This window comes from Castanea sativa, chromosome 9, assembly GCF_040712315.1.
Source record: "Castanea sativa cultivar Marrone di Chiusa Pesio chromosome 9, ASM4071231v1".
Taxonomy (NCBI): Eukaryota; Viridiplantae; Streptophyta; class Magnoliopsida; order Fagales; family Fagaceae; genus Castanea; species Castanea sativa.
This window is the reverse complement of record NC_134021.1, coordinates 38,114,369-38,186,457: the sequence shown is the minus strand read 5'-3', so window position 1 is coordinate 38,186,457 and position 72,089 is coordinate 38,114,369. Positions and strand designations below refer to the sequence as shown.

The window sequence follows — 72,089 nt, the reverse complement described above, 5'->3', positions numbered from 1 at the left end:
TGGTCAACATGATGAATGACATGAACATGATCAACGTGATGTTGAGTATGACGTATGATGCATGATGATTGCCATTGTGCATGATGAATATATGAATCTAATGTATGTGATGGCACGCATGTATCTGATTGATGAATGTAATGGCTAGGGTTTGTGTTGGTGTGATTCTTTAATCTTATGTTGCATGCTTAGGATAGGCCCATTAGGGGACTCTTAGATAGACTAAGGCTATGGAACATAACAATGAAGATTGGCCCATGGGCTAGGTAGTCATAAGTGCCTAGGTTTTCTTTTATAGCTTAACTTTGGAGGCATGAAACTCTAGAAGCTTGATTGGTTGAATTGGCTAGATCTTTCTGTCAACAAGATTTTTGATCTATTGACTTGTGGCATGAATTGGGATACTCGTTCTATTGACTATGTATCAATGGAGGATGTAACGAGAAAACTAAATTTGTAGTTTTTCTTAAGAAATCTTGAGCATAAATATATATATATATATATATATATATATATATATATATATATATATGGACTTTACACTAATACCGCACATGGCCTCAACCACGTTGAGGCTGGTTGACTTTCTGGCCAAAGAGTGCTGGTAATCCATCGATGAACTTTTCCTTCCAAAATAGAGAGTTACAATCAATCCTGTGCATGACTCGGGTAGTAAAGATATCTTCATACCACCGGTAGTCTCTTAGGGTTTTACATCTAAGGTTACTCAGCTGCTTGTAAATCCTAGATGTGAGATTGTTGGGTTTTCCTATGAGGCGTTTCATGATCGTATAGATCAGGGTATTGACTCCATCAGGAATTCCTTGGTCAACATTGTTGAAGATGGGGGTTCCTTCCTCATCTTTCTGAACTGCATGCTTGATGTCTTCTTTAGACATTTCTGTTAGGCAGTTGTTCCACCATTGCAAGAGTTTTCCTGTGAATCCTAAAACCATCATTTCTATGACTTCCTTGTGAGGACAGCCTTCGTCCAGGTAGTTGTTGGCTACCATAGTCATATGCTGGATCTTGTTTAGGATTTCTTGTTTTGATAAACCATCCATGTTCCATTCATAGAGTCTACCAGATGATACTGAGAATTGGTTACTAACATTCCGTTCCTCATATTGGAGGTCAAGGGGTGTTGGTCTAGGGTACCAATTCTTGGTTGAGTTGGTTGGATTTATGTTGGGATGGTAAAGTCGTTTTACCTGTAAATTCTAAAACTGGTTTTCTAGTTGTTCTATTTCCTAAGCCTATCTATAGTACTATGCATTTCAAACTTTCAAAGTGATCTTTTGAATCAAAAGTTTTTGATCAGGATTGATTGTAAATTAGCAAAACATGTTTTAGAAAAAGATGTTCAAAACATTGCATCAAAACAGATTTTCGCACGATGGCAAGCCATCCTTTCAGTTTTTGACTTTGATATAGAATTCATTGAAGGAAACCAAAACAACATCTCTGATTTCCTAACCCATGAATTTTTGCAGAGTCACAGTCAAGATGTCTGGGAAGAAACCCGTACAACTCCAACCCCCAAAATTGCCTAAACAGCAAACCCCTGGTGGTACCAGTCAGGCACAAAACCCTGCCAAACTTGTACCAATTACCCCTAGCCAGATTGTACCATTTTCCCCTTGCCAGGCAAAAAATCCTAGCTAGCATGCTCTAGCCTCACCCTCAGCCATTGCTAATCGTTATTTGGTTTCAACAATTCCAAAACCAAATTATGAAAGGCCATCTTATGGTCAGCCCGGTTATAGTTCAGCTTTAGCCACCCCAGCACCAAAAGCACCTAACCCTTATCTTGTAGAAGACCCTTTTGGCCCTATCCAAACCCAAAAGCCTTCTTACCCAACCAAAAAAGGAAATTCTTCTTATGTTAAGAAATCTTTCCTCCATCATATCTCTTATATTGAGCCCCACCTAGTTCATATAACAGATCCTCTTGCCATAGCCATGGAAGTTCTGCCACAAGGATGGCATTTCTTACCAAAGCATCCAGAGAAAAATATCAAGTTCTATAAGAGTATCCTCAGCTAGGAAAAGTCTGTTCAAATAGAAAACATCTTCAACAGCAGGGACCCCTCAGTAGTCCTTTATCACAAATTTATCATCATAGGCTTCGTCAATTGCCAAGATTGGGGACAACATCCTTCGGAATCAAGGATCCTCAAGAACTACAAGTCTCCCTCGGGCTCAACACTCTATTATAATTATTATGACTATATTGAAGCCTTTGAAAAAGTTCTCTTCATTTAGAATCAGAATTACAACCATTCCTGGTTCTTAATGTTTAGCAGAGACTTCTTTGGTCAGCTTCCCTCTTGGTTTCTCAAATGGTGGGAAATGTTTGGATCAATCCCTTAGATTTTTCCGAAACCTTTACAGGATGCCCTGAGATACTTTGATTCAAGGTATAAGACTTCAACCCATCGCTCCCAATTTCCAGTAATTCTACCTTTTTCCCAAAGATTCAGAATCCGCTAGATTAGCAAGTGGGATTATAAGATTAATACCAATCTCTTGGATAGAGAATTCTCAGTAAAATGGTGGGACGGTCTAAGGATTGAACAAATCATCAACCAAGTCTATAAGGACTATCCTCCTCCAATCCAGCAACCCATTGCTCACAGAACAAGATCTTGATCTAGCAAAGAGTTAAAAGAATTAGCCCAGCAGCTAATGGCCCGCTCATAGCAACTAGAATCAAAAGAACAGGTTTCTCCTACTACTTCAGTAGCATCAGTTAATCATAATCCAATTGATCCCCTTCAAGATTTCCAAGATCCATATAGTGGATATAATCTAGATAGTGATTAAAACATCCTGATCAAGCAACTCAGGATAAGGTTCTAATCCGGTTATTATTCAAAGTCAGCACCAGCCACTGATATGAACAGTACCCGAATCATAAACAATACCAGCACTCAGCAGATCCCCCGACAGACTACTATTCATCCAATAGCGACAGATGAACAGTACTCCAAAAAAGCAAGGGGACAAGTCACTATTCATGAACAGTAAAAGTTGCTATTCACAGACATAATCATCTAGAATCATTGTTGCTTTCGGTGGAAAGAGTTTTCACCTTAGTAAAAGCAATTCACCTTCCGTGATTCCAGCAATCTTCAGATGGCATCCAAGGCTCCCTCCAGTCTATATAAGGCAGCCAAGACTCCATTCTGAAACAGGTCTAATTGTAGCAAATTTCCTCCCTCACAGGTCCAATTCTAGGAAGAGTTCCAGAATACCTCAGAGGTTAAATTAGCTTTACAACCCTTAGCATTGTAATCAGATGGATCCTCTTTACTTTTGTAACACCCTAGCTGGTTTCCACAATTGTAACCCCATGGCCTCAACTGGCCTTTATCTATATTTTCCGCACTTGGCCTCAGCCGACCTTAGCTTGTAACTTACCCCCTTTTGGTATCAGAGCGAGTGTTGGCTGTCTTGAAGATTGCTGGAATCACGGAAGGTGAATTGCTTTTACTGAGGTGAAAATTCTTTCTACCGAAAGCAACAATGATTCTGAATAATTGTCTCTATGAACAGTAACTTTTACTGTTCATGAATAGTGATTTGTCCCCTTGCTTTTTTGGAGTACTGTTCATCTGTTGCTGTTGGATGAATAGTATTCTGTTGGGGAATCTGTTAAGTGCTGGTACTGTTCATGTCAGTTGCTGGTACTGATTTTGAATAGTAACCGGGTTGGAATTTTATCCAGAGTTGCTGGGTCAGGATGCTTTAATCAGTATCAGGAGCATCTGATGGATATCCTTCGTAGGGATCCCATTGGGAATCATCGTCACAATTATGCTCGTGATACATGGCATAATGGTTGCATAATCCACAATATATTAATGGCTCATAATCTGGTTCTTTTGTGATCAACTGACTGTGATTAATGTAACCAACCCTGTGGAGATCTCGAATAGTAGCGGAGTAAGGTTTGTTGGTGAAAACAGAAATGTGTTACCAACATGATGGTAGTCTTTCCATAAATCTTGCACAGTATCAAGGATTTTATTGGTGGAATGCTTTTTCCAACAGTCTGCAAGAGTGTATGGATAACTATATGATAAGTGGGAATCTCCTTTATACCAGGGCCCTTGATGGGTATGTCCATTAATGAGGACAAGATGAGTGGATGGTTGGACTGTCATCCAGTTGTTGCTTTCCCATTGTGGGATTGTGTTCCAGCATCTGATAGAAACAAAAGGACTTTTGACCTTATATATATATATATATATATATATATATACACACACATATATGTTGGATTTCAAACACTTATGAAAAAAATACTTATAAGACACTTAATTTGTTCATAGTTTAACGATTTGACACTATGATTTCAACAAATACATTTATATGTATGAATTTAATTGACAAACTTAATGTATTACACTTAAGGAGTAGCAAAGTTCCCTTACAAAAAATTTGAAATTAAGCAATTCCATATTCTGGTTCATCTATATCTATATCTATATATTACTAAAAGCTGAAACGTAGCGTTAAATGTTGCTGCGCTCAGGTTGTACCACGTCAACGGCCATGTCATTCCCACCCTTTTTTTTCCTTCAATTTTAAAATAGATTTTTAAAAATTTCAAAATCATAATAAATCTATAAATTTCAAAATAATAATAAATTTATATAATAAATCCTAGCGTTGTCTCCAGCCCACTTTTTATCCACTTAATTCCACCCTAAAGCGCAAACCCAAAGCCTTTTCAACTTAAAGGAAAAACAGGGGCGTTTTTTCAGAAGTAACTAAAAAATTCAAACTATATCATTAGTAAGCAAAGGTTTGAAACAAATTTGGTTTCTAACAAATCAAGTCCAATGGACTCGATTTTGGGCTTATAAATCAAGTGCATTGTTCTCGATTTCTCCATCGCGGCACTGGCTGAGCTGGACAAGAAGTCCACGTAGGCACAAAAATCGAGTTCAATGAACTCGATTTTTGGTCACACAAATCGAGTTCAATGAACTTGATTTTTGGTCATACAAATCAAGTTCAATGAACTCGATTTCCAATTTCCACATATGGTCACGGGTGCACATGAGCACTTTAAAGTAAATTGAGTCTACTGGACTCGATTTTTGGTCCCCATGGTTTTCGGGCATGTGGACGTAACTCGAGTAAAGGAGACTCGATTTATTTGCTTCTAAAAATCGAGTCTCCTGAACTCGATTTCTGGGAATGGTCCCCAACCCATCCACATGTCATGTGGGTCCCAACTGGGACCTTTTTCCCCCCCTACCCAGCTCACACCCTCTCTTATGCTCTCATTTCTCTTCTGCTCTCACAGCAGCACCACTCACACAACCCTCATCACTCACACAACTTACTTCATCACTCACACAACAATCACACTCAACTTTCATCAACTCTCAGGTAATGTTTTTTACAATATTGGTAATATTTTTTGTTAGTTAAATATAGTGGTTATTTGCTAGGTTATTTTTTTAAGAAACAATTAGAACATATTAGGAAAATTTTTGTTTTTTTGTTTGTTAGTGTGAATATTGTGATTAATTTATTTGTTAGTATATTGTGGGTAGTTTGTTAGTATATTGTGATTATTTGTTAGTTTTTTTTAATTATTATTATGATTAATTATTGGAAATACTTAGTACTAAATATTGTGATTAATGTTATTACAACATATTTGGAAATATTTTTTTTTTGTTAGTGTAAATATTGTGATTAAATTATTTGCTAAGTTTTTTTTAGGAAATTAATATTGTGATTGTAAATTGGGAATTTTTAGTACCAAATATTGTGATTAATTATGTTATTACAACATATTGGGAATATTTGCTTATTTTTTGTTAGTGTAAATATTGTGATTAAATTATTTTCTAGGTTTTTTTAAAAAATTAATATTGTGATTAATTATTGGGAATATTTAGTATTGGGGAAATATTTAGTACCAAATATTGTGATTATGCTAGGTTTTTTTTAAAAATTAATATTGGGAATATTTAGTACTAAATATTGTGATCAATTGTTAGGAATATTTAGTACTTTTAGGTTTTTGTCATTGGTATGAAATGGATTATGAGTTTGATACCTAAGACACCCATTACAGTCTTTTTAGTATAAATTATTTCAAGATATAGTTGTTTCAGATTTGTAACAAAGATTTCAATGGGTAACTAGTTGCTATAATATTTTTGTTCATCATATCTTATTTGAATGGGTTTTGAAAGTCATGCCTCTAGAATGATTTGGATGTGAGTATATGCAAATTTGGTTGAGGTTAGTATTGTTGGCATGTCATACCCAAAGTTTTGTGATTGATGTTGATTAAGAGTAATAAATTTGTCACTAACACAATTGCACTTGATGATCTATAGGTTGATAATGATCTATATAAATATATACTACGATGGATCCCTTAGCAATGCCAACCCTTATGACGGATTTCCATTTCAAGGTCCGGGTATCCAGTGCTGTTATATGATGATACGCCATAAGTTAAAGACCTTGAGTGATTTAAAGATAAAAATTATGGAAAAGCTGCAATTGAACCCTGCTTTGCATGACATACATATTACTTTCCGTTCTCCACATGAAGTCCTCAATCAATGCATTAATTACAGATATATGGCGATAACAGAAGACAAACATGTGAAGTTCATGTTTCACAAGATGTGTCAATGGGAACAAGTAGCAAATTTTAAGTTGTACGTCAGTTTGGAGTCGTGTGCAGAAGTCGGCGTAGAGGATATTGTACAAACAACTACATCTCTACAGTTTGCAGTCCTAGATGATCAATGCACTACGTTGGGAGGCTATACACCCCCTTTTCAAGAGACACCAAGAACAGTTGAGAGCGAACCTGGCAATAGATATGAAGATCAATTTTGTATACATCGAGGTGAATCCTCTACAGTTCCAGTAGTTGAAGATGAAGACGAACACTGTGTTGGGGAAGATCTTGACGATAGAGATGAGTACGAAGAGAGGATTGAGCGAGGTGACTTTGATAGGGGTGTTGATGACCATGAAATTACTCCCAATCCTAATGTTGATGATATGGATGAATGTGATGAAGATGATGCAAACCCTACTGTTAGAGTTCAGCATGTTACAAATGCAACCCCCGTTTATGAACCTCCCGCCTTATCATTTTATGAAAATACTTGGGAAAATATGGTTGATCCTGAAGTTGGTGAGCAAGCATTTGCTTCTTCTTGGAATGCGGACATGAATTTTTATACGGGGTTGATTTTTGCAAATAAAGAAGCGGTGAAACGTGCATTAACAATTTATGCCGCAAAGCATAACAGAAACTTTCTGACTAGTAGGTTGACCAAAAGTAGATTGTATGTGAAATGCATGGATGGGTCATGCAAGTGGTACGTTGGAGCAGTCATGAAGCCTAAACAGGGAACATGGATGGTCACATCTTATGGGGGTCCTCACAGTTGTATGACCCTTGGCATGGCTCTTGATGGTAGAATGATGGATTGTAATTTTCTTGCAGCAGAATTTGTTCCAACGTTGCGAGAAAATCACACGGCAACAATTTAACACCTTAGAGATTACATCAAAGGGAAGTATTATGAACATAAGCTTTCTTACTATAAGATATGGGATGTGAAACAAAGGGCTATTGCAAAGATATTCGGCGATTGGGAAGAGTCTTATGAAAGGCTGAAAAAGTTGTTGTTGGCATACTTGGATCAAGAAGCTGGCACCCGGTACTGGTATCTCACTGAACCGAGGGAGGAAGGTGTTACAATATTGCGATATGTATTTTGGGCTTTCGCTCCTTGCATTGAATGATTCAGACATTGTAAGCCAGTAATCAGTATTGATGGGACCCATTTGTATGGTAAATATCGAAGGGTGTTGATGATTGCAATGGCCACCGATGCCAACAACAAGGTTTTGCCTCTCGCATTTGCTGTTGTGGACAAAGAGTCAGGGCCTAGTTGGAGATGGTTTTTAGATTGCGTCAGGTTTGCACTGGGGGATGTGATAGCAAATAAGGACATATGCATAATTTCTGATCGACATAAGGGTATTCGAAACGCAATTGCAAACTGGCCTGGAGATGATCATGGACGAGTACGAGTATACCACAGATATTGCCTTCGACATGTTGCTTGCAACTTCAACACGCATTTTCAGGACGCCACTTTAAAGTCATTGGCCTTGAAAGCGGGGTATGCTACTCAGGAAGCTAAATTTGAGTTGTACATGCAACCTATCAAGGAAGCCGAGATCGAGGCCCTTAGGAAGAAATCAGCCACTGGACAACAGGTAAGTGAACCTAACCCATCCATCATGCCATACACATATCTAATGAAAGAGGATATAGAGAAGTGGACCCAGCTACGTGATGGTGGATACCGTTATGGGGCTATGACAACCAATGTCTCAGAGTGCTTCAATGGAGTACTCAAAGGTGCTCGTGGCCTGCCCATTGCTGCACTGGTTGAATTCACTAGGAGCAAACTTTTCGCGTATTTCCATGAACGACACAAAAAAATTACTCATGATCTCTTGAGGGCAAGGTGTGGAGTAAATATGCCTTAGAAATCTTTGATGCAAATCTGAAAAAATATAAAACACACCAAGTAAGGCCGTTTAATAATGTCCATGGTGTATATCAAGTAACGACTGCGTACAACATCCATAGCTCTGGAGGGGGACAACATAGTCATGAAATAAACATATTGGCCAGAACATGTGGTTGTGGAAAGTGGCAAAATCGAAAGATCCCTTGTTTACATGCGATTACAGTTCTTCAGTACTTGGGGCAAGATGCAAGTGCATATATTGACCCATGTTATAGTTTGGACAACGCCATTCGCACCTACTCACACCAATTTGTGGTGCCAAAGTCAGAGTCATTATAGAGGGATGTGGAAGGTCCAAAGTGGGTGCCTGACCCAGACCTGTTGCGGACCAAAGGTCGACCTATGAAGTCTAGGATACGGAATGAGATGGATGGGATCCGGCGAAAATTGGGAAGCCGAAGGCCAGATTCTGACTTAAGGCAGATTCAATAAAAGCAGAGCTGTGGACTGTGTCATCAACATGGGCATAACCGTAGAAGATCTCCGCTTTCCCGTGGGGCTTCGACAAGCAATACTGACCCAACCTAGGTAAGTGATGCTTTTATATAAAATGTCATGATTGTATCAATTATCCAAGTTACGTAGATTAGTACCGTTGTTTTGGCTATTGGTATCTAACGACAATATTTCAATTTTTCTCAGGTATGCAGATACTCGATTTTGGAATGCCATTGTAGATGTAAATTGTGGTTCTCTTTATTGTGTATTTGAACTTACTACTGGGTTGTATCGGCACAATTATTATTTTCTTTTAGCACTGAATGCACTTGTAATCGAAGTATTCTGTATCCAATGTACCCATTTTCTTCTTCATCTATATAGCTTTGGATTCTTTTACGACCTTATTTTCGTCAAGTCTTATCTTATTTTTACTCTGCATGACATTGTTCACTTATTTTTTTATAGTTTTTGGTCTTGTTAAGTTGATGGTGGCATTACTTGTGAGGAAGGAAAATAACCAATAAGGTGGTTTTCTAAAAGTTTTGTTTATACTTTAGTTAACATACTGAATAGAGAGAGCAAAATATCGTGTTTCTGCACTACAGGGAAAAAAAAGTAAGAAAAATAAAGGAAGAAAAAAAAAGGAAAAAAAAAGTAAGAAAAAAAAGGAAAAAAAAATAGTAAGCAAAAAAAAGGAAAAAAAAAGTAAGCAAAAAAAAAGGTAAGAAAAAAAAGGTAAGAAAAAAAAAGGAAAAAAAAAAAGGTAAGAAAAAAAAGTAAGCAAAAGATAGGAAAAAAAAAGTAAGAATATAAAAGGTAAGAAAAAAAAAGTAAGCAAAAGAAAGGAAAAAAAAAGTAAGCAAAAAGAAAGGAAAAAAAAAAAAGGTAAGAAAAAAAAGTAAGCAAAAGAAAGGAAAAAAAAAAAGGTAAGAAAAAAAAGTAAGCAAAAGAAAGGAAAAAAAAGGTAAGCAAAAAGAAAGGAAAAAAACAGCAAGAAAAAAAATGGAAAAAAAAAATCCAAGCAAAAAAAGGATACGAAAAAAAGTAAGAAGGAAAAAAAAAAAACGTAAAAATCGACTTAATAGGGATCGAGTTTGTCCCAACTCTTTGCCTGGAAACTCTGGGAGTCGAGTACTCAATGTAGAACTCGAGTCCATAGTACTCGATTTATAGCAACATAAATTGAGTTCAATGAACTCGATTTATAAGGCCACATAAATCAAGTTCAATGAACTCGATTTATAGGTTTTTTAAAGTTTTTTTTGTTTGGGAACTCGATTTATAGGTTTTTTTAAGTTTTTTTTTTTTTTTTTGTGGTTTCCTGTCAAGCCCTACGTGTCAACCTCACAAAATCATAGTACTAATAATTTTACTTTTGATAGAAGCATAAATGGAACACAAAAAGTAAAATAGATGATTTTTATTTATCAAATTAGTATCATTGCGGTAAATCTCAACATAATTTAAAAGCTATACACAGAAAAATCCAACTACAAGCTATGCAATTCACATACAAAGCATTTCAGAAACCAGCATACGGATTATCAAGAGGCTATACGACCATAAATAAGATCTAGCTAAATCCAATCCATTTAACCAAGGATGGAACAAAGTGACAGATTACATATCAAAAGCAATCAAATTATATAGCCAAAATGGATAGATGATACACAGCTACACTATTGTTGCTTATAGTAGCCACTTTGGTGAGGAGGAGGGTATGGAGCTGGGATGGTGTAAGGAGGCCGAGGATGAGATTCAAATTGTTGTGCATGGGTATTGTAGTATGGATCTCGCCACCCCGGATAAGCAGGTTGGCCATACTCATGGCTTGCATGTGACTGCTGCTGTTGGCCCTGAGGATGTGGATATGGAACAGAAGTAGGTGGAACATGGTAAGGAGAAGGCACTTGTGGCGAGCTATAAGCGGGAGGTGGGGGACCATACCCAGGCATTGTAGGCTGCTCTGGTGGCTAATAGTAAGGTGCTTGTGGCCGAGGATCTGCTTGCCAGAAACATTGGATCTTTGATTCTGATGTCCTACTGAAGGGTAGTTGTTGTAAGCACCTGCATTTTTATTATCCTGGAAATTGAGGCCTGCCATTTGTCTTTGCACATCTTCAGTCATTTCCCGGCACTGGATGTTTCTGGTCATGACAAAATCGCTGCATTGCTGCTTTACATTTGTGATTGCATCCTGTTGAAAAAAGACAGCTCATTTATCCACTCTTTTTTATGTTAATTCTATTGAAAAAAGAAAATCTTGCAAACACATGATGTATATACAAGTTACAAACATTCCTAAAGAATTAGGAAGAGAGTCCAACCAAAAATAATGCTCTAAAAGAAATAGTCTATATAATCTATAATGGAATGCTCATCCCTAGTTCCAAGAGTAAAGAACTACTCATACAACACTCTGACTCTCAAAAAAGAACATTTCAACTCCATAACTGGAATCTCCACACCAATTTAAAAGTGGAAGGAATTCCTCCCTCTCACTCCACACCAAATGCATTACCATGATTACCAATACAAATATGCCACCCAAGAAGTACATACACATCTCCCAAAAAAAAAAAAACTAAAAAACTAAAATTTATGGTGCAGACAAAATAACCAGTCGCTTCTAACATAGTTCACAAATTCAATAATGAAAAAATCACGTACACATGCTCACAAGGAGAGATCTATGCACATCAATAATATTAAATCTCACCCACAGCTACAAAGAGGAGCAAGCGTATAGTTGAACAATAACTTTATTAAATAAATACTTGCACCACACAGTCTAACCAAACAATTCTAACCTGTAGAGTAACATAAAATTTCAGTCCCTCATTGATGTTCTCCTTAATCTCTCGGAACTTTGCTATGGCAGCTTGAATCTGCTTGTAACATTTCTCACGAGATGCTGGAAAAAATAGAAGGGAAAAGATCAACACATAACCTTTTTTTATATTAATAAAAAAAAAAAACTATTTTTGAGTTGTAAAATGCAGCCTGTAAGCATCGCTGAAATAATATTAGCATTTGAAAAAAGCAGGACCATTAGAGGAAATGTATGATAATAGAATCTGATTAAGTGATGTCCTTTGACTAGTAGAATCTGAACTTCAGAGAAACATGAATATGATAGATTATTACATAATGGACAAGCACAAACACAGACCCCCCCAAAACAAGAAAGCCCAGGTTCAGGTATATTGATAGAGATAGGTACAGAAAGAACAAGGTCAGAATCCTAGTGGCATATTACAAGTTCATCTAAAATAGTTGAGAGATAGGTGGACCTAAACTATTTCATAGAGATGGTACAGGTCACAGTTTTCAGGTGATCTGAACTACTAAGTTATGGTCAAGTCAACTGGGATTCCATGTTCTGATGAGGTTATCACTTTGAATCCAATATGGCATCTCAGTAAATTTTTCGATAAGTGACATCCTCAGTAAACTGCAGAAGCCAACAAAAGCTGACATGCCAGAGCAACATGGTGTAAATGAAAAACTTTGAGCCATTCATTAGACTCTAAAAAGTACAGCAAGAATGTAGATTTGTTACACATTAATGATACATCAATGCCAGAAAATTGAATGAATGCTTAAAAAATCTATATGACAAACAGATAAAAGAAAAATAAATATTATAATCCAAAAAAAAAAACAACCAACCTTTATAATCTTCAAGATTAAAGATGGCTGAAAAATCATCATTCTGAGCCTGAAAGAAATGTCAAACAATAATTTGAGGATCATGAAATGCCTCTTAAAATCTCTCCTTTTTTTAACTGAGAAGATATTACAGACTAACAATTATATGGATAAAGATATCAAATTTGGTTCATTACATATTCTCCAGTCAAAACCAATTCTATTTGGCAAAACATCACATTCAGTAAAAGAAAAAACAAAGCTGATATTCAAAGAAAAAAAAATGCAATAAAACAAAGAATTAAACCTGGATTTGCAGCAACAGTTGTTCTTGTGCCTCAATATTGTGGGCAATATCTTCACTAATGCGATCATATTTTGATATCTCCTTCCTGAAAAGATCCTCATAGGAGCCAGTGGATGTCATAAACTTTGGTAGTAGATCGTCCTGAAGCCATATATAGAACACAAAAACAACCAATTATATCATAATGTATCACAGCAATACTTTTGATTACCAAAAGCATAAAAAATAAAAAAAGTACAAATGAACACATACTGATCATGATACAATTTTATAGCCAGCCTGATATGTAGAAACCAAAAAACCAACCAATTGATTACTTGCTTGCACAGAAATTGCCCAAAGGAAAATAAGTGCAAAACCAGGATAATATAGAAAAGAAAGCTCTGCAATACAACAAATGTGCCTGTGACAAATGGTCAGCAGTTTGTACTTAGTGAATTCTTATTAGCAATAATAAAAAGGGCATCCCTAAAAATGATGAGAAGTAAGCTGTACAAAATTTATTAGTGTGAGAAAGGAGAAAGAAATTCCAGTAAATCTATTTGCGTCCCATTTCTTAGATACCAACTTCTCAGAAACTTAGAACATAAAGTCTAGTACTTGTATAGTAGGAAAATGGATACTTTTTATTTTTGGTTAGGGGGGGGGGGGGGGGGGTGGATTGCTAGGTGAAGGGTCAAATGGATGACACCCCCAAGATTTGAACTGAGGCATTCCCCATAGTGGAAAGCCAGACATGCCTTGCACTGGTGTCAATTATGCTTGCTGATGATTTGAAACTATCCTTGCAGCACTGCTCTAAAAGGGCAGTAAGCTAAAATGACAGTACTATCGTTCCAAAATCACTTGAAGAACTATATGCAAAGGTTAAAAATGATGATAAAAATGGCCAATTCCAATACAACCAGGATCCTTTATTGCATACTGAACAATTTAAACTTTAACAATGCAAGGGTTTTTTAGAACCAGAAAAAAAAAAATCGATTTGCTCAATTTAAGAGATTAGTACTGACCGTGTAACTGTTATAAGTGTTCCACCCTTGTGCAGATACGATGCCTTGAGAAGGGGAAAAAGGAACAGATGGGTAAGACTGCAGATCCTGCCAACGTGGGCTAGATACATATGGCATTCTTGGTAATGACCATGCAGGAAATCCACCTACATAAGGTAGACCTGATGAAGGTACAACTGTCGGGGCCATATGAAGGTATTACCTGATGAAGGTACCTGTTGCAGGCTAAGGTAGACATGTTGCAGTGCCTTCTCTGGACCAGCCTGCAACATGTAATCATGAGTCTAAAGGAAACAAACTCAAGAGAAGGCTAAATAATCAAATTAAGGTATGGCTGGACTTACGCCTTAGCAGTGCCAAGGAGAATTTTCATCCGAGCCTCCCAAGTAAGAAATCCATGTTGACGCATAGCTCCATGAAGCCACTGCTCCAAATTGCCATTGTTGACATACTCATATACCAACAACCTGACAATGGAATATATTCAATTGCAAAGATGCATGCAAAAATTAGTCAACTCATTCAGTTGCAAAGATTACAGTTTCTTTTGTTTTCTAGTAAAAAATATCCTAGTGAATTCTTGACACAATTTTATTATTTTTATATGAAGAGTATTAATCAATGCTCAATAGATTAGTGAAACACTGAGGGATAAGAAAATTTTCATTTTACAGTTCATTTGTATAAATTTATTTCAACACAGTCATGAAATTAAAATATAATTGACTAGTGCCAAAAAATACAAAGATGGAATATAAATGGATATGATACCTTTCTGTTCCTTCAACGCAATACCCCAAAAGACGAACTAAGTTCTTATGCCGAACATGACCAATAGCCTCAACTTCCACTCTAAATTCCTTCTCGGCTTGTCCTCTATAAGATAATTGATACAATTATAGAAAGAAAATTATAACCTACAGAAAGTCCACAAAGGAAAAAAAATGTAAGCGAAACAAGCATTGAAATAACTTACAGATTGTTGAAGAGCTTCTTAACAGCCACAGGAGACCCATTAATCAACTGACCTCGAAAGACAGTTCCATACCCACCCTCACCGATAATATTTTCCTTTGAAAACCGATTTGTTGCACGATCTAGGTCCCTTAGTGTAAACCAGTGACCCCAACCAAGGTGAGAGAACTCAGGCAGACCAGACAAAGGTGAAGGAGCAGTTATGGGGTGAGAAGAAGGCCTGTGCACAGAAATTGTTCCCGCACCTCCCTCTTCTCCTGACTGAGAACCAGCAGCTTCTTGCTCAACATTATTAAATGAACCTGATTGACTCCCATTATCTCCATTCTTTGAATGGATCAAAACCTTCTCCAACTCTTTGTCAGGGAACTTATCACTGAGGGTAAGAAAAGCACCATCTTGGGGAAAATAATGGTTTGCTGAAGCTTGATCAACCTTAATCTCTTTGATTTCCTCTGAAACAGCTGGAATTTGGCTAAGGGGAAGCATGTCATTACCCCTTTTAGATTTCTTTCGGGAAGTAAGACAAAATGATAGCAACACAAGGATTACTACAATAAACAACCCGACAGTGATCCCCATTAACACTCACACTTTCAAACCAAAAACAAATGTCTTTTTGGACAGTCCTGTGTTAAGATCAGTTGCCATTTTTTCTGATACCAAGTTGCCTGCAAATTACACAGTAAAAACATAAGAAAAATGCAATTCCATAAAACCAAAAACTCTACTTTTGCATTATGTCACCAAAGACCAAATCTTCCACCCAATTTTCACCATTCAAGATTCTCATGAACAAACAACACAAGCCTGTCTCCTACTCAATACAAATGCCTATAACTAATCCGGATTTCAACCAAAGAAAGACAAAATCAAAATCAGACAGATAAAGATGTTGCTTTCTGAAAAACCATCACATTCAACAAGCACATTCATATATCATTTCACACAAACCAATAACCAAACAACCCAATCATCCATACACACACAAAAGAAGAAGAAAAAAGAACCATACAACCCAGAAAGACAAACTTTCACCGTTTGGGGGCTAAGAAAACCAAAATCTTCCCCAAACCTATCCTAAAACAACCACACCGACAACAAACCTACAGGTTTAAAAGTTATGAATTCTGGAAAACACTTAACAATTACAAAGTTCCATTATCTTTTAAAGATTTTCCCAGTTCTCTAAGCAAACAAATAGAGAATAAATGAATATATAAACACTCAAAGAAAAAACAAAAACAAAAAACACAAAGGCTCTATGCACAGAAAAGTTTCTCAATGCTTACCTGTTCACAGAACCACTTCTGAAATCACTTGCTCCACAAGGCCCTCCTCAAAAAAAAAAGATCAAAACTCAAACCCCAGACCTCTTCTTAAAAGAACCTCAAAATCTCATTCCCAGGCTCCCAAATCCATTTAAATCAACCCCATTGTCCAAAATCTCCCAAATATGCAAGGATTCAGTTTTAGCTTTCCTTTCTGGGTTCTACTCAAACGGTCAAATGCTGTCACTATACTATCCCAAAGCCCCAAAAAAAGGAAGTTTCAGCTTCTCTCAAGCCACACTTGCCTGTTTTGGAACAACCCAAAACAAAACAACACAAAACAAATGTGATAGCAAAAGCAAAAGAGGCAAAAGACATTTTAGGTACTCCAAAAGAGGCTATCTTCCTATAGCTCTAAACCAAACTATCCACATCCAACATCAATAGGTACTCCAAATTCGTTTGCTGTGCATGCCAATGTATTGAGTTTGGATCCAATCTTACATCATGCAATGACATTTCATTGAGCAAATCATTGGACACATTAAAAACAGGATCGTCAACAAATTCTCCTGCACTGAACCACAATTATGATTAAAATCATGCACCAATGTAAAGATATGTATATAAAAATTGCAACCAAATCTCAGCACATAAAACCATAAATAAAATTGAAAAATTTTGGTGGTTCAGTTAACAATTTGTTAAGAATTTCCAACTAGATTTTCATTCATAAATCAACATGAATAGTCACGCTATCTATCAAATAAAGAAAATATTCATTTGCACTCTACAATGCTCATGAAAACCTGCATTGGCCGTGAACTTTGCCTTATAGTCTGTACATGAATACAGTGACTTGACACACACACAGTTCCATTTTCTCAGGTTGCGAATCCCAAATAAATAAGTTCCCAGTTATCAATTGAAAGACCACCATATGTTGGGTCCATTTTTAGTCAAGCATACCTCAAATCAGCAAGTTGATAACATTAGCTTTCAAGATGAGTCAAATTCTTCTTAAATTTTTGGAAGATAGAAAATGATTTAAAAAAATTTTAAGAAGAAAAGTTTGAAACCAGTTGGTTTTAGCAAAATTTTAGTATGCAATATACCAAGCAAGATTTTCAAAAGGCACACAAAAGGAACTGTATGAAGGTCAAGTACATTTACATGAATCTGAAAATACTAAATTCATGGACAAAGTTGGCTCAAAATTAAAAAATAACCTTGTAGGACCCAACATATCCCGCTTTCACCAAAATCTCTGATAGATCATAATACTTGTCCACTTCCTGACACAATAACACCAGACACCATAAGTCCATAAGTTTACTATAAACTCCAATTTTAATGAATCACATTACTAACACACACACAAATAATAATTAAGAATTAAGCCTTACTTGCAAACAGATTATATACATGCTGAATTGAACACCATTTGTAGGCAGATGGGGTGCTGACCCTATGGCACTTGATGCTTATGCTGTCTTGTATAATGTCTGGTATGTGGGGGAGGGGGTACCGCATCTCCTTGGTCAGGCTCCTTGCGTTGCTGCAAAGACGAAGTTACAAAGAAACAAAGGATCAAATGAATTTTAATACCAACCATAATAGCAGTCACGAAAGTATTCAAAGCTAGTGAATGACCAATCATACCGTGAGGCCAGCCTTGTGTCCTGCTTTGTGACCACCTGTCCCACAAGGAGGTGCTTTTCTTGTGCGTTTAGGCCGACCTTGTGGGGGTGAGTGTAACCCAACTACTTGCTCATTCTCGACATGCACAGCTGGCTGATTTGCTTGACTCCCAACAACTGAAGATACTACAACGGCGGGGGAGGATGGTGTAGCGAACGAAATGTGAGTGAGGCTCATAGTCGTAGGAGCTGTATGCAGTCCAGGAGTGGGCATGAATGACATGGAGTCACTATGGGGTGGTACATGATGTATATGACCAATGCTGTATGAGGGAGATTGAGTGTGCATGACAGGAGGGGCGTCATTGAAATCAATGCCGAGATCAAAGGATGGTGGAGTAAGGGATAGATGAGCGGGGTCAGAAAATGTACATAGCGTGGGTGAAGGGATCTCAGGGTGAAAAGATGCACGTGCAGTGGGTACAGGGATCTGTAGGTCAGGAAATGCAGGAGTAGTACGAGGAGGGATCTCTGGGGAAGGAGATGCATGTGGGGGTGGAGGGAACTCTAGGGCAGGTGATGCATGTGGGGGTGGAGGGAACTCTGGGGTAGGAGAAGCACGTGGGGGTGGAGGGGGTTGATTTTGCCGTTGATGGGGTGCAGCACACTGGCCATGGCTATGGCTGGCAGGAGTTGAGCTTGTGCTTGGTCGTCCATTATGTTCTGGCAGTTCTGAATTTGCTGTACCGGCATCTTCCAAGGGAAGATGGGCAGCTAGACGGTGAAGGCGATCCACTTCCTTCAGCATAGCTGTAATCAGCTTGTGCTCAGGACTGTCTACTACATAACGCATCAACATCTACTTGTGCATGGCGACCTGTAATTTGTGTAATACAATTAGTACATCTAACGCAAAAATGGTAATACGCAACAAAATTTGGAAAGAAAGGTCAAAGCGATTACCGTAATAAGAAGTGAGGCGCTAGTGTGGTCGACAAACCTCCATGTGACTTTACCATACCAGCCAAAATATGGATGAACACTCGACATAGCACCCTCTAGTCGTGCTCCATGACATAGTTTCTGTGCTCTCGTATTCCATACTTGGATGTGGCTAAAATGTCTGACCCTCCAATCCACTTCAATCTTCCCCCTCAGGTCTATCTTATGAAGGGCATCGTCAGTATCAACATCTTCAGGAATTTCTTGCACCATCCCAAACTGACGAAGAACACGATCCGGTGTATGTTTCTTTACTAGCCAGAAACATACAAGCGGCACCCTCACCGTCCACATGTCCCGTCCTGCTACACAGAACGCAGGCAGGTGGCCTAATTCAGCTTCATATGGTTGCCACACCACCTGTTGTAGTAAAAAAAAAAAGCGCAGCACATTATGCAATGTTCCATTATTTTGAATTGACATATTTTACAGTTATAACAGTATACACTAAGATAACATTACAAGAAACACAATTTGGATACCTGGTTGGGATACATAGAATCTAGAAGCTGACGGTACCGAACCAAACAGATTTCGGCGGGGCTATTCTTCGTGCTCACGACCCAAACCAACCTACAATGAAGAAAGAGGAAATCAATATCTACCAATTATGCAATGTAATAAAAAAGAAAAAGGATATGTATGCTGATGAAAGCTTAAAAAATCCACATTTTATCGAGTTTTTCCTTGAAATACTACTACTACACTACATATGCATCTTTAGTTGTAGAATAATACTTGAATAATGCTAAGTTCAATTATTTTGTAATGCTAAGTTCAAAAACTTAAGTAGTTGAATAATGCTAAGTTCAATGTGTCATATCGTTTAAAATGATGGATCCAAAAAAAATAGAGAGAATCGGCTAAGGAAGAGACTTACTTAATAGACAATGGCGAAGATGGCAATGGTGGGTCATATGCACCATCTGGTGGGAGGTCCATCCTTGGGCACAAAAAAGGGAATCTGGACCATGCCCAATATTGAACGAGTATTAAGGCCCCACCAATCTGACTAGCTTTTTTGTCGGTTGCCCTGCATAACTCTCTGTACAACCATGCAAGGCAAGCGCTCCCCCAACTGTACCGAGGTGGATTGTGAAGGTCCCTCAACATCTGCAACCACATCGTATGCACCCTATCGCCAGACTTGTCAGCGAAAATTGTGTCCCCTAGGAGTGCTCGAATATAACACCGTGCATACTGATACACAGCAACCTCTTCTGCACCATCGGGCAACCCTTGGTCAATTTTTTCAAGTAGCTTCTTGATTTGGATCCTCTGTCCTTTAAGCACCACTGAATTAGTAACAATTCCAAGCATTTGCTGACATTCAATAGCCCACCTCAAGGCACAAGTTCCAACAATTGCCTCACCATCGATTGGAATCCCCAACAAAACCTCCACGTCTTGTAATGTGATCGTCATCTCACCATGTGGAAGGTGGAAGGTGTGGTTTTCAGGCCGCCATCGCTCAACAAAGGCCGTTATCAAATTATGATCAAGCTCTCTAAATGGGGTCCTATACAGTCCCTCTAATCCAATTCTCTTGACAATGTCGAGGACGTGATCATCCACCATCGGGCTTCGTTTTCGAAACTCCTCATTACGACCACGACATTTCAATACCCCCAGATCCTGCATATGATAGAACCATGGTGATGAGATGTAATATGCCATTACCTTTGTATAAATGATTGTAGCTATTGTTGGGAAAATAGACTATAAGTTCTTCAATTGGAATTTCCATGAGTTTATGACAACTTATTTAACGAAGCGTTTGTAGTCTCCTTATTTTTTTTATACAAAAACCAAAAATACAAAAGCTATATATCAAGATTAAGATTATGCTCAAGAAGAATTACATCAACAAAATCAGGAGTATAGCCTAAAACGAAAATGATAAGAGGTAGATAATTATTTAGAGACCATTTTGCAAGAACATTACTATGCATTCAAAGCTAGTGATACCATTGACAAACTTAGGATTTTAGAAATGAAAAAAAAAATCAACATAATGTAAAAGGATAAGAAAAGAATATAGAAATTCAGCAGGTCGTCGATTTTAATTTTACCTGGCCTTCCCAAACAGCGGATGATCGATGTTCTGTTAGAAACCTTAACACCGAAGGAACCCTGGGACCAGGACCGAACTCATCATCGACCTTAGTAATGGCAGCCATACTACACAAATTTTAGGGAGTCAAGAGTAATATAAGCCCATGTTCAAGATAAATTGGCAAGGATCTCAATGTATAGCCTAATTCATTGCACAATTCTCCAAATACCACTATGCACACAAGCTCCATAAGAGATAATATTTATGTCAATAAGATAGAATCAAGTGAATAGAAAAACTAGCTAAATAGAAGACATCAACTTAAAACTACTAGGTAAGTTCGGGTGACATTGCAAGGAGAAAATTGGCATATAAAGATAATTTTCAAACATATATGTTAGTTAATATTGTTTTCAAACTAATTAGCAAACTAACATCTCAAGATTTTTAAACTCGATTTCACTGTAGCAACTCGAAACTCAGAAACTTGAGTTCCACGTGAACTCGACTCTTTAACACTCGATTTCCCTAAAACAAAAACAGAACCAAAAGGAGAAAATTGGCATAAGACACCCATTTTCAAACATATACGTTAGTTAACATCGTTTTCAAACTAATCAGCAAACTAACATTTTGAGTTTCTTAGACTCGATTTCACTGTAGCAACTACCAAAACGGTAACACGAAGCATGGGACTTCATCTAAGTTTTTTTCATCGCTCCTTGAAATTTAATTAACAATTGGAGTCTAAAGCTAATTTTGCCACTCTACTTCAAACATCAAAAATCTAAAACATAAACTCATACTTCCGGGCATTTGTTTCGTTTACAATAATGATGCACTAGAGTTCAAAATTTTTGTGTAGTTTAATGATTTAACCATTGGATTCTTATAGACCTTCAAATCTCTATTTTAAATGATCTAATATTAAAACCAAATGAAGAAGGGAGGAAGAAAATTAAAATAAAAAGGTTGCTACCATGTTCAGTAGAAGGTAACCCATGCCTCAAAATGGACTTAATGATTCATATGATAAGTTAACCATAACTAGATTTTTCATGTGACTTCCATTATGCAATATAATTCATTCACCTAGGTAAAGGGGAAGGCATATATATATGTGGACTCAATGAGAACAAAAAACAAAACTCAGGAAAATCATGTACCCATAAACAAGCCATCAGGGACCCATAAACTTTAGGACATGAACATAAGATTGAGATCACAAGGAATGAAACCAAACAGCAGTAGGCAAAAAACTGTCACTCACTGGATCATGGACTTAATGATCAATGTTCCTATTCTGCCTACAGAAAGGGACCCATCAGAACAAAATTGTCTTGATATCTCTTTGATGCAATTGGTTTTGGGAGCATTTGCATGAATGAAACTTGGTCATGGACATTATTTGCATTCTCAACATCCCACACCTGGAATCTCCCTCACCCTCTAACTTGTCAAGCCTAGCCCAACCCATGTAGCTCTCACTTAAAAACAACAAATCTATATACATATTGTCTACTCAATGTGAAATTATGAAAGACGAAGTAAAATATTGAGTTAACAATTTCCAACCAAATAGCTATATTGTAATTAATTTTGAAATTAAAAAAAAAATTAATTAATTAATCTTTCACTAGAGCATAAAAGAACGACCTCACTCACACACTCTGCATGTTCAAATTCAAGTACATCTGGTTTCACATAATTATGAATTTAATTTATGTGCAAATTCCTTGCAAATATGGAACTATTTTCATGAAAATTTGAAATTCTTATGCAGGAACAAGCTGTCAAGAACTAAATCCATTCACTTCTTTGTAACTAACCATACAATAACTAAATTGCCGTTTGGGCAGAGGCTTGCCGCGAAGTTGTTTGCAAAACTTTGCCAGACTGCCGTCTCTCCCGTGCATTTGCAGTTTTGACGGGTTGACTCTCAGTACCTAAGACTGAGATTTTGCCGGTTAAGTCATGCGGGTCCAAAGAGACTCATTAAGGCCAAGGCCCGACCCAATTTAATAATTTTTTTAAAAAAAAAGTAAGAAGAGGAACGAGAAGAAGAAAGGAGCAGTTCAGTCCAATTTGTTGGCCTAATTTCTTATCCATGCTCAGTTAACAAGCCCAGCCCATAATTCAGGTTCTTGTTACAATTTTCTGTTGAGAGTCTTGAGAAGCAAATTTGAAAGGCAACTTAACAATTCACCAAAAAAGAAAAGATGACTTTAACAAAATAGCATTGCCAGAACAACAAGGATGGTCCACGCACTGTTGCACCAAGTATTGGCTATAATTGAAAACCAGATTAAATAAAGAACATACCTCAAAAGGTACCGTTTCAAAAGTGCCACACACCTTGCAACTACAGCTAGGCTGGTGCAGAAAAAGAAAAAAATTCATATAGTTCAGAAGAGTCAATGTAGTAACAAACATTACCCAATATACTTTGCTCAAAGCAAACGCAAGAAATAGAAAAAGACACAAATAGCAAGTTTTGCACATGGAAAAAAACATAACTATAATATATATACCAAAAACGCTGCATAGACATAAATTTTCTAGGGTGAGCATGCACATGCACAAGATAATTCATACTCATCCAGCTAAAAGTGGATGTCTCAGCCCTTCTGTCTGTTGTAGAATGAGTGTTCACTTTCGTAAAGCCAATATACTATATTTTTCATTTTACAATATAGCTCTAATAAAGGCAAGCAATGCTCCTACCCTCAGTTTGGGATAGATGGGGGGCATCTGAAGCTTCAATCCTAGTTAAACCCAGTACATATAATAAAGTGCAATAATACTGGGACTCAATAAAGTGAAATATGCACCATAAAGAGAATGGGAAACGGTGCTTTTTGCTTTGGTTTTGTGCCAAACTTTCAATTTAGGAATTTACCGTTTATGTGTGCAGTCCACAGGTGACATTAGATGTAGACAAGTTTTAAAGTTTTGAAGATCATGACACTATGAGGTTATAGTCAAAGCAGTTTCTTATTTGAGAAAAAATAAAAATTGAGAGTTATAAGTCAGTTTTGGTGTGCAGAGGCAGAATTGCAATTTCCAGGAATTCGCGCACAGTGTCCTACTTGTAATTTATTTATAGGTATCTTGATAACCGAGTATCTAAGAGTCAATAAAAAGTATTTAAGTTTTTTTTTTCTTTAGTATTAAGCAACTGTGTATGTGGTGATTAAGTAGTCTATAAATTGAACCTTCTAATTCTATTAAGATAAGGAAGAATTTAAGAGTTGAAATCCATAAAATTCTGTATATTTTTCAACAATTATCCACCTTTTATTGACAGAGTTTTAAGTGTTTGGGTTTGTTAGGCAGGTTATCTTCCTTCCCTTTTGCATCTTCTGTTATTCTAATTTTCTGCTTCTCAAAAAGTGCTCTGCTTCACCACTGATTTCTCAACTCAAACAACAACCGTTCCATATTTCTCTATTTGTTATTGGAAAATTGCACGTACATGGTCATGAAATCACAACTTCACTATCCACCCCATTCTCATGGGGTGTGCAAGTGCCATTTGAGCTAGAGATTTCTCTGCTTTCTAAGTTGTAAAGCCCCTCAACACCCCCCCCCCCCTCCCCCAAAACACAAAAAGAACACATACATAAATATATATAAATAAATAAAAAAATGGAGCTCTAAAGCCACTCTTTCAACCCTAGCAATCTTCCACCCTTTTTTTTGGCTGTATGTTCTTACTATTTTTTTCTTGCAAGAAAGCCCTAAGGTTTGATGCCTTTTTTCACTCGCCCATTTCTTATCATGCTAGTGAGCCTTCCAGCATGTATGATCCTGTCAAACTCAAATGTTATGTCTGCAATACTAAAAGTAAAACACTAAGGTTTGATGCAGGACAGCTCCTTAATGTAAGTTCAAGGCTGCCATTAATGTATGTATATTTGTGTCCATTTCTGTAAAAAGATGTAACATATTCAGCTCATATCTACTTTAATATTACAAAATCTTTTAGAAACATGTGTAAGCCAGTATTTCTGAGAATCTTTCTACTAGAAGACATCACAATGCTTTCTAATTCAATTCCAATTACACTAAGTTAACTAAGGTACTATGTGTTAGAAACATCTCAATCATATAAATATGGCACCAGACCAGGATACCATGCCATTCATGTTGAATACCCTGAACCATTTGATAAAAATCTGTTACTATATCAACAAGCTATATAGCAAGAAACAAGATGATCAGACTCATTTTCTTATATCAAGCCATTTATCATCATATGATTCTCAATTTCAATTCCAGGTATATTCAGTTGCATGCTGTTGTCTACAGCAAAAAAACAACTGAATCCATATAAAGATGGCACCACTGACCACGGTACAGCTGTACCTCATCATCATGACCAATAAGTTAATAACTTTTTGTATTGACTAACATTCACATTAAGGAAGCCCTTAAAGACTGTAGAATACTAAACAAACCGTGTAGTTGGAATGAGTATAATCAAATACACAATAATAACGAAATCGCTACAACATACCTGCGCTCCCTCTCTGCAATTGTATGGTCTAGAATCACACTGTAAGCCAGGTCAGTTGTTGCAGGATTTGCCAGATAGTCCTGCCATTGATAAATTCAACATTGAATTCTCAATCAAATGGGTTTTAGGTCAATGAGCTACACCCATAGTTCTCAGCTTATCAATCCTGCTTCAGACCAAGACAAATGATATAATTTTATTCTGCGAAAAGTGTATTAAGTTCAGTTTAACCCCCCAAACCATATTAAGAATATATCTGTGTTTTATAACCATTCCGGGCTAAATTAATAACATGTACAAAAGACTTCTGTGCAGACAAAACTAAGCATTAAATTCAATTCTTCACAGTACTCAAGACCCACATTTGGCAACATTTTCAGGCCAATACAAATTATATAAATTTATGCTATGAAAAATTTACTGAAATCAGTTTAATCCCAAAGTCCCAACCATATAACCAATGCTTTCAATCAGTGAATATTACTTTGTTTTATTACCAGTTCGCATCAAATTAATACAATTTTACAAAAGAATGCGGTCCTAGAATTACTCCGAAACTCTCATTGGCAAAAATAATACTAATAAATAATTATAAAGGAATACTTTTGCACTGCCTCATTTTACTTATCAAAAAAAAAAATACAAAAAATATATCCAAACAAACCTAAGCATTAAATTCAACTCTCCACGGTAGTCAAGCGCCAAAAATGGCAACATTTTTAATAAAGGCTAGCAAGATTCTAACCTCAATTTCCAAAAATAATTTCACCTAAATTTTCAAAATTAAAAAAAAAAACTAAAAAAATCCATAGAGCAACTTTATTACACGTAATGAAGAATGACAATTTCAGCAATAAAATTAAATTCCTCCGGTTAACTAACAAAATGTAAGAAAGCTAAATTCAGTAACTCGAGTAAAGGAGACTCGATTTATTGGTCCCCATGGAAACTAAAATCCTAAAAATATTATACCTAAAGTTCACACTACAATGGCTCCTTTAGACCCCTTCTCTGGTACTATTACCAAGTACCAACAATGCAATTTTATGCTTGCTTTAAACCTAAAACTTTGAAATTAAGATTTGGTTACACCAATCAATCAGTTCAAATAAGCTATATGTACAAAACCCTTTAAACAAAAAAAAAAAAAAAAAACCAAGGATGAATCAATTACCTGAGAGTGAGAGAGGTGCTGGGCTCGCAGAGATGGTGGGTCAGAGACCGATGACGACCGGAGCCAACGACGACAGACCGAGCCACCGATGAGGTCAAGCCGCCGATGAGTTGAGAGGAGAATGACAGACTGAGGGAGAGTCTCGTGCTTGAGTGGGTTTGAGCGTCTGTGGTTTGAGAGTGAGAGATGAGGGAGATTTTGAGATTCTGTGATTTTGTGATGTTTGAATTCTGAGATTCTGTGATTTTGTGATGTTTGAGAGTGAGAGATGAGTGAGATTTTGAGTGATTTCGAATTTTGGGAGTTTGAGTGTGATCTGCGAGCTGTTTAAGGGTGTTTCGGTGTGAGTGATCTTGGAGTTTGAGTGTTTGGGACACGTGGACGGCTGAACACAAATCGAGTCTATTAGACTTGAGTTCTTAAAATGACTCCAATGCACTCGAGTTTGTAATCTACGTGGACATTTTATCCAGCTCAGCCGGTGTCGCGATGGAGAAATCGAACTTTGCTATACGGTTTCACATTGTTTCACTTCTGCTATACGGTTTCACATCGTTTTAACCTAACGAAAACCAGAAAGTTTGAAACCATGAAGGGAAGGAATTTGATACCATTTGAAACAGTGAGAATCTCCCCACCTTCCTGCTATACGGTTTCATAGTAACAGCCGCCTATTAGTCTTCCTTCCTTTCTGTTTTCCTCTCCTCACAGTATATAAATACTGACAGAACTTGGATCATTCGGTTAAGGTATCTCTAAATCCCAGTTCTTTTTGTGCTCCATTCTTTTGCTTGATGTTTTTTGTTTCCCTTTTTACATTTTGTTACTACCTCTTTCTTGTTGTGGTGTGGATGATTGTTATGCTGAAATTTTGATTGCTAGGGCTTTTAATTGGAGCTCTGAGTTGTACATTTTGTTACTAACTCTTTCATGTTGTGGCGTGGATGATTGTTTTGATTGCTGTGGTTCTTAATGGGAGCTCTGTTTTGATGGTTTGAAGGACAACCATACGGTTTGAACTTCTGCTATTCGGTTTCACATTGTTTTACTTCTGCTATACCTAGAGAGTCTACAACCATGAAGGGAAGGAATCTGATGCAATTTGAAACCGTGAAAATCTCCCCACCTTCACTACAGAAATACCGCCAATTGATTATCTTTTGATTTATATGAATTGTGTAGGCTATTCGGATTGTCTTATTTCTAATAGATTCAATACTAAAAATTCCCAACACAGCGTTTATACCTGTCATCTTTCAAAGAATGTAACCATTAGTTTCTTTCTATTATGGCTCTTTTGTAATTTGAATAAATTCCTATGTCACTTTAGTTGTTATTTGTGATTTGTCTGAGCGAAAAAATGTTTGGTTTTCTGCAGATTAAAACAACTGTGTAATTTAAATAAGCTCTTGCCTAATTTTTTTTGTATACCATGTTTTTGTTTTTTTTTTTTCCCCTGATTTAGTGATGAAATATTAATTTTCAATGACTTTGCATTTGTTTGAGATTGTTTTTATTTGTTTATTTATTTAAAAAGGCTATATAAGAGTAAAATTGTACGTCCCATAAAGAAATAATTTGAGAAGTATTCATATATAAGTTGGATTTTAATCTTAACCAAACCCAAATTTAAAATTAAAGTGATTGAACGATTATTATTTGTAGTAATCGCTAATCTATGCGATGTGTTGAAAAGATTTGCAGAAATGTGTAACATATAAACACTCAATCATTCATGACTAAATTTCTACATTGTTAAAGTGAAAACTAAAATATTAAAAAGACTCCATATATACCATGTAAATATCATTAGCACTGATTATTACAAAAACATGTCATGACCCAACTCAAATTCTGAATTTGCAACCATGACCAACATGTTAATAACTTAATACCAAGCCTAGGTCAACTTTCATCCAAAACATTGTATCTCGCCACAAGCTATGATGCAGGAGGCACATCATCCCCTTCCATAGCAATGATTTGGTAGCAAAACCACCAATAGATTATTCGTAATGAATTGCTGCTCGGTTTTGAATTATATGAATTGTGTAGGCTGTTCAGTTTTACTACCAAAATATAATGTAAAAGACATTATCTTATTTCTAAAAGATTCAATAGTGAAAAACCTGAAGAACAAGTTCCAACACAACGTTTATACTTATCAACTTTCATACGAAACATTGTGGGTCAACTTTCATGCCACAAGCTGTGATGCAAGAGGCACATCGTCACCTTCCATAGTGTCCCACAAGATGGATTGTTTCTTTAGTTTATGTATTCAAAAGAATTAAACAAAAGAAATACGACATTGTTCAGTGAATGAATTGCCTTGCTGTGATGTGGATGACTGTTTTGATTGCTGGGGTTTTTAATGAATTGCTCTGTCTTTTGGTTCAATACTGACAAAAGCTGAAGAAAATTACAATGTCATATAAATCAATAGATTCATATGACATTGTAACAATCATGTAGCTATATCGAATCTATATATTAAATTTGTCACCTTTTATGTATTAAATGGAGATTGTTAATATTTAAGCATGTATGTTGATGAAAAATGTACTGTTTGCCATACTACTCTTTGCTTGAAATGTTCAAGTTTCTTTTTTTCCTATTGGATATTTTTTTTTGTTGTCTGCATTGAAAAGCTTGCTAAATACAAGTTTTGTTACAAAGCACGGTTTAATACATCAAGATATTTGCATTTTGGGGAACTACGTGAGTGTGGTTTCTATGATAGGTTACTTTCCCTAAATTAGTATATTGTCTTTGAAGGAAGTCGATTACATACCTTAAACTTGACTTTAAGTGAGTCCACTTTAGAGATGTATTCATGAATATAGTTCATTTAAACAGCCATAAATATCTGGAGTCAAATCTTTTGCATCATTTTCCATATGTATGGAACTCAGCAAACTTGACGGAGCTTTCAGAGGCGCAAATTTGGAAGAATTCCTTTTGCAAGGTTTGTACCCGCCTCTTCTAATATTTAGTAATATTTTGGTCATTAATGTTAACTTGTAAAAATTACATCTTATAATGTCTTATTTTTGGCAGTTGTTAACTTACAATTAATTTGGGAGACCAAGATGGAGTAAGAGGATTAGTTTGATATGCTTACACATTCTTTCTACACTTATCTCTTTGACACTTTCATTCTTTTGGGTCAAGACAGTAGAGGAAATGAATAACCAAATTTTGACAAAGAAAAACTTGACAGAGCTTTCAGATGCTCAGATTTGGAAGCTGTAGAAATGTCTTGATAAATGCATGCATTACTTTTTTGAAGATTGAGATATATTTTTGATAGATTGAGAAATGAAACTAATGGGAAAAAATTGTAACAATTCTACCAATTCATTGCTTTGTTGATTCTAATGTACTTTGGATTTTCCCTTTTGGTTTCAACATTAATATTTGTCAGATGTTGAAACATAAAAAAATCAATAAATAAAATTCACACATTTTCCTTTGCTGGCACACATACTTTTTGCGTGTTTTAATGCTATGCTTCTTGAACAGAGAAAAACTTGACAGATGAGTAACAAAATTTGACAGAGAAAAACTTGGATGAGCTTTCAGAGGCACAAATTTGGAAGTTGTTGAAATGTCTTGATAAGAGCATCCCTTAGCTATTTTAAAACTTATATTTTTCCAATAGATTGGGAAATGAAACTACAATCAAGAAAATGAATCAACTTGCTATTTGGTTGCTCCACAACTGTTATTTTACCATTAATGCAAGTAACGGACACAAGTTAATTTATTTCCTACCCTCATCATTTCCTGATTATAAATTTATTTTGCTTTGCTATTGCATGGACCCATAACAAATATGACTTTAATTTTGTTTAATGACCTATGTGTAAGTGAGGTAATAAAGTAATTTAATAATTTTGTGAAATTATTGAGAATTTTTGTGTTTCTAGGAGGACTCTTTATTATTAGACAAAACATTAGGCACTTATTATATAAAAAGAAATCTTGCTACGGTCTCTAAAATAAATTAGAAGGGGAAGGAAGGATCTCTTAAGCCACATACCAAGACCATCAATCATGTAGTAAAACAATGAGTGAAATGGCACCTTCTTTGGTTGTAAGAATAATGTGTGAGAGGATTTTACATATTCATCTTGACACGTGGCGCGATCCTGAGGTAGGCCTCATAAATACCTACCCCAAAACGAGGTTCACAACACCATTCACCACAAATGGCCAATTCAGGATTAAGGTCTTTTGGGATTTGGTATCAACTCCTAATTGAAGTAAGTCTTTTCTCATTGGTTTTAGAGGGGACCCCAACTGCACAACTAAACACGGTCTCCTCTTCACCTAAAGAAGAAGACGATGGGGCATTTGCAGACGTGCCAGCATATGACCTAGAATCCACCCTCGTCCTTAACTCCTCTTGGAGGACCTCCAATGGGACCCTGGGAACTCTGGACCTGTATTGCTCATCTGTTGTATTCCCTCCACTACTACTGCTACCTCTACTACTACCACTATCACTAGAGCCTCCACTAGAACTATTGTGATACTCGTCTATTTCTCTATCATCACTATTACTAGACGAAGATACTACGATTTTAGACATTGTGAAAAATTGAAGGAAAACCTAAAGATGAGATTGAGAGAATACCTGGCTCTAAACGAAGAAGGCCTAAAGACGAAAGAGGCCTTCTAGATGAGGTGCTAGACGACAAATGTCAAAGAAGAAAATATGAGAAATGTGAGAGGGTAGGAGAGAAATTCTACTATTTATAGGCAACAAAGCTGGTCATAGGAAATGACGCGACCACAAAAGAAGCCACATGGTGCTTTCCTTGAAGAATGAAATGACATGATGGATGGACCTCAAGATCATGCCACATGTCATCATCAAAGGTAGAATTCAAAAATTCAAAATTTTGAAATTCAAAAAAAGAAAAAGAAAGAGAAAGAGTGTTAAAGCAATAATGATAGACAACACAAGGATAAGGGGGCAACTAATGGGGATCAACTAAGTGTCACTCATCCTTGGTCGTCATCTAGAGTTTAACCATGCCTAGATCAAGTCATTCGAGAATGAGAACATGCGCAAACACTTGTCCATTGATAAACATGTGATTGAGTGAAGGAAGTTCTCCATGGACAAATTTATCTACAGACGACTAAATACATGGATGACCAAATTATACTTTGTGAATTTTTTTATGGAAAATCCTCCATTGGTTTCACATAAACAGAATACGACACGTTGCTTGATATGTGGAAGGAATTCGACGTACTTTGCTCCACATATCTCATTTTCTTTATTAACCACCAACATCACCCACGATGGTTGTGCATCCAAACAAGTAGACTCACTTCTAACTCTCTACAAAAGGAGTGAATCCCATCCACTCAAGGTAAGTTCTACCCATTCACTATTTTCTATCTTTGTATCCTAGAGAGAAAACTGACTTAACCGTCAAAAGGTCCTTGGCCGGGTTACACCAATCACCTTTGACGTTTCTTCCTTTCTTTTCAAGACTTATTGCCATTATTATAGTCTGAGGCATTTCAGCCTACTGATTTTCATACATCATCACATCTATTTAAAAAAAAAAATTTGAAAAAGTTCATCTACTTAATTTAGATATTTATAACTAGAAAATTAAAAAATAATTCATGCAAAATCTAGAAATGCAAAAAATTGTCTATACATTTTCATCATGGATGGTTTTAAATTTGCATTTATGCATTCTTATGCTTTAATTTAGATATTTATAACTAAACAATGAAAATTATGAATAAAATAATTGAAACGGTTCACTCATCCATAAAGCAAGCAAAATACTATAAATTACAATCCTAAACAACTTCAAAAATACAAACCAAAAATTTCTCAAAAATACTCTTTACACAATCACAAAAATTGAGCATACAACATGAATTACCTACAAAATTATTGCTCGAAATATTTTCTAATGTTGGAAGACAATCACCAAAATTTTTAGGTAACATCAAAATGAGATACATATATTTAAATTCACAACTAATGTTTGTTACTTTCACATGGACTCTTCACTTTTTCTCTATTAATCACAATCTACCACATCCAAAATTGTAGCACAAAATATTGTAGTCCTATACTTTCTCTTTTGATTAACTTTATGCAATGATGTCATGCACAGTTCTAGAGTCATTTTTATATTTTTGAAAAAGAAAAACTTTGACTTCATGGATCCAATATTGCAATTGTGATGATAACAATGTTCATGTGTCATCCTTATTATATGACTGTTTATGTTTTAAAAAAATAGCTGCATGCAATTCAATCGGCTAACAAAAAAAAAAGATCTTCACCACATTAATCTAACTAGATTGCTCTAAAATCCTTTATTCCTTTGAAAGGATGAAGAAAAACTCATTCATCAATGCTTTAGGGCTAGAAACAAACAAGCACTATTTTGGATTGGAGTTCACAAATATTTTATACAAGATCAAACCAAAGCGGGAAAAGAAATCCTTCTTCAAGCCAACATAGAAGGAGACAAAAATGCAAATATGGATTGGCAATTATGTGAACCAAAAGATGAGGGAATACAACTACTGTTATCAATTCTAAATCAACTAGATGGAAAACTATTGCTGCTAAATTATCGACGATCCTTCAACATACAACTTTTGGAACAAACACATTTTGCATCCCAAATAACCAAGCATGCAAGAAAAATGGAGTGGGTCATTGGGATCATGAATGCCCTTACCTTATGGAAACGAAGAATTACATGTAACAATCAAAATGTGCTCAATTGACTTGGGAATGTACAAATTAGCCAACCGAGTATAATACAAATTATGTTTCAAAAAAAAATCTACAATAAAATTTCCTCATTCTATTCCAAATACTAATCTCTAATAATACAAAATTAATTCCATGACCAAAACCTCCAATCAACATGAATCCTGCAATATATTGGTCACATATATATATATATAATGCAGCTTTAGTAGTAATACATAGAAAAATATTAATAATAGAGAAAATTACAATTTACCCACTTGTGGTTTGGTCGAAATTTAAATTGCTTACCTGTGGTTTGAAATTTAACACTTTACCCACCTGAGGTTAGCTTAGTTTGATTTCTATAACCCATATTTGTTAAAACAGAGCTAAATATGTAATTTTGCTCCACTTTTATGTCTCTCTTCTCTAAAAACACAATAAACATAAAAATACAAGATTAAATAAGATAAAAAACTATCCATCGAAACACTTTCATCATGGAATTTCAAACCACAGGTAGGCAACTTAAATTTTGGTCAAATCTCAAGTAGGTAAAGTGTCAAATTTTAAACCATAGGTAGGCAACTTAAATTTCAACCAAACCACAGGTGGGTAAGTTGTAATTTGCCCTTAATAATAATATCACTATCATAAAAAAAAATTATCACGCGCAATGCACAATTGCACGACTAGTTATCACTAAATTTGATGGCACCTCCAACAAGGCAGGATGGTCTCCAAACTCAAGATAGCTTCCTCTCCACCACCTCGATCGAGTTTGAGGAGGGATGTATGTAACGGCTATTGAGCTAGAACTAAGGACCATTATTGTGTCCTTAGTTTTAGTCTCAATCAACGATTTTCCTGTTCTATGGCCTAAATAAATATAATCAGGCCTTACTATGTTTCAAGGTACAGAAAATTATATTGAGCATATACAGTTCATAGTATGTACCATTATTCTTTGCTCAAATTCTGTGTGTGCTTATTCTTAACAACTGAGAAACCCAGGGTCTTGCTATGTGTGTGTCTGGGTGCTCGTTCTTATGGTTCTCACGTATTAACAAGCACTTGGAGCATGTGGAGATCGTGGTGATGATTGGGAAACATGAAAACTTCTGCTGCGTGCACAGATTAAACCTTAATTATTTGATGCTCAGCCTTTCCTTCACCCTAAATAAAGAATCATCTTCAATGGGTTGCTAATTTCTAGTATATATTAGTGAAGACACAACCCATTTATAAACTAAATCACCATTTTGAAGGCAATCTCATATTTGTGGCCCTCGAATATGGGAAAATGAATTGTTTTGTGCCTCTTGAATGACGTGCAGCCAAGTGTTCGAGTTTCTTGGTATAAGTCATATGAACTTTAGTGTTGTTCTGATTTTGGTTATATATGAAAACAAGTCAAATAACTAGGATCTAGGACAATTTTTAGGTGCCCACATGTCGGGGCCTACCCTTTTCTGTAGATGATAGAAGTGGACAGTGAGGCCAGTGGCAAGACAAGGCCTTTATGTTGATAGGTTTTTATACAATCATATTAAATAATTAAATTCTACATTTCTTAGTTTATACTTTAGGGAAAATCTGTAATTTAAGATGGCTGTTGCTTTATAATTGTGCTTTGGTATGAATTGAGCTGGAATAAATGATTGACTGCTACTAGAAATTCCTTTTTACTCCAATTGTTCTTGAACTTGAAGAGTAACATTAATTTTTGTTTTTGTTTTTTTGGTATATATATTACATAGTTGGGGTGGGGAATTTGAAACTTGGGGATGTCTCTATTGAAAGCGCCAAGAGGTGCCAATCCAGTTGAGCTTCAAGGCTCTTGTTAAGAGTACCATTAATTCTAATGTAAAGAAAGTGATTGTACAAGTAATTTCTTTTTCCCAAGCCCCTTATTAGGTACCACTTTAATTATTGCCTTTTTATTAAATTTCAATAGAAATAATATGTTAGTAACCATATATCAAACCAAGCATGCACAAACCACTCAATGCCTCATAAACCTGAGCCCTGCGGTTGCCATAAGAAAGGAGCATCAGCATTTCCATCACTGCAGTAGAGGCAAGGGTGTTGAGCAAAGCCTCCTGCCTCTAAAGACTTCCTAGCTAGCAGCACAACTTCTTTGTTGCTGAGTGAACCTAAATGATCCTTCAATACCATCTGGACAGCATTACTGAATGCTCCATATGCCTTTCCTCCGGTCATCATTGGGTTCATGTCTGCAGAAGTCTCATTGGCTTGGCACCCACTAAGAAGAACTCCTTCGTCTGTCTTCAATGATTCAGACAAGTCCAGCTCATGTGGATGTAAATGAAACTTATGGCTTGCATCGGCTCCAAATAATTCTAACAAATGAGTGCCAATATCAGATGTGTTTATGCTTGTCTGTGATGTTAGATGTTGTAGAATTGATTCAAAGGGAATGGTCTTGGGACTACATGATTGCTGCAATGTGCCGTCATTGGTGACAGAAGATGGTCCAATTTGCTCTTTCTCTTTGTCAATTAGGCCTCCGCTGTGGCATGAGTCTGAGAGAATTGTGAAGCTTGCTCCCTTTGGCAGGAGATTCACTAATTGCCGGAAGTCCACATCTACATATTTAGTGGCATTAATTTCTATTAAGTTTAGTATGACAGATTGACAATGAGAAAACTTTCTTGCGATAATAAGAGGTTCAAAAGAATTGCAAAAGCATTGCTAACAAATGTTGAGTAATGTTTTATGAGAAAATCTTTTATTGCATCATGTCCAAGTGTACTAATTGAAAGTGCCAAAAGCTTTATCAGCAAACAAGCCTGGAAATTTAGTACTGTGGATAATATACAAAAAGAAAGACAAGGGATCATGATGGTACATACCAGTGATTAGATTGAAATCACAAGGCACAATTGCTTCATCCTGCCTAAAGGGATGCCCAGGTTTGGCTGATGGAATCCTTGTTCCATGTCCGCTATACTGAAAGAATAGGACATCACCAGGTTCAGCCTTCTTAAGCATCTGATCAAGTGCCTTCTTAATGTTAGCACCAGTGGGCATGATTAATGAACCAGGTGCATCAGTCAAGAGCTCAATATGGCTGTGATCGAACCCAAACCGTTTAACAAGCACGTCTCTCATGGCCAAAACATCATTTATGCATCCATTTAACTCATGTGGGGTGTTGGGGTAATTGCAACCAACCAAAACAGCTAGCCTCTTGTTTCCATTCTCCATTTTTGCAGGCAATTTGAGTGAAAACCAATAAGATGTTTGTCTTTGAATTTCTAAATGGTTTTTGGTTCTTCATTTAATCTCTCACAAAGTTTCAGCTTTATAATTCCTCATGTGTCATGATTCACATGCGATTTTTGATTCAAGCAACCTATGATGTCCTATTAATTGGCTTCCAAGGATGGGAAGTACACATTTGAGCAGAAAGAAACATGCTTCAAGGCTTCAACTTCCATAAAATTGGGATAGTTTAAGGGTTGTACGCATCTACCATTTTGTTTATTGATTTATTTATATTTTACAGTCATAATACATAGCTGTCATACTTCACAAGCAAGAGCACTATGGTGTGACAGTATGGAATTTTTTTTTTTTTTTCATTTTGTCCTTCTATTGGTTAGTGATTATAATAATTTATCCATCCAAAGATTATTGTAATCCTCTAATCAAATGTCCATTCTTCCATGGGTTTGAATTCAACACCTCTTTCAAGTGTGATAGTTTTTGCCTTTACAGCTTTCTGTCCTAACACATGATTACAAAATGACCACTTCAATATATAATTTACATAAATTATTTGGTCTTTAATGAGGTTGTAATACTCAACTTTGCGGCTCAAAATGTCATCCCATGACAGGGAAGAAAAAAAAAAGAAAAAAGAAGGAACGTTTGCCATTTTACTGTATTTAGTTTTTCATCTTTTTTTGCAGTAAGCCTTACATATACGCTTTATGTGCTTGGAGCTGCCTTGCGTACAAGCAAACATCAATATTTACTCCAGTGCTCCCAAGTCCAACCGCCCAAACTAATTCTCACATGAGGTACTACCCTACAAATCTTCTTTTTTCTTCTTTTTTTTCCTTCTATTACAAGTTACAAGTCTCCTGTATTTAATATCTAGGCTTGGTTTCACAAATTAATCTACAACAACAACAATAAATCACAATTGTTTTGAACCTTCTCAGTTTGGAAGGAATATTTACGAAATTCCCTGAGGATTTTACACTAAAAATTTTAACACTACAATAACATAAATTTCAATGTACCAATATACACAAAGCAAAAATACCTTTACCAAGGAATAATACTCAATAATAAAATCTAAATATAAAATACTTATACAAACCACAAATTATTTAACAAAACAATAAAACAAAATCTCAATGTATCTAATGATGCATTAAAATAAAATAAAAATACAAAACTAAGAAGAATTATAATGGTAATTTGTAATTATATAAAAATAACATCATTTGGGTACATACATGAGGCAACCAAACTCCATCCCCTCTTGTCGGGTGTGGTCACGCTCTATTTAAACTTATCTTTGTCACTTTGTGGTTGTTAAATCCATAGATCAAGTTGCATCTGAAATGTGTGTATTTTTTTTTAAATGAAGATTTTTCTTTTGATTGATAAATACATTAAATGTCAATTGAAAATAATTGATGCAACATAGGCGTGTAGAAGCAAAATCTATAATACACAATTACTACAACTCTTCCACGAAACCTAAGTTCTACAAGAAAACTAGGCTAGCAGGCAAAGTAATAGAGAAAATCTCTCTAGCAAACTTTTATTAATAAATGCATAATATTAAACCAACACCCTATAGAAGTAGGTTTATTAAACCAACGCATAATATTAGGCTACAAGAAGTTATCATACTCCTTTTAGGAAAAGAAATAATAAACCTAATTGTACTTGATAAAGGAAAAACAATTTAACTAAGAAAAGAAAAAAAAAATTAAAATCTCAATTCAACTAGGAAAAGGATTTTAATTCAATGTAATAGAGTAAATAAATCCTAATTCAAATAGGAAATGGAAAACAATAAAAAAAAAAAAATCTTTGTTCTTCATAACGTGATTTGCATCATCCTCCCTAGGTTGGAAGAAACTTGTCCTCGAGTTTGGAGTTTGGATTAGAATTCTCTCCCCGATACTGTACAAGATGCTTAACATTGAAGAGTCAGATGTACGCATATGACTTGGAATTTCAACCAATAGGCATTAGAGTTAATTTTCTCAAGATTTCCAAAGGACCAATCTTTCTAGCAACTAGTTTGTTGTACTCTCCCACAAGAAGGCGATCTTTGGTCAAAACTGCCCAAACAAAATCACCAATCTCAAATTCTACTACTCGACATTTCTTGTCAGCAACTTGTTTGTACTTAGTAGAAGTCTCTTATAAGTGCTTAGCAGTAGCCATATGAATTTCTTGAATTTATGTGATTAAATCCTCAGCTTTCATATTGACTTGCTTCAAGTCAAGGATAGGAGCCAAATCAAGTGGTGCATGTGGGTTGTAGCCATAAGTAATAACAAAGGGGCTGAATAAAATGCTACGATTAACAAAACAGTTGTAAGCAAATGTTGCCTAGTACAAGTGCTGATCCCATGATTTAAGATGATCACTCACTAAGCTTTGAAGTAAATTGCCCAAAAAACGGTTTACCACTACTGTTTGACCATCAGTTTGAGGATGATAGGCACTACTAAAATTAAGTGTGGTGTTAGCCAAACACCATAAGCAATGCCAAAATGACAAAGAAAACACACATCGCAATCTAAAAGAATTGATTGTGGCAAGCCAGGGAGGCAATAGTCCTTTCTAAAGTAAAGCTGAGTGACACTAATTGCATTGAGGTCATCTTACAAGCAGTAAAGTGGGCCATTTTGAAAAACCGGTCCATAAAAACAAAAATTGAATCGTTACCTCGTTATTATGATGACCATGCACGCTGCAACACCAATGAGAGAGATAGATAGAGGGGGGATTTTAATATCAGATAATTCAAGTTGGACTAGTCAACACGTTTTTAGGGTAAACGTGAAGTTGAAGTTCCAATTTTGATTTGACAGGTCTACTAATAACTCTAAGCCAATGATACTTATTAGTAAAAATGGTGATTCATATCAATGTGACATTGAATATTCGTAGCAAAAATATAAGTTAGACAAAGGAATCAAAGTAGGAGTTTGGGAACATCACATAATGCACGTCATACTAGAGGTGAAAGCACATTTTGGATGTTATTCCTTCTAAGTCCAAAAGTCTACCGGGTCAAGCTCTTGCCATTATTATCACTTCATACGTAAATTAGAAGCAACCCACTATATATGTTCCAAGCCCCACGCCCACGACATTTTCAAAAGGACATAATTATTCACAAAGAAATTTATGTTTTCAAAATCAAATGCTAGGTCTTTGAATCTTGAAACAGAAAAGTGTATATAGATTTATTGATTGACTGGTTCAAAGCCAAGTCAGTTCACTTATAAAGGTAACAACAAATTATTGAAATACTAGTCAATTTTTTTTTTTAATTTACTAAAATAATAATTATGTGGGACTTTTTTTTTTTTTTTTGGAGTATGTTAAGTGTGAAGTTTCGAGTAAACTTTCTATACTTTATTACGTGGAAGCTAATTAGCTACTATATTGGTGCATAACATTTTTTTTTTTTTTAAACTATTGATGGGAATTTGTTGTGATACTTTCATATGGATCTATCACACATACTAATACAATAATCACAATAAACTAGGTTAACAATTGTAAAAATAAAAAAATAATAATAAAAAAAAAGGTTGTGTTTGTATCGGTAGGCTTATTGTTAGATGGCTTTGCTATCCTAACAATAACCTTGGACCAAAAATTATGTCTGAAATTTCATTGTGAAAGGGACTGATGAAGTGAAGGGTGACGACCCATTCCATACGGTTTGATTGCGAAATTCAGTTTTGGAGAGGGTGGGGGGGGGGGGGGGGAACTGAACCCTTTTCACACGGCTTGATATTCTAATAATTTGGTCAAAAATTAAGAAAAAAAAGAAACGAAACTCTACAAAATCATTGTTTTCTTGTTAATCCGAGCCACCTGGCTGTAATAGTTGTCACTACAAAGTTGGACTCATAATTTCCATGGACCATGGCCCCAAGGGTTTTTCTATAAAATCTATAGTACTTGCCAGCAACAGTCAACAGAACAAGTTTGTAAGTCAAGGAAAAGAATAGACAGTCATTGTGTTTCTTATATATATAAGCCAATACTGATAGCCAATTCTATATTCCTGCATAGATAGTCAGATATACCTCTCCGACTTTTGATATCTAGCTAATATAGAAAGATGGGTGCTTGTTTTTCTTGCAGATCTTCACAACCATTCAAGAGCATAAGAGTTGTTCACTTTAATGGTTATGTGGAGGACTTTGTACATCCTGTTTCTGTTAATGAAGTCACAGCTAAGTCCCCAAAGCACTTTGTATGCACCCCAGCTCAGCTTCTAACCAATGGCTCCAAACCACTAAAGCCTGATACTCAACTTGAACTAGGCAAAATCTATTTCTTGCTACCATTCTCAACATTACAAGCTGATGTTTCTCCTATGGACTTGGCCTCTATAGTGAGGAAGCTAACCACAGTAGCAAAAACTAGTCCTTTGTCGAGCCAACAACATAGTTCAAATGACCCAGCTACAAGTCCTAACCGGTTTATGGAGGCAGAAAAGCCTGTGGTGGCATATGGTGCACCAAGGTCTGCTAGAGCGCGATCGTGGAAGCCTATTTTGGACACGATTAGAGAGAGGTCATTCAATCGTAGAAGCGAATCAGATTTGCAAGAAATGCATTCTGAGACAGTGAAATAGCTTGAATTTGAGGTAGGTTGTGCTCTTGTACAAAAAACAAAAATATTAAGGTTAAAAGAATAGAATCACTAAGAACATCATATTGTGTTAGTATGTATGTGATTTAGCTGGATAAGCAATGAAAAAGCTAGCCTTCGAGGTAAGTTGTGCTCTATTCTATTCCCATGTAATGGAATATTTTTGGGAATCTTCAATTTCATTTTTTTGAGTGCTTAGCTCATATTTGACATTTTTTAAGGCATACGAGATTTTCACCGACTTAAAGTCATTCACAGAAGAGTAACAGGAATAACATTACTTGGGGGAGATATCTTTCTTCTAATGGATCTCTCACCTGGGTTGTCTTTAAATGTTTTATAATGTTAGCAAAGGTCTTATTGTATTGCAGTTGCAGCTATATAGGTGTTTGTCCAAACCCAGGCTATAATGTTAGCAGTGCTTATTTCATTATCAATATTTACCATTCCTGGTGTGGCTTGTTGTTCGTAGTTTTCTAATGATAGAAATGGCTGGTGTGTATATATATAATTTTGAATGAGTGAGTTAATGTATTTGAATTACAACAGGCCTGATTCTGATAACTGCAAAGAATTTACTAGCAGCACTTCAACTAAATTGATCATAGCTTAATAAGATCTGTGTAGTCACACTTCACAGTGATGGCAGGGAAAATCAACTAAGGAAAATAAAATGCTTTCTCAGGAATTTCAACACACAGCAATAGTATTTGGTGGATTTATGTGCCCACTAATAAGTAGGAACTTCCTAATCTAAACGTATAAACATAGGTGACATTTAGTTGTTTACAGTTGGGCTGGTCCAGCTACAAACAAATTTGACAATTTCATAATCCTTAGAATAGTTTGCAGGAAACTGATTTACTATGATCTATACAATCAAAGAGGCACAAATATGGGTGCTGGTGTGACCCACTTTTGAATTGGTATGAGAAACAGTAAAGTGCTTACGAACTCAAAGTCCCCCTCTTGACTCTCTCTCTCAACAGCTCCCCCTGTTTTTCCTTAACAGCTTTCTTTGCTTCTTTTGCTTTCTCCTAGTTTTTGCTCATGATGCCTTGGCTCACCTCACTCCACACAAGAGCTGATTCACTTGGCCATATTTCCTATTGTAAAACAGAAACTCAACTCTAAGTCAGGGACATAGACAGAGAAACTCTACTCTTACTGTAAAATATGAACTTAAAAACAAAATTAAGAAACAAGGGGAAAGAGATATAGTGAAGATTACAGGTGAATTACCCTAGGATCCTTGACGATAGGAGCTCTCAGCCCTGACTTGTTTTGCATTGTATATCACTGTAAATTTTCCAGTATTAATGTCCTTCATCCTCACAGTTTAGCATTAGGAAATAAGACAAGTAATGTTTTATTATTAAGTAACATAGGTGCCGTTAAAATATCAAACATATATAATGATATCAAAGACTAGGCCCCGTGCAATCAAAAGCTGCTTGTTAGCATTAGAAGAGAAATCATATCAATTCTATAAGAAATTTGTTGATGAATATAAAATTAGAAATAAATATGAATAACTTTCCCATCAAAGACAGAGTAACTGTGAACCTGCAAATCAAGTTGACAAAGATCTTTCATTTCCAACCAAAAAAACATTAGAGAAGAGAAAGGCATTCCATATTAAGGTTGCTAACAGCAACTAATTTGTTTATGACAATGTGAAAAAAGAAGAAGAAGAAGAAGAAGAAGAAGAAGAAGAAGAGAGAGAGAGAGAGAGAGAGAGAGAGAGCTTTTGGAAAGATACTAAAATGAATGTACCTATCCCATTGACCATCAATCTCATAGAGTCTTCATTGAAGACGACTCAAAAACCTTCCCTTTAATAGACCGTTGATTCCCCCTACACCCTAGAAAAGCGTTGTTTTTGTAACGTAATTCAGCTTTAAGGCCACTTTCTTGACATCGGATTCTGACATTGCCAACCAATCAACTGCAGGAACAGGAAGAATTCTGATAAAGAGCTTTGTAAAGTTCATTACATAAGCTTCTCCACGCACTGATGAACCTCAGTGCAAGAAATTAGAGTACTAGACTTAGAGCACAGAGGCACTCCTTTTTCTTTTTTTTTTTTTTTTTTTGAAAAAAAGTTAATAATTTGCATAGATTATAATTTTGGATTATTACATTTTTCAATCACAAAAATACCTAAAAGTATAATGAGTGTTATACGTTTGTACCAAATATTAAAATTATTATTCTTTCTCCACGCACAATACTCAATCACTCATCATACTCCTAGATATTTTTGTAATTAAAAAATGTAATAATTCTAAATTATAATAAATGCAAATTATTAACTTTTTTCCAAAAAAATAAAAGAGGCTCTGAGCACACGCGTAAGCGCATTCTCATAAGCTTGTTTTTTTCTCATGGATGTTGGAAACCACATTGTTAGCATCTACTATTAAATCACTAATTAATCCTTTAATTAAAAAAAAAAAGTATTTTCTCTTAAAAAAATTGCAGTGAAAGGCACAACAAAAGACAATACCTTTTTTTTTAATTCTTTCTTTTGCCTATTCCCCACTAGAAATTCGTATTAGATTTCAAAGCTTTCGTAGTTGATTTTGCATTAAACCCAAAACCTAATCTTTTATTGGTTCCTTTGGTTCTTAGACTTGAAAAGTTCAATCCCAAATAATTTCCATTATTGCAGGCAACATTCATGTTTCCACTTTCTTCCTACATGTGAGCTCTCAATGGTTTTAACAAAACCTCATTCAGTGTAAAGAAGAAGAAGAAGAAGAACAAAGGGTGAACAATGGAGAGAGAGAGAGAGAGAGAAGCGGTTTTTTTTTTTTTTAAGTTGACGTGGCATTTTCTAATGCTAATTATTTTTTTTAATTATTTTTGTGACAACATAAGCATAAAGTGTGCCAACAGTGCTCAAAGTTTGCCATGTATACTATTTTCCATTAGTAAGTCAATGACAATGATCAAATTGACTATAAGTTAAAAATAACAAAGACCAAATTTACTGCTAATGTAAAGACAAATGAATGTAGCCCCTAAATATAGGAAACAAAATGGTATTTTGGCCAAAAAATAAACATCAAAGTAGATATCAACCAAAGCTTACTTTTATTCTAATATACAATTTCAAGAGAATCAAGTGGATATCAGATCAACAAAATTTGCTTTGACTTGTACAAAACTTGAAATCAGTAATCTCCTCTCCTACTGCTGACAAGATCACTAACAAAAACGTCCTCGTCATTTTCACACTGTTCCAAGTATTCTTTGTATGCAGGATTATAAGCAGCAGCATAACGCAGATAATTTGCGGCTTCAGTTTTTCGACCTTCGTTATATAATGCACTGTAAAGCAAATTCTCAGGTTCAACATTTCAATGTTGAAACCAATCGTGATAAAGAAATGGGAACTATATGAACTAATTGAGTAACTGCTCTAACTCATACCTTGCCAGCAATACCAAACCGTCAAAATAATGAGCTTTGCTCTTTTGATCATCTGGCTCTTTCAAGCTTGCAACCCTTTCCAGGTGTATGATCCCTTCAGCCCACTTCCCCTGCCAAGTTAAAAAAAAAAAAGTGGAAATCAGATGAAAAAGGGATAAAAGCAATCGGTCCATAAGCATACGGACCCAACTATGAAATTTATAAGAACTAGTTGGCTGATAGCATTAAACCAAAGGAGAAAACTTAGGTACAGCTATTTAGGTGCTATACTTTAGTTTCTCCATTCAAACACATGGTTGAATTGTCCAATGCAATACAAATAGTATTACAATAAAGCCAAGGTGACAACAACTTCACAACATGTCAACACCACCTAAGTTGCCTACCACCTCACACCTGGACCCACAACAATTTACAATTTACAATTTATAAACATTTTTTATGGCCCGAATATGGAGATGTGAAATTGTGAATTTTTGTTGTGACCTTAACTTTATTGATAATGTTATCTTTCCCAAGGCACAATCAAAATGATCACAACCATGTGTTGAAATTTAATTGGAAAAACCCAAGGTATAGCGCCTAAAAAACTATACCTAAAATTTTCCGTAAACAAAAAACAAAAAGCATGAAGACCAAAAAAAACAAGTTACACTGTTGTATTAGCATGTTCCTTAACAATGTACCTCAATATTCCTTGCAATTTATACGCTGTTTACAAGTAAAATGAAAGAGAATTTACTGAGCTTCACCTGGCGTATACAAGCAACACCGGCCCACTGAGATGAAAGAATTATAAGATCAGTATTCTCGACGTCTGTTGGATTTCCAGCAAGGAAGAGCTGATAAGGAGTAAAAATAAAGTCTCTGATTTATTAAGTGAAGAATGCATATTCATACACAAATTAAAAGTATAACAAAAAAGAATAAAAATGCAAGCAACAGGGACTCCTCAGTTATTCCCAAACGTATCCTTTTTGGGTAAAGCAAAATATATATGGCTTCTATATGACATTCTGACCTCTTGATGATCATCTCAGATTGCAGATATGAACCAAGCATTTCACCAAGGATAAACAAACCTTGAAAGTAAAAAGGAGCATAACAAACAAAAACAATATAAGACCTTGGAGATAGCACGCTCAAAGTATTCGGTAGCCTCTGCAAGCTGTCCATTCTGCAATAATGTTTGCCCCATAACAAGCAAAGCTCTTAAGTAATCAGGATCCTTCTCAAGTGCCAGCCTGTAATCAAAAGTTACTAACGCAATTCAACAACAAGGGACATAGCTACCCCTAGCATCAAAACATAAATCTTAAAAAAGGGAAAAGAAGAAAACCAAAGAGAAGGGTTAGTTACCGCAGCAAAGGAACTGCTCTTTCTTTTTTCCCATTTGATAAAAGTTTGACAGAGAGCTGTCAACAACAGCACCCATGAACATTGAAAAAAATTGTAACATCTTTCACGTTAATATTAATATAATTTACCAAGGTTTGTGCTCATAGCCACTCACAGCCAGAAGTTCTTTAGGGGATAAGTTCTGTACAGAAATTTCCCGCTTCTTTGTGGGAGAATCACTAATTGTTAGTTGAGCAGGAAAATCTTCCCCCGAATTTGCTGCTATAGTTGGAGCAGCCTTGTCAGGCAAACCCAACTTTACACGAACAACAGGATGTTTGAGACACAATTGCTGCACAGTTGATTGCATGTCAGCTGTCTTGAAAAATTATTTGATACAACTTGTCTACAGATTAATGACCTCAAAACATTATATAATGAATCATAGTTGTTAGATTAAATAATTAAATTCACCATTTCCTAATAACTTAAGCTTTTTGGACAATCGGTAATTTATCATGGTATAAGAATAGGAGATCATGAGTTCAATCCTAGCTTTACTCTACCATCTCCCATTTAAAATATAAAAACTCCCACGTGTTGGGCCCCACTTATTAAGAAAATTTTAGATCCACAAGTGAGGGGGATTGTTAGATTAAATAATTAAATTCACTATTTCTTAATTGCTTATGTTTTTGAGACAATCAGTAATTTAACGATAGTATTTGGCTATTAGCCCTACAACAAGCACTTAAGGAATGATTAATCTCAGAATAACTCGGAAAACTTGACAAATATTTACCAATTAATAATCTATCCAAGAACAATGCATCAAAGATCAGTAAATTAATATAAAGAGTCTTATTCAAATCAAATCATGGGTAGAATTCAATTGATTCTTTTAGTGAAATTCAGTTGAAATGGTCCATAAATTGAATTCTATTGTTTTTGAGCAAACTGAAATATAAATTAAATGAAACCCGTTGTGTTGTTTGGAACATGGAAGAAACAAAATTTAATCCATTGATTTTTTTAATATTATCCTTAATGAAATATTAAGAGACACCATATGTGAATTTATGATACTTATACAATTAATAATGTATACAGTGTAATACTAATTTTTCTTTTTATATTGGCATAAACTAAAAAGCTGCAAACACAATAAAATAAGAAACAAGTTGCATAAAATTTAAAGCTGGCCACTAAAGAATAATGAAAGAAGCTGGCCGCAGGCACAAGTCTACCATTCCCACCGTAATGCAAAGGTTCATCTGATTGTCCTCATTCAAAATAAATCTCTGCCCCAAGCCTCACCACCATAATCTCAAAAACCCCACAGCCCATTTTGCCACGTTTGTGCCTCCTAGATCTTGGCCCAAGTTTCTCTGAGACAAGAGACTCTTCAAGGGTACAAGTAACACTGTCACTTCTCTTTTTATTTATTTACTTACTTTTTAAAGTTTTTTTTTTTCGTGTAAATTACCTATTTGTTCCCTAACTTTTAGGCTAATTGTCAATTTGGTCTTCTAACCTTTCAAACGTGTATTTTAACGTGATGAGCTCCATGCTGCCCCCCCCCCCCCCTCCCCCTTCCTTGCTCACCCTACCTCACAGTCACCACCATTCCCACCTCTGATCCCCTTTCTACCACCCTCTTTCAACCAGCCACCACCTCAATTTCCTGGTCTCTTCCCAACACAATTTCCATCACCTTTTGGCTTTTTTCCATATCACCTTTTTTGTCCACCTTCTTCACCAACTATCCCACCCCCATCTAACCTGCCTTTACAACCAGCGTTAGTGCCTAGATCAACCACTACTATGTCACCCACACCATTTAATCCTATCAAATTGCCTCCCCATAACACAACTTCTAAATCTTTTCCTGGGGGCAGATGGGGCAGTAAAGGTTATTTTCGCATAGATACTAAATTTTTTCTTTCTGTTTTGATGGTGGGCAGGCTGATTCTTATGCTATTCATGAGAGTCACCAGAATATCAAAAGTTCCGTTTGGGTGGGGTGTAAAGGATTGGAATGGATTCTCTCTTGTTTCGCTGATATTTGAGATTGGGTTCCAGGAAAGGATTATTTGTGTAAACGTTATAGAGAAAACAATAAGTTTTTCAAATTCTGGGGAAGATCAAATAAGGCTAGATCGAATAAGGCTGGTCTTTTTGTGGATATAGTTGTTTATTATGGTAGAGCTCGTCGTGGTTGTGTTATGATACCAGCTAGCTCAAATCGTTCTGGGTGGTGTTTGTTTTCAAAAGAATTAGACAGGTTCTTATCAAGTGAGAATACTGTATTGTTGGAAGGGATGACTTCCGTTGGTGTTGGTGGTGGTCCGATAGCTGGCGGTGGACAAAATGGGAAGAAAATGATCAATTATGGTAACCAGCAGAAGACAAGGAATTTTCAAATTTTGGAGTTATTTTGTGGCATAACGTTACTAAGTGATTCTACCACTATTGTTTCTAATGTAAATGGCAGACTCACACGTGAGTTTACTTTTAAGTTGACTTCTGCCAACTTGGCATTGAGAGTGTTTGAATCAAATGAGAGAAAACGTGTTGTATCCTAGATGGAAGCAAAAGTTTCTCACAAGCCCAATAAAGGTGGGCTTGAGGTTTTAAAAACACTGTCTTGGCTAGACAAAGCCAAGTGGCTAACCTAAAAGGAAAGGCCCATTTGGAGGAGAATAAGTTTTCCTATTCGAGTGGGTTGGGCGAGAGTTTGCACAGTGATCAGAGTATGAGTGGGTTGAGCGAGAGTTTAAGGTTACTGGTGGTGGCGGCGGCATTGGTGGTATTTATGGCTCCGATGGGCATTAAATTGCCAATTCTTAGTACAAATCCTCTTCCCAGTTAAGTCACGGAGCTTCTTGCCTCCATCTCGGTGGTTTCTCATCCCGATAGGGAAGTCGAAAGGCATTTTGGGGACAATTCGAGAATCACGATGGAGCCGCGACAACCTGGGCTTCTTGAAGTTGTGGGTTTAGGGTCAAACTTGGTGATGTTGACGCTAGAAGTCATGACTTTGACTAGCGATTATCAACAAGCTCTTCATCATTCTCAGTGGGAAGCTTCGAATTGTTTTTAGCCCTTGTCTAACTTGGATAGGGAGGTGGATCCTTGGTCCGAGAACAAGGAGGAGGAGGAGGAAGTATTTACAGAGGCCCATCCTGAGAGTGTCAAAGAGGGGGGTGCTTCCCAAACAAGTATGATGTTGTCGGATGCTGAGTTTGTAGATGGGTTGCAACATGGTGAGTCAAAGCTTCTGTTTCTTCCATGGGAACAAAGTAGGGTTGACACCAATGCTTCTATTAGTGGGGAGAAGAAGCATTGTCCTTTGGAGTATGTACCGCTGTCTCGGTGGGATCCTAGGGCAATCAAGGATAAGGTGTTGACTATGGTTGATGAAGAGGGTGAGTTTGAGGCGACCAAGGTGGATCAGTCGAAATGAGTGTCTACAATGATGAATAGTTTTTGCAAAATGGTGGCCTTTCCTATTGTAAGACATGAAGCTCAGTGTGTGGCTTTATTTCATTTACTGGAACAAGAATGTCTTGAGGTTGTAAATGATGAGTGTATTCGGAGACCTATTAAATCTAGTCAGAAAGGTGTAGAGAACTTTGAGGTCTAGTATCCACCGTAAATTATGATGGGTCCTCCTCTCATAATAGAGGTTCGTTGAATGGTTTGGAGGCTATTGGTAGTTATAAATGACTTTAAGACTCTTTTCTTGGAATAGTAGGGCAATTGAATAATCCTCGGAAGAGGGAGGTTTGTAAGAATCTCCTTAAGGAATGGTGGTGTAATAAAGTTTATGGGGTCTCTAGGAAACTAAAATTTCTTCGTTAAATTCTGCTGTTGTGCGAAGCTTATGGGGTAGTCCCTTCATCGATTGGGCTGTCCTGGATGCGGTTCAAACATCCGGGGGGGTTCTGCTGCCTTGGGATAAGCAGGTGGTTGAGAAAATTGAAGTTTTTGTTGGTCAGTTCTCAATCAGTGTACTTCTTAAGGGAGTATTGGATGGTTTTAAATGGGTCTGTACTGGTATTTATGGTCAAAATGTAGACCAACATAGGGCTGCTTTGTGGGAGGACTTATCCAAGGTGCATGTTTGGTGGACCACGGCTTGGTTATTATTTGGAGACCTCAACATCATTAAATATCCTTGTGAGAGGCTTGGTTGTGAGTCTTTCAGCCCAGCCATGTTTGTTTTTTTGGATTTTATAGAGAATAATTACCTAGTGGATTTACCATTATATGGGGCTTCTTTCACCTGGTGTAGGGATTCTAAGCCGAAGTCTATGTCCCATATTGACAGGACTTTGGTATTTATGGATTAAGTGGATCATTTTGAAAATGTGTCCCAAAGGGTGCTTCCTCGTGTTATTTCCGATCATTGTCCGCTTTTGGTGGAAGCTAGTGGTGTTAGAAGGGGGCACTGTGCTTTTAAGTTTGAGAATATGTGGCTAAAAGTTGAGGGTTTTGTTGAGAAAGTTCAACAATGGTGGAATGGGTATTGCTTTGTGGGCTCTCCAAGTTTTGTTCTAGCTCAAAAATTAAAGGCTCTTAAAGAAGACCTAAAGAAGTGGAATAAAGAGGGAACTTGGAGATTTGGCTTTTAGGAAGAAGAGGTTGTTGACTGAATTATTGGGTTTGGATGCTAAGGAAGAACTACTGGGCCTTTTGAATCAAAAACAATCTCGTCGAACACAGGTTAAAGGTGATATTGAAGTTTTAGCTACTTTGGAAGACTTTTGGGAGACAAAAGTCCTGTGCTCTGTATGTGAAGGAGGGAGATAACAACACACGCTTCTTTCATAGATTAGCGAATTCTCATAGAAGAGCTAATCACATTAGAAGCATAGAGGTAGATGGCATTTTATATGAGGATGAATCTGTTGTTTGTTCTCAGGTGGTCCAATTCTATTAGGATCTTTATACATAGATATGTAGCGTCCAACTCTGGATGGATTGGATTTTGCTTGTATTGGGGAGGATGAAAGGTTGTCCCTTGAGAGGGAGTTCTCGAAAGAAGAAGTTACCCAAGTTTTAATGGAGATGGAGGGGAATAAAGCCCCTGGTCCAAATGGTTTCACCACGGCTTTTTTTGGCTTTTTTTCACAAATGTTGGAGGGTTGTGGAGGTTGATGTTATGCTGTATTGAAGTACTTTCACAGGTCTTCTGTGTTTGAACGGTCTCTAAATGCTTCTTTTCTCTCTTTAATTCCCAAGAAAAATTATGCTATAAATATTAAGGATTTTTGGCCTATCAGCTTGGCAGGCAATGTGTACAAGTTGCTATTTAAGGTGTTAGTGAATAGGTTGAGGGTGGTGTTAGACAGTTTGATCTCGGAGTCTCAAAATTCCTTTGTTGGTGGGAGACAAATTTAGGACTCCATGCTTATTGCAAATAAGTGCCTAGACAGCAGATTGAAGTGTCATTCACCAGGTGTAGTTTGTAAGTTGGACATAGAAAAAGCTCATGATCATGTAAATTGGGATGCCTTATTCTATTTGTTGAATAGGATGGGTTTTGGGTTGAAGTGGAGGGGGTGGATAAAGGCTTTCATAACAACTGTTCGTTTCTCTGTTCTTGTGAATGAATCCCAGCAGGTTTTTTGGAAGTTCTCGTGGTTTGAGACAAGGTGATCCATTGTCTCCCTTCTTTTCCTTTTGATTATGGAAGTTTTAACTCGGATTCTGAAGAAAACTGAGGAGAGTGGTCTACTTCGTGGTTTTCATGTGGGACCAGTTAACCCTATTAGGGTACGCATATCACATTTGTTGTTTGCAATTGATACCATTTTGTTCAGTGATGCTTCTAAAGAACAGTTGTCGTCCATTAGGCTAGATTTGTCTTGTTTTCAAGCTTTTACTAGCTTGAAAGTAAATGTGAGGAAGAGTGAGATAGCCCTAGTTGGGGAGGTTGGTAATATGGGTGTTTTGGCTAACATTCTCCATTGTAGGGTGGGTAGCCTACCTATGAAATATTTGGAAATGTCGTTGGGTACTATGTATAAGACAACATCCATTTGGAATCCTATTTTGGAGGAAATAGAGAAGTAACTTTTAGGTTGGAAGTGACTGTATTTATCTAAGGGTGGTAGACTTGCTCTTTTGAAGAGTACCATTTCTAGCCTTCCTAAATACTATCTATCCTTGTTTACCATCCCTGTAGCTATGGCTGATAGGTTGGAATGTGTTTAGAGAATTTTTTTTATGGGGGTCTTCAAAGGAGTGTTTCAAATATTCTTTGGTGGCTTGAGAGAAAGTGTGTTTATCTTTAGAGATGGGTGGATTGGGGATTAGGAAGTTAGTGCATTTCAATCAAGCCCTATTAGGAAAATGGTTATGAAGGTTTGGACAAGAACCCATCTCTGGCGGAGGGTTGTTGCCATCTCTGGCGGAGGGTTGTTGCCATTAAATATGGAGAGGGTCAAGGGGGGTAGAATACTAAAGTATGCAGAAAGACCCACGAGTGTGGTCTTTGGTGTGGTATTAATGACGGTTGGGAGAGATTCTCCAAACATTTGGCTCTAGTAGTGGGTGATGGCTCTCGTATTCTTTTTTGGCATTATAGGTGGGTTGGGGATATCTCTCTTAAAATGCTCTATCATATGCGTGTTCAAATGACAAGGAAGCTTGCATTTCTGATGTATTGTGCCATCAGGAGGGTGGAAATGATAGATTTTAGAATTTAAAATTTTATAGGAACTTTCACAAGAGGGAATTAGAAGCCCCCTTCTCTTTCCTTGATTTCATTCATTCTCGGATTCCTAGGGGTGTTTGGTGTAATACTTCCCATTGGTGTCTTAATAGGAATTGTAAGTTTGATATTCGGTCCTATTACAATAAGATCCAGGGTGCTTCTATCCCTACTTTCCCTTGGAAGGGTATTTGGAAAGTTAAGGTTCCTAAAAATGTGACTTTCTTCATGTGGACAGCAGCTTATGATCGGATACTTACCTTGGATAATCTGGTGCTCTGAGGTCTCTCTTTAGTGAATCACTGTTGTATGTGCTACTATAATGAGAAATCTGTGGATCTTCTCCTACACTGTCTTATAGCTCACTCGTTGTGGGTGCAAATGTTACAGGTATTCAAGATCCAATGGGTCATGTTAGGTTCTGTGGAGAGTTTGGTGTTTGTTGGAGTTATTGGCTAGGGAAATTTACTTTGGAAATATGGAATATGGTTCCTGGCCGTTTGATGTGAGTTATTTGGATGGAAAGAAATCGGCGCTCTTTTGAGGCTAAAGAGAAGTCACTTGTTCAGTTAAAAGCTCTATGTCAGAGTACTCATTTTGATTGGTCTAGGTGCTAGGGTTCTTCAAATTGTTCTTCCATCATTGAGTCTATTTCTTCCCTTAGAATTGTCCCTTAAGTTGCTTTTTCTTTTTTTAATCTTTGTTGTTGTTTGTTGCTTTTTTTTTTTTTTGTTCACCATCATGAACACCCTGTATTTGCTTTACTCGTTTTTTCTTCATGATTAATACCATTCTTATTACTTATCAACAAAAAAAACCTTTCAAACATGTCAATTTAGACCCTAACCTTTTGGTATTGTGTCAAAATAATGGTCCCTACCGATAAGTGAAGGATAGAAAATGTTGACGCGACTAATGGCCAAAATAAAATATTATTTCCATGCTACATAGACTGCCACATGTATTGCCACATCAGCTATTAAAACACTCCATTTACACCAGATATTAGGTTGAAAAATTCAATATATAATCAGATATTAGGTTGAAAATTTCAATATATAATTTCTTAGAAGTTAAAACTCCAAATGTGCTCCATCAAAAAAAGCACCAAAACTGTAGTCAAAAAGAAAAACCCATTTGATAGACCATCTCTCTCATGCCTATAGAATCTCTGCCAGTCCAGTGAAGACCACCCACCCAAATCCACGCCGTTTCATATCCTGTCCAAGCCTCCACATCTCTTGAATCTTCCATGCCCGACAACGGCCTCTGCCCCTGAAGCAAGCTGAACTCTTCCACATTCTCCTTCTTACAGAATCACAGTGTAGGGCGGCATATAGAGGTTTTTTTTTCCCTTAATTTTTTCAGTTCTAATTGTGTTATTTTCAAATCTTATCTGAATCTCCCATTTTTCAATTTCAACAGGATTTCAAATCTAAATCTCTTATGGCTACACACAATGCACGATGCATGTTGACGCTTTTTTTTCTATGCAACTAGGATCACTCTTAATCATGGAATACATTATGATGCCCATTCAAATATGCTCCCTTTTTTTCCAAGTCTTCTCTGCAATTAAATAAAGATAATAAAATGATTGGGTAGCTATTTGGAGTTTTAACTTTTAAGAAATTATATATTGAATTTTTCAACCGAATATCTAACGTGTAAATGGAGTGTTTTAATTGTCAATGTGGCAAAACATGTGACAGACTATGTAGTATGAAAATAATATTTTCTTTTGGCCGTTAGCCACATCAGCATTTTCCATCCATCACTTCACAGCAAGGACCATTTTGACACACTACCAAAAGATTAGAGACTAAACTGATACATTTGAAAGATCAATGACCAAATTCACTTACAATGTAAAGCTCAGGGACCAAATAGGTTTTACCCCTTTCTTGTTCTTCTTTTTGATAAATGCGAGTTGAGGGGAGAGGGGGGGGTCTATATAAATAAGCAAGCCGTCATTTAAAAATTCCAAGAGAGTGCAATATGGTACAAAAGAATTTTATATAATTCACATAATAAGCATATTGATTGTCCTTTTTCTAATCACATAAAAATTTTCTACAATCAAAAAATGAAAAACATTTATAATCTTTCTTTCGCATATGGTTCTTTCCTACATTAGTCATTTTCTATTTGAACAGGACAGCTTTGGAAAAAAATAATGACAGTGTGAGTTGTACTTTCTTACATATATCTCCTTTCAAAAAAACAAATGATTAGTACGCTAGAGAGTCACACACACTTGATGGATCTTGTTTTAGTTATATAACCCTTACAAAGAGAACTGACAGAAAAGAACAGTAAAGGAAAAACCAAGTATCCAACCACAAATTTAAATAACATCTTAATCGAATTTCAAGAATGCAATGCAACAAACTCTTTTGTATTCATAGAAAGACAGTACAGTGACTCACCTGAATGACATTTAATGAACTATTGGTAACCCAATAGACTAGACTCCCCTGCAAAACCAATATAGAGTTATAAATTTGTATTTTGAACAAAATAAGGGGAAGAGGAATAGGAGCAAGGAATTTTGCCATTAGATAAAGTGGTAGCAATAAGAAAGAAACAAGAATACAACAGGGGAGCTTTAACCAATCCACAGTAGGTGGCCCAAACAAGAATAGCTTTTAGCCCTAAATAAGGATGTACAGCAACTTAATTGCCATTGTTCCTTGACATATTTTTTTTAAGTAGGAAATTAAAGCGTGCCATGGAAACCACTTCATGCTACAGGACAGCATACTTTTCAAATGACAGCTATGCAAAATGCCTCAAATAACATCGATTATCACCCCATAAAATTCGTTATATGACTCACAAGATATATACCATAGAACACATTTTAATGCTCCATAGTCACAATATGGTTCCAAACCATGCCAATTTAATTGATACCACACACTTCATACCTTTTAAAGCAGGTCAACCTACAAAATTTTTGACAAGACGACATGGACTTCAAAGTGCATTGTAGCTTATAGTTCTTTTTTTTTGATAGGCAAGAAAAATTATATTAAAAAAAACTACAATATGCATGAAAAGCACAAAGTAGTAGATAGTTTTGGGTTGATGTGTGGTGTGGGGATAGTCCTCTTAAGGAGGCGTTTCCAGATTTATACAATATTAGTAGGACAAGGGATGCTTCAGTCTCTGAGGTTATGTGCTATGCAAATGGGAGTATTTTTTGGAACCTACAATTTCGCCGTTTTGTGAATGATCAAGAGTCACACTCTTTGGATTCGTGTATGGCTTTAATCTATTCCACAAAGGTGCGGGGTGTAGGTTCTGACAAGCTTTGTTGGAAGCTAGCCAGCAGCCGTGGTTTTGTGGTGAGTGGGTATTATCACTCCCTTTCCCCTCCCCCCACTGCCACTCCCTTCCCTTGGAAAATGATATGGCAATCGAAAGTTTCCCCTCGGGTTGCTTTTTTTTCTTGGACTGCTGCTCTAAGCAAGATTCTTACTATTGATAATCTTCGGAAAGGCACTTTGTTGTCCTTGAGTGGTGTTATATGTGTAAAAGGTGTGGGGAATCTGTTGATCATCTCCTCCTTCACTGTCCTATAGCTTTTGAGATGTGGAGTATGGTCTTTTGCTTGTTTGGTATTTGTTGGGTGATGCCGCAAAGGGTAGTGGATCTATTGGATTGTTGGGCTTGCAATTTCAGGCATCACCACAATATAGTGATTTGGAGGATGGTGCCGCACTGTTTGATGTGGTGTATCTGGCGGGAACGAAATTCTAGAAGTTTTGAGGGTCGCGATCGGTCCATTCTTGAGATTAAGTCTTTTTTCTTTTTTACTCTTCTGGAATGGTGTTTAGTTTTACCATCTTTTTCTTGTCTTTCCCTTCCTATTTTGCTTGATCATTGTAATTTGGTTTCTTGATGTTTTTTGCCTCTTTAGTACATTTCCTATGTACGAGGCTGTGTTCTTCTCTAATATATTTTTATCGTTACTTATCAACAAAAAAAAAAGTACACAAAGAGGAAAGAAAAAACAAGAAACAGAAAACGAATTACAGAAAAGAAGAGAGCTAATGAACAACAGGATGGAGTCACAAGAAGTAAGTCCCCAAGTCCGAGAACAATCAAACCAATAACAACTAAAAGAAGCAAGCAACTGATCATCAAGACTGTCCACATCCTCAAACATGTGGCAATTACGTTCTCTCCAAATGCACCACAATAAACACAAAGGTACTAAATTCCAAATGTTTGACAAGTGTTTCCCCAACCAATTCCTCCATTCAAACATAAGATCGAACACTGTTCTTGGTAAGACCCAAGAAACTCCAAAAGATCGAAGGACGATACACCATAACTGTTGAGCCTTCTGTTGAGCCTTCTCACAATTTATCAACAAATGGTCCACAGTCTCCCCACAATGTCGACACATGCAGCGCCAATCAACAAAATCAAACCCCTTATCCTTCATATTAACCCCAGTGAGCATCTTATTCCAAGCCACAGTCCAAACAAAAAAAGAAACTCGTCTAGGAGCCTTCACTCCCCAAATACCTTTCCAAGGAAAAGTGATAGAGGAAGAGTCTCATAGAACATTAAAATACAAGCGAATGTCAAAATTCCCATTGTTCTTCAAAGTCCACCTCAATCGATCATCATCTTCATTTAAAGGGACAATATTAGCCAAAAAAAAAAGTAAAAAATCATCCATAGAACTCACCTCCCAATCATTTACATCCCAGATGAACGTCACAACCCAAGTCCTCCTTTCCCCTTCCCTCGGCCTAGTCAAGGATAAAGCAACAGAAGCCTCTTTATTAACACCTAGTCTATACAAAACTGGATATATTATTTGAAGAGGTTGATCCTCACACCAACAATTATGCCAAAATTTCACTCTATTCCCCACCCCAATCTCCAGCCTAGCATATAGTCAAACCCACCACTACTAATGAAATAATTGAAACCCTATGATAGACGGAAAGCTCAAGTGAGCGGTTACTTTTCCTTTGCATAAAAATAGTAACTAGTCGGTTTTAAGTTGATCTAAGTTTACCCGGCAATGACCTCCAACTAAAATGACTCTTCCTTCTCCCATAAAAATCAGGTGGAGGGTTAGGTCATAGGATGACTGGGATGGTAATTGGCAGCCCTTTCAGAGACTTACAATAGATGAGGGAAAGCTGGTTCTGGTGCTCAAGCATTAATTTGGGATGTTTCAGATGATGGAGAGCTCTCTTGGAACCTTTCATAGTTAGTCTAAAGTTGAATTGAGTCTTATTTTATTGTTGATTTTGTTTATTTAATAAGGGATCAGTTTTAATTAAGTTTTACTAGATTCCATATTTCTGGAATGGGCTATCCTTGACTGTACCTGAGCCCATCTGTTTTGCGTTTTGAGTCCTTTTCCTATTTGTTTCTTATGTGTTTTTTTTCTTTGTTATTAGTAATCCTAGTCTAGTCTTTCAAGGACTAGCTTATTTAGAAGTCCTAGTCCTTCTAAGAAAGGATTTAACAATAGTCTGTGTAAAGGATTTATTGTAGTCAAATAATATTCATAGTCAGATTAATTTTAATAAAATTCTAGCAGCTTGTTTTAAAGGTTTGAGGGTGTGATTGTCTTCCACCTAAGTGTGATTGCTTAGGATAACCTAGGTGTGAGTGCCTAGTATTTTATCTTCCTTTATTTTATGCTCTATTCATTGTTTGAATATCATACAGCCAAAAAGGAAGATAATTGGGAACAAAGAAAAATGGATTTCACTATCAATCGCAGACAATTAAGAAACTTCCATGAAGGAAGCTAAGACAATACTTATGTTATCCAATTTAGCACGCGTAACTTTGCAGAGGTTGTAAGTATAACCTAGTTTTACCTGAGGAATGCAGTAACCAATAAAAAATAGAGGCAGCGTTAAAAAATCCAAGTAGAATTTGTAGAACTGCAAGAAGAAAGAGAATTCCAATTAGTTATATGACATTAAAACTAGAAAAAATAGACTCCTTCAAGATTCAATTAAACCAAGGACAAAGTTTGGCTACAAAATTAGTTGTAGCTTAAGGTTACAACTTTATTCAATATATTTTTTTAGGTGTGAATTTTGACAAACTCGCCATTGGATTACATTTCCTTCTTACATCCTCCATGCTTGCAAAATTTTCAGAAGATTAAAGATCAATAGTTATGTCATCAATCAATTGTTTATATTGCAAGTTTTTATAGTCTAAAATTATGGATAAAAAATAAGTTTGGATCATATAGTAAATAATATCTGATTGACATAAAGTTTGACATGTGTTAAGAGCATAAAGAATATGCAATCCATTAATTAGATTTTTAAAATATGTAGCAATGTTAATTCTTTTAAAGAAAGTTGTAGTCTTAGGCTACAACCAATTTTGTAACCAAACTTTGTCCTTAAACCAATTATCAAAAATATAATTTCTAGAAAACCAATATATTCAAGTGCAATAAGATAGTAATATCAATGGAATCCGTACATAATTTTTCTACTTACTTTTGCTAATAAGTCAAGTGGACCAGTCACATTTCGAACTGAAGATGTCCCAAAAGAAATCTGGTGAATCCATTAAGCAGAAGTCAGCTTATATTTTTTTTATATTAACAAGATTCACATATCAAAATTTGGTACAAGCATATATGATGTCACAAGAAATTTAACACATTTTTAGGGGATATGAGAAGATTATCCTGACACCAACTATTGAAATAAGAAACATCCTTGAGTGGCATTGGTACATCAGGTTATCCACAATTTATAAATTTGTAGACATCGAACATTTTTTTTGGGATAGGTAATTAAAGAATTTTATTAAAAATGCATCATATTATGAGGTCCTTTGAGGTGCCAACGCTATATCCTTCCCATGGAAGAATATTTGGCACATCAAGGCCCCTAAAAAGGTCTCTTTTTTTGTTTGGAAAGCGGCTTGGGGGAGGATTCTGACCTATTGTAATGTTCTCAAGAGAGCTTTCTCTTTATTTGGTTGGTGTTTCATGTGCCGTTATAGTGAGAAAACAATGGATCATTTACTGGTCCATTGTGATGTTGCTCAAGTTATGTGGAGCGTAGTTTTAGATCCGTTGGGATTCATTAAGTGCTACCAAAAATGGTTTCTAATTTTTTGATTGGATTATCAAAGTGGTTTGGGAAGACCACTTCAGATATTTGGAACCTTGATTCTTATGTTTGAAGTGGATCTTATAGAGGGAACGTAATAGTTGCACTTTTATAGATACTTAGAGCTCAAAGTGTAAGTAGGATCCTTATTGATTAGAACTATGTTTGATTGGTCTCAGGTCCCAAAAAAATGCAGAAAAAGAACGTGCCCCGTGTACACATGCAATGTACAAGGGATGCTACAAAATCGTCTAAAGTTACATAAGTCTATAAATTCAAGTAAAGTAAAACATGTAAGGTTTGAAGTGTCAATGGTTGAACTGCTGGCCAGGGTAATCAATAAGCATACAAGCAACAACAATTAGAACTTAAATGTCCTTGGGTGGGCTAAGATGTTTGGAAACTTTATACCACAAATATAATGAGGAACATAAACAAGGTAGCAAGCAATTTTTTTTTTTTTTTTTCATGGCAATTACCAGTGTTGGCAGGGGCGGACCTAAGATTTCAAGCTAGGGGGGGCCAAAGTATAAGAAAAAAAAAAACAAATAGGTATCTATATAGTATTAACAAACTATCAATCAAAATAAACACACAAAATCATTGTTTCTTAATACATTAAGAAGCAACTATCTACCAACAACGACAAAAAAACACAAAATAATATTGTTTCTTCAGCTATTGCAAAATATATATATATTTTTTTTCACAAACCAAAAATTACTTTTGCTACTTTAACATAGCATTTAATGTCTCATACATTAGAGTTTTTTGTATTTGGTGCTCTAAATACTAAATATTTAGCATTTAGAACACCTAATGCTAGTACTCTAATACTAGACTAACTGAGATTTTTTATTTTTTATTTTGAAGTTTTGTTTTTGTCAAGTTTTTTAGTTGAGTAGTTACTAGTTGGGCTAGGCTAACTAAAATGGAGGGGGGTCTAATTTTGAGGAAGAGAGAGATGGGTGGTTTGGGGATTAGGAAGTCAGTGCATTTCAATCAATCCCTATTAGGAAAGTGGTTATGGAGATTTGGACAAGAAGGAACCCATCTTTGGCGGAGGGTTGTCGCCACTAAATATGGAGAGGGTCACGGGGGGTGGAATATTGAAGTATGTAGAAAGGCCCACAATTGTGATCTTTGGCATGGTATTAATGAAGGTAGAGAGATTCTCCAAACACTTTGCCCTAGTGGTGGGTGATGGCTCTTGTATTCTTTTTCGGCATGATAGGTGGGTTGGGGATATCTCACTTAAAATGCTCTACCCTCAGTTTTATTCGTGTTCAAATGACAAGGAAGCTTGCAATCCTGATGTATTGTGTCATCAGGAGGGTGTAAATGATAGATTTTGGAATTTGAGATTTTATAGGGAATTTCATAAGAGGGAATTATATCTTTCCTCAATTTCATTCAAGCTCGAATTCCTAGGGGTGTTGGGTGTGACAATTCTCATTGGTGTCTTAATGGGAATGGCAAGTTTGATATTCGATCCTATTACAATAAGATTTATGGTGGTTCTATCCCTAGTTTCCCTTGGAAGGGTATTTGGAAGGTTAAAGTTCCTAAAAGGGTGGCTTTCTTCATGTGGACAGCAACTCATGGTCAGATACTTACCTTGAAAAATCTGATACTCTGATGTCTCTCTTTGGCGAATCGGTGTTGTATGTACTACTATAATGAGGAATCTGTAGATCATCTTCTCCTACACTGTCCTGTAACTCACTCGTTGTGGGTACAAATGTTACAAGTATTTGGGATCTAATGGGTCATGCCAGGTTTTGTGGAGAGTTAGGTGTCTTGTTGGAGTTTTTGGCTGGGAAAATTTACTTCGAACATTTGGAATATGGTTCCTGGTTGTTTGATGTGGTTGTTTGGATGGAAAGAAATCAGCGCTCTTTTACGGCTAAAGAGAAATCAATTGTTCAAGTACAAGCTCCATGCCAAAGTACTCTGTTTGATTGGTTTAGGTGTTGGGATTCTTCAACTTGTTCTTCCATCATTGAATTTCTTTCTTTCCTTAGTATTATCCCCTACACTGCTTTTCTATCTTTGTTGTTGTTTGTTGTTTTCTCTTGTGTTCACCATCTTAAAGACCTTGTACTTGCTTTATTCGCTCTTTCTTCATAATTAATAAACTATTCTTATTACTTATCAATATATATATATATATATATATATATAACCTATAAAAAAAATTCTTTGGGCAAGGGGCCCAAAAAAAATTTTCTTTTTTTTCTATGGGCCAGGGGAGCCCAAATTTTTTTTTTTTTTCTTTGGGCCTGGGGGGCCGTGCCTGCCGGGTTCGTCCCTAAATGTTGGTAAAACTGTCAAATACAGTTTACTGCATAGGCCTCCAAGAATTTATAAGCAAAGAAAAAAAAGCACATACTTTTTTTCTTTTTCTTGATAAATAACAAATTATCATTAATCAAGACCCAATCACCCAGGTACACCAAGAGTGTACATGGAAAGGAGTACATCAAGATCGTAAATTACAATGATCAAGCATAACAAAAAGATTAGAACAAGAAAAAGAAGAAAAAACAACACCAATCAAACATAGTGGAGAAGGAGAGATTTAATTTCAAGAATCGACCGTTCCATTCCCTTAAAGCATTTAGTGTTCTTTTTCTTTTCTTTTTTTGATAAGAAAGAAAGATGTATATTCAAAAAACTGCTTTATGTAAATAAGCACAAAGCATATCAAAGATTACAAAAAAGAGAGAAATGAAAAAACGGATAAAAGGAACTAATAAAAAAGAAAAAAAGAGCTAAGGAACAAAGGGAGAGATTCACAAGATGTGAGTCTCCAAGCCCTAGACCATTCAAAATGTGAACAAGTAAAGAAAGCAAGCAACTGGTCATCAGATCTATCTAAGTCCTCAAAAGTTCGTCAGTTTCATTCCTTCCCAATACACCATAACACACAATGTGGGACAGCCCTCCACAAGTCTATGTTGCAACAAAAGCACATACTTGATTGAAGTAAAACGTACATTTTTTTCAAAAGATTACACAAACTAAAATTAGTAATATCTATTAGATCAAATATATAGTGCAATTGCACAAAGTATGCAAGTTAAATTTAACATGAGTTATTTCAATTTAATTTAATTTTTTATATAAATAAAAAATTTAAAATAATTACCAATTAGTAATAGGATAAAAATCTAGTCACATAAAGTGTCCATTTGGAACAACTTATTTAACTGAAGTTGAAAACTTTTTAGTGAAAGTGTAGAAAAAATGTTAAAAAATAAGTTGAATAGTACAATAGAATCCATAAATAATATCAAAAAGTATAATAGGACTCATGAATAGTAGCAAAAATATGCTGAAAGTGGAGATAAGCTGAAAAATTCAGCTCATCCCAAATGCACACTAAGTTTAAACATAACTTTTTTATTTAATAAAAAATACATAACTATGATAATTATGATCAAAATGAAGAGTACAGTTCAAAATATATCCAGAAGGATAAGACTAAAACACACAAAAATAGTAAATATCCTTGTTTGTGGGCCTTTTGATATGTAAATTTTTTTTTTTTTTTTGGTGTGTAATAAAGTACCCTAAGAAAAGTGTTTGTATAATAAATCAATGGTCCATGTCATTTTCTTCAATATTGAGTTTTTAGCAAAAAAAACTTAAAAAGTGCGGGTTGGCATACTTTGTGCTTCTTCAAAAGCACCAATGCCCCTCAGTACATGAACTTCACTTTAGCCAAGCAAAGTGCTTAGACCTGGAGCTTCGAGCTTTGAGATTTGAAGCATGCCTCAGGTGTGCTTTTAAGACCACTGATAATTACATCTAAATCAACATACAATTAGTAATATGTAAGTCAATGACCAAGAAGAGTTTCATTCTGTCACATGCTATATTAAAGAACAAATAAGAGAAACGTGTCACAAGACTTCCCTAAAAAACTACATATGTGTGTGTGTGTACGTGTGTGTAAAGGTGATACTTTGAAGAACAAGAAACTATGAAATATGATCAGATTTCCAAGCATTGACAGACAACTACAATAAACTTACCCAGGGGCAAAGTTATGACTTACATTTACATGTGCTAGCCCATATTAGCCCTTTAGGACAACAAAGTTTTGCTGCTAAATAAAGTTTTACTTATACAAATTGCTACTGATTGCTAGTTCAGACAAAAGGAAGAAAGGTACATATACATTGAAAAGTATAACCAAAACTATACTCAAGTTGTAAAAAGCGCAAGCACATACACCCACATGGCCATGTAGGGATAGATTTGTGAGGGAACCAAAAATATGACTCACTGAACCAATACACCAATGCTAAACCAGGATGGTGCCTGGAATTACTTGTGGCATCAATAAGACTACAGTGTCTTGAACCTTTATACATAGTATTTTCCATTTTGGAAAGCACATAAAACTTGGAACATAACGGGCATTTGTTTTTTCTTTAGGAAGATTATTACTACACAAAAAAACTAGAACAAAGTCATGTAACAAGAAAAAAGCATGATTCAGTCTAGAAGCACCAACTGAGCTGAGTCAATAAGAATGACATCTCTTTGCAATAAAAGGCTGTCCTTGGAGATTCAACCACATGATCACTAAGAAAAGTGGGGTATAACTGCATGTTATGATGACTAGTGCACACCAACTAGAGAGCCAAATACCTGGACATTAATATAGTGCAAGCCAGCAATCAACAAAGGAAAGATGGGGCCCGAAACACCGTGTGAGAAATCAGTCAAATTTTGGAACCATAAAGCACCACCCTGTAATGAATGTGAGAGATTTATTTCCAGTAAAGTTAAAAGTCATAATAAATATCAACAATTCAAAACTGCAACATGGTCAAACATTCTCTACAGCACTATAAATTTTCCAGAATACAAAGATGAGCATTACATGTAGCAAGAAATAAATTTCCAATGCACTCTAGATTTCCAGTAATGTAAATTATATTTATGAGGAAAAACAAAAGATGCTGTATGAGTTTCATCTATAACCGCATTTAAGATGCAACTTGAGATTAGGAGCTTTGGTAATTTTACCATCACAGGAGCAAGTCCTAAGATACTCAAGAAATAAATAAAAAATTATATAATTCTTATATGTGCTACATAGCCTTAGGGTCCATTTGGTTTGAGGGGTGAAAAAGTAGGAGGATAGAAAATGGTGGGATGATAGAAAAGTGGGAGGATAGAAAAGATTTTATTTTCTTTCCTTTTTGTTTGGTTGAGAATGGAAAAGTGGAAGAATAGAAAAAATGAGTTTGTATAAATCTACTCATATACCCTTCTTAAATAATGATGCTTAAATACAACAAAAAAGTGACAAATAACCACACACAAAAAAAGAGCAATCATCCAAATTTATTAAAAAATAAAAATAATATCCCAAGCAATGTTACTGCCAAAAAAAAAAAGGCAACAGCCCAGAAAAAAAAAAAACAAAAAAAAAAAACAAAACAAAAAAAAAAAAAAAAAAAAAAGAACAAAACAAAGTGCAATGTAATGCCCAGTGGAAAAGAAAAAAAAATAAAGGCAACTTGAAGAATGTGTACATGGGCATTTTTGTCAATTAAGAAAAAATTTATCCCCACTCAGTTTTCTCTCCATTTTGAGGAGAATTTTTTTTGGTGGGCCCAAGAAGAAAACACCTGGGTCCTACCATTTATTTTCCTTCTTCCCCACCTAACCAAACACACTCTAAAAAGTTTTCCTTCCTATTTTCTCTCCAAAATTTTCCATCCACACCCTATTTCACTTCCAAACAAATACACTCTTATAGTTATAAAATTGTATACCATGACAAGTGACAACATCCCAGATAAATGTGCCAAACTTATATGAAGTTGTTTTCTAGAATTCTTCTACAATGCTATATAATCTTTTCAGTTTTTTGCAATAAACACAATCTAATATATCATCAAAAGAAGCATGCCTGACTTCAGAAAATTTTAGTGAAAAACCATGCCCAAGTGGAACGCCATGTACCAAAAGGCATCCTGACTGGTTTTCAAGGACAAAGAAGCATGAGTGTGAATAATAAGGAAAATTCTAGTTGAAGCTTCTTAAGAATGTTTATTGCACCTTGCATACAAGTTCTTTACAGAAATAATGGACCAATCTAAATTCATGTCAGGTCAATTTTTAATTTGATCTATTCTAGCCTTTTCTCCATCCATCATTTGTAATTGCTTTTACCCATTGGAGTGTCATGTGCGTAAAACATATCCTGATGGTCGTTTTCAAGGATAAAGGAGAAATATAATTAATGGAAAGTTTTCAAGAAAGGTAGCAGCTTAATAAGATAGTTTCTTTTTACTCTCAGTTGAATAAAATACAAGGTCTTCAGCTATGAATATATGAAAGTTGTAGATCATGATATCAATACTTACAATAAAATGAAACTAATATATTTGAAACATAATTTTTTAAATTTATCTAATCTCATATGTCAGTGCCTTACACAATCAAACCCAGGATGATGATCCAGCGACATTCTTCTAATACTAGTCATCCACAAGAAAAAGCATGGTACCTGCAGATAATTTTAAATACAAGCAAGATCAATTATTACAGAAACTTCATCTATGTAGCTACATATTCAGGCTAATATGGTTTTCATAATTCTGTAGGAATACAAATTTTATTTAATCTGTCTCCTCACCACATCAATCATTCATGGACTCCCCACTTTTGGTGCTTTCATTTTATTTATACGCAGTAAGTAAACACAAACTGGGATTGGCTCAATACAAATACAAAAGAACCAAGATCACCCACAGTTTTCTTGCAGCAGTTAATTCGTTATTAAAAGGCTTGAATATTAACTCAAAGACAATCAAGCTATCTGTAATTACAAGGAGAAGGGGGAAAAATGCAGTTTATATAATAGACAAAACTATTCCAACAATTAAGGCAGATGTATCACCTGGATAGAAAAGTATGCAAGGAACCATAAAAATGAGGGGCATCCAATTGCTCTTCTTTCCTTTCGGAAGAGTAAAATTTGATCAATATAACTCTTTCCTGACAGAGGTGGTGGCAATGGAGGAGGCACTTTGAGAAATGCATATGAGAGTCAAACAAAAATTAATTGTAAGTTAAATAGATGAACAACACTGAAAGGGAAGAGGATTCCATGGTAAGAGAACCAAAAAAATGATATAAAACAGATCCTCCTCATAATAGATGTTAATAAAATTAAAAGGTAGAGTGCTGATAATGATAATGTCCACCAGTCAAGGTTTATCAATTAGAAAAATAATGCCTTGCTACTATAAATAATAACGGCTTGGAACAAAATATTATGGCAAGGAATAATTGAAATTAATAATCTCTAGCATGAAAAATGAAAAAATAAAATTGCACAAGAACTTTTGAGCTCATTCCCTTCTCTCTGCTTTCCTTTTGTTGGATACATGTGGAGAAATATGGCAAGAGACAACATGAGTTAATGGAAAAATAATGGATAAAACAAAACAACAACAAAAAAAAACATCTTAAAAATATATTTTTTATTGGTATATTAAAAATAATAATAATAACAACAAAAAGGTCAAACAAGATATTAAGGATATTGAAAGACCCACAATACTTGAAACATAGGTATTGACCAAAAAATAAAAAACCCTAACCAAAGTAAAGACAGCATTATTCTTCTCACGTAACTTTCATTTGGCAACCTTTCTTAAAGTAATATCTTGGGGCTATCTTAACAAACTATTATCACCATTCCTGTAGAATAATCATAGAATCCAATTTTGGCATGTATATGACTAATATAGCAGACTACATTGCAACTACAGGAACAGGCAGGCTTCACATGCCCACTGCTTCCATACAAACTTGTTTTTTTCTCATTGGTAAGTTACACATACACCTAGTGGGTCCCAAACCCATGACCTCACATTCCACCCAGCACTTGCAAGTGGAGGAGGTACCAGTTAAGCTAGAGCTTATTGTCTTCCATACAAACTGTTTTTTCTCACAACAGTATCCCCACGATGAAGTACTCTTTTCACTTTGTATTAGGTTGCACCTCTTTGTCACTTTTCCACCTAGCACTTTTAAGGGGAGGAGGTTCCAGTTAAGCTAGAGCTTATTGCCTTCCATACAAACTGTTTGTTCTTATAACAGTAACCCCACAATGAAGTATTCTTGTCGATTTGTATTAGGTTGCACCTCTTTGTCACATTTTTAATATAGTTATTTTCCTTATCAAAAAATAAAATAAAATGAAAAGAAGTTCAAAGCAATAAAAAAGACTCCAACGCCAACTGACAATGCTCATTGGGGTTTTGTTTTTGTGACAAGAAATACATGCTCCATAGACCATACTGAATCAATAATGCATATGAATTTTATAAGTGGCAATCAAATTTGAGCTAAGTCAAAGGCAAATTAAACAAAAGTACTCAAACAACACGTCATAACACAGTTTTCAGCTTTGGAAGTTGGCTGTATGAGGCTAAAAGCTAGATCTATCAACTCCTACTACACTTCTCATGTTCCTGACTTTCATTGATAAGTAGAACACAGACTGCAAAAGATCACTGGGTGATTTATCCGTGCCTTTGAAACAAGTTACATAAAATTAAGTTCAACAATAACCAAGCCTTGGTTCTAAAACTTTTGCCGTCAGCTCTGGAGTCTCAACAGACTAATTCAGGTCTGACACATCTATTAACCATTATATCCTATCCAAAATAATGTGCTCTTTATATGATTAAATGAAATCTTAGATTCTTTGAATCTCAATTTGTAATTAAACTAGTCAGTGTGTAATTGTGCTATCCACCAACTTTTTTTCTAATAGATTATTGTACCTCTTTTCCATTTTCATCAATACGCCAGAAAAATCAACATGAATAGGAGTTCAAATGACATTATAGAGTGAACCAAAAAAGTAATTAAAAAGAAAATGATAGAAACAACTTAGAAGAATGAATGCAACAAAAAGCTACAAAGACATAGTAATCAAAAACTCACATTTAGGAAATAACTCTCCAATCCTTCTCAACTTATTAAGTTGCAAAATCAGTATTGGGAACAGTACAACTCTCAGTGCCAAAGTAGAGGAAGCAATAACTATCCACCTACAAGGTCATAATAAATTCATAAACTAAAATAGTGAATATATGTAAATAATTAGTAAAACACAAAAGGAAAAAAAAATTACCTAGCTCCTTGACGCATAATAGATTATCAAAAAGCTCACTTTATAATTACTTTGTGTTTGGATTAGCTTATTTTGCATAAAAAATAGATAGGTGTAAAAGTAAAGTTGTACTTAGGCAAAAGTGGAGCTTTAAATAGTTGCACCTACCAAAATAAGCCAAATAAGCTAATAAAAAAGTTCATGGCTTTGGATTAGCAGTTGGTTAAAGCTTATTAGTGTGTGTACAGCTTTTTAAAAGCCTCACATTTTCAACACTTTGCCAATTTCAACAAGAAGCTAATCGAAACACACAATTCAAATAATAGCAAGTACTCAGATTTATTTACTTATATCTAAAATATAAAATAAAATACAATAAGCTAAAATACTTTTTGGTGTTATTTTGGTTCCTTGAGTATCAAAATTGAAATAAATACTCTCAACTATAAAATCATCGACAAAGTAACTCTTCAACCTTAAGCCATTAAATACCCAAAAACAATCTTCTTCTTCTTTTTCTATTTTAGTTTAAGAGCAACTGACAATGAATTTTAAACAAAGTTACACCACTCAATAATTTTTAATTGGATTTTTAATTGGATGACAAATCCACCATTGGATTACATTACATTATTTTTGTATATTCTCCATACTTTCAAAATCGAATGCATAAAAGATAGAGAAATTAGTGGAACATAAAACATAAAAGATAAGTTTACAAATCCACCGTTTTCCAACATATTCTAGGGAAACAAACAGAGAGAGAGAGAGAGAGAGAGAGAGAGAGAACATATTCTAGGGAAACAAACAGAGAGAGAAGAAATAACGAAATGAAGTTTGCAGGTATTTTCGAACAATTAAATTAAACAAAATTAAATATATGGGGAAAGAGAAAGATTACCAAGGCAATCCAGTGAGGTCGTGGGAGACATCGAGCAACGAAATCAGGTGACGAACAGGAAGAATCGAATCTTCTTGAAGGGGAACATCTCCGCCTCCGCCGCCAAGTGGAGTGGAGAAAGCGCGGGAATGGAAGAGGAGTGGGTTCACGCGGGGAGTGAAGCGCGTGTGGGGAGGTGGGGAGAGAGGGTTTGGGTTTGTGTTTGATAGATGCGCTGTGAAGAGAGTGGGGAGAAGGGAGTAGTAAGGACGAGAGCGACGGAGGTGGGACAAGAGTATGGAAGTTGTTGTCATCATCTCATCAGAGAAAGAGAGAACCAGATCAGAGGTCTTCACTTCTCTCTTCACTCTTCAACCAACAAGCTAGCTAACTATAGCTAGGTGTAAAGGTCAAAATTAGCCAAATGTATGTTTTCGTAAAATTTGTGGCAATCTAGTACTGTTTCAAAAATATTTAGTAATATACTCCTTTTTGGTACTTAAACTTAAGTATCAAATGCTACTCAAATTCACTGGACTTCAGTTTCGTGTGAGCCCGCCACCATGGCATTGGTTGAGTTGGATTTTGGACGTTAAAAAATACCACTTGGTCATCGAGCTTCTTAAACTCGAGTACTGTGTGTCATGAACTTGAGTTTCGTGGACTTGATTACTATGTAATCTTACATATACAGTACTTGGTAGTGTATTTTTACAAAACTTTGGTCCTAGGTACAATCTATGTAAAAATATAAAGTTTTGGTCCTAGATACAATCTACCAAAAAATAAAATAAAGCACTAGTTCTACTAACCTAAAATTCTAAGGTATGGGGGCTAGGCTACAGGATAAAAGGTATTAGGCACCCACCCTACTCAGATAAAATCTGGTCTTTTAGATTCTTAATGACTATTAAATACCCATATTCAAAGTATGAAATGTTATGCTTGAAATAAAGGTAGGTGACAAAGGCATTCTGAGCCAACTACTATGACTACACACGCATCTAATGAATCTTAGATCTAGGCTTAAACTTTTATTCAAGAATCTTAGATTTGCCATTTTATTTTGTGTGAAAAAATTTGATGAGAATAGTTAATGAAAATTTTAATTTTGAGTTTTCATAAAAGAAAAAAAGAATGGATTTTAAATAAAAATTCAGATTTGATTGGGATTTTTTAATGTGGAAAAAAACAGATTTTTATTTTGAAAACACAAATTTCTTTATTGAAAGATGCAGATCTGATTTTGATTAAAAAAGCAATCAGATTTTTTATTTTGAAAAAATGTAGATCAGATTTTTTTTTTTTTAAAAAAAAGACCAGATTTTTATTTGAAAAAAATGCTGATCAGATTTTTTTTTTTTTTTTAAACAGACCAAATTTTTATTTGGAAAAAATGCAGATCAGATTTTTTTTTTTATTAAGAACATGGCAGATTTTTATTTGGAAAAATGTAGATCTAGTTTTTTAGTATTAAAACAGGGCAAATTTTTATAAGGAAAAATGCAAATCAGATTTTATTAATAAAATTTAGATCAAACTTTACTAATAAAATTCAAATCTGATTTTACTTTGAAAAGGAAACAAAGAGAAAAAAAAAATACAAATCTGACTCTTAATTAAAAAAAATGAAGAAAACTTGCAAATTTGATTTTAGTTTTTTTTTTAATTTTAAAAACACAAAGAAAAATTGTAGATCTAAAATTCTAAGGCAAAATTCAACCCTAGATCTAGACATGTTCATCAATTAATCATGTGAAAACTTTTGAAAGCAAAAGAAAACATGTGATAACATATGAGAAACATGATTATTTAAACACAAAAGAAAAAATCATGTCCATGGAAACTAAAACATATATGAAAGCAAGTTAAGGAAACAAAGAGTTATACCTGCATGAACTTAATCCTCAAGGAAAGAGTTCTTCAAAGAGTTTTTTTTTTTTTAAGGATTTAAGTAAAGCCTCCTAACAAAAAAAGAAGCTCCTAAAGCAGGGATTTTAGAACTTCTTTAACGTAAGGGGAGAGAGAAGTAAAAAAAAAGAAGGGTCAGAAAAGGGGTCCTCAATGTTGAAAGGCCTACCCTATTTATGGAGGTGTTAATTGCTTAGAAAATAAGCTAGGTTTGC

General features: G+C 35.6%; 4 protein-coding genes across 4 annotated transcripts; all 4 read right to left on the bottom strand.

Annotated features, from left to right (window-relative positions):
• Window positions 1–10,617: 10,617 nt before the first annotated feature.
• On the bottom strand, window positions 10,618–13,143 carry LOC142610975 (vacuolar-sorting protein BRO1-like). Its single transcript, XM_075782968.1, has 4 exons — window positions 13,006–13,143; window positions 12,720–12,768; window positions 11,858–11,961; window positions 10,618–11,244 (listed from the first exon to the last, which is right to left on the bottom strand). Exons 1-4 carry the CDS (start codon window positions 13,123–13,125, stop codon window positions 10,690–10,692), a joined length of 828 nt encoding a protein of 275 aa, XP_075639083.1. The 5' UTR covers window positions 13,126–13,143; the 3' UTR covers window positions 10,618–10,689.
• A 1,208-nt stretch (window positions 13,144–14,351) lies between these two features.
• On the bottom strand, window positions 14,352–16,366 carry LOC142611129 (putative receptor-like protein kinase At2g42960). The gene is made up of 4 exons (XM_075783168.1): window positions 16,286–16,366; window positions 14,995–15,664; window positions 14,790–14,894; window positions 14,352–14,485 (listed from the first exon to the last, which is right to left on the bottom strand). Exons 2-4 carry the CDS (start codon window positions 15,573–15,575, stop codon window positions 14,359–14,361), a joined length of 813 nt encoding a protein of 270 aa, XP_075639283.1. The 5' UTR covers window positions 15,576–15,664; window positions 16,286–16,366; the 3' UTR covers window positions 14,352–14,358.
• Window positions 16,367–35,297: 18,931 nt separating this feature from the next.
• Window positions 35,298–36,757, bottom strand: LOC142610991 (metacaspase-9-like). The gene is made up of 2 exons (XM_075782982.1): window positions 36,283–36,757; window positions 35,298–36,015 (listed from the first exon to the last, which is right to left on the bottom strand). The coding sequence occupies exons 1-2, from the start codon at window positions 36,635–36,637 to the stop codon at window positions 35,420–35,422; spliced, it is 951 nt and encodes a 316-aa protein (XP_075639097.1). The 5' UTR covers window positions 36,638–36,757; the 3' UTR covers window positions 35,298–35,419.
• Window positions 36,758–44,211: 7,454 nt separating this feature from the next.
• On the bottom strand, window positions 44,212–70,359 carry LOC142610337 (ALBINO3-like protein 2, chloroplastic). Its single transcript, XM_075782142.1, has 14 exons — window positions 69,985–70,359; window positions 68,915–69,021; window positions 66,855–66,982; window positions 66,390–66,461; window positions 64,589–64,690; window positions 59,303–59,362; window positions 58,661–58,726; window positions 55,229–55,276; window positions 46,254–46,430; window positions 46,100–46,155; window positions 45,867–45,984; window positions 45,493–45,582; window positions 44,741–44,850; window positions 44,212–44,638 (listed from the first exon to the last, which is right to left on the bottom strand). The coding sequence occupies exons 1-14, from the start codon at window positions 70,278–70,280 to the stop codon at window positions 44,482–44,484; spliced, it is 1,587 nt and encodes a 528-aa protein (XP_075638257.1). The 5' UTR covers window positions 70,281–70,359; the 3' UTR covers window positions 44,212–44,481.
• Window positions 70,360–72,089: the final 1,730 nt, after the last annotated feature.

Coding starts and splice junctions, on each gene's coding strand:
- LOC142610975 (XM_075782968.1), bottom strand. CDS start 13,125: ATGACATCCACTGGCTCCTATGAGGATCTTTTCAGGAAGGAGATATCA. Junction 11,962..12,719: donor TAATCTTGAAGATTATAAAG/GTTGGTTGTTTT, acceptor TATTTTTTCCAG/CATCTCGTGAGAAATGTTAC. Junction 11,245..11,857: donor AATTTTATGTTACTCTACAG/GTTAGAATTGTT, acceptor TTTTTTCAACAG/GATGCAATCACAAATGTAAA.
- LOC142611129 (XM_075783168.1), bottom strand. CDS start 15,575: ATGGGGATCACTGTCGGGTTGTTTATTGTAGTAATCCTTGTGTTGCTA. Junction 14,895..14,994: donor AAGAAGCTCTTCAACAATCT/GTAAGTTATTTC, acceptor ATTATCTTATAG/AGGACAAGCCGAGAAGGAAT. Junction 14,486..14,789: donor TGCGTTGAAGGAACAGAAAG/GTATCATATCCA, acceptor TTCCATTGTCAG/GTTGTTGGTATATGAGTATG.
- LOC142610991 (XM_075782982.1), bottom strand. CDS start 36,637: ATGGAGAATGGAAACAAGAGGCTAGCTGTTTTGGTTGGTTGCAATTAC. Junction 36,016..36,282: donor TGATTTCAATCTAATCACTG/GTATGTACCATC, acceptor CTAAATATGTAG/ATGTGGACTTCCGGCAATTA.
- LOC142610337 (XM_075782142.1), bottom strand. CDS start 70,280: ATGATGACAACAACTTCCATACTCTTGTCCCACCTCCGTCGCTCTCGT. Junction 69,022..69,984: donor GACCTCACTGGATTGCCTTG/GTAATCTTTCTC, acceptor ATGACCTTGTAG/GTGGATAGTTATTGCTTCCT. Junction 59,363..64,588: donor TGCACTATATTAATGTCCAG/GTATTTGGCTCT, acceptor TGGATTCACCAG/ATTTCTTTTGGGACATCTTC.